Here is a 60,948-nt window from a genome sequence, read left to right as displayed (position 1 = left end):
TGACTGGGACAGAGTGGGTACACACACACACACACACACACACACACACACACACACACACACACACACACACACACACACACACACACACACTGTGTTACTTAATAAATTCCTAACTTATTTGTTCCTTCTTTTTAAAAAAAAGCTTCAAAGTGTTTGAGTCTCCACTATGGGACTTGGCCCTTCATAACTACTAAAGTCTTGGTAAGGCTTTGGTATTTTTTTGGTTAAATGGCACACACACACACACTCCTACTGTACCACCTAACTTGGGGGTATTCCCGAGCTTACTTAGCTCCTAGGACTTTAGTAAAACCCACTGCCTATGGGCACTACCATGGGTTGTAGCCCTTCTTAATACTTGAGTGAATAAACCTCGGGTGAAATGCGGCCGTGAATACTCCTGCTCGCCTCTTCATTGCACCTCACAAGCGGCCTCACCTTCTCTACTGGAGATCTTCTAGCGCTTGGTTAGCTGCGCGATATGTAGTTATGGCGACCTCCCTCCCTTCTCTATTTAAAAGGTGAGGGCGGATCTCTGCCCCTCACTTAGCTTTGATTGTACTCTGTTTGTTTGCATAAAGTTAGTGACTGCATATCTAAATCTCCACTGCATAGAAGCATGGAGCTCTCAACTCAAGTAACACAGGTCGGCCATTGTTATGTTATGGTTTGTTTTACCTGTTGTATGGCTATATGTTTAGACTGCGAGGATTTTGTTACTCTGAGAGGATGATGATTTTTTTCACAAATTTAGTAGGAAGCTATGGGTTGTTTCTTCCTGCAATGTTTTAATCCCAAACATGGGGGTGCTCTGCGTTGCATGATTATTGATGGTTCACAAACTACTGTCAATGCTAACAACTGGTTTTTTTTATAAAAAAATCCACCTAATGGGTCGGTGGTCTGATCACTGGGTTGGCTAGGGTTGTTGATTTTCTGCCCTAGAAACTGGTACTAACAGGGATATATATTGTTTTTCTTACTAATCTCGGTTTGCAGGATGGCAGGCTGTTTGGTGCCTTGTTGCATGACTATTACTCTATGACGGGGTAAAACTCATGATATTTTATTGATGGAGAGCTTGAAAAGGGGGGTGTTGCTTCACCCTCCGCACACAAGTAATGAGTATTTTTTTGGTCGGGAAGCATAGTGTCACTATTTTGGAACATGGCTTTATATTAAGGGCTATACTTTACGTTCTGTCTACTGGCTCACTAGCGGTTACTTGGCCCGTTTCTTGGTTTTTTTTCTGTTAACTACTGACTACTGCTTAGGAAGGATTGTTTTGGAAAAAAGAGATGGTTTACCATTTACATCATTATGGTATTGGTTGTCACCAAGATTACTTCTGTGATGGTTCCCTAAGGTCTGGTTGTTACACTGCCTTTTCGACTGCTGCATAGGTGCTATGATCTTGTAAATTATGGTGTAAATTGGGCCTAAACCTGCCACTTATGGGTGTTTGATGGTAACACCACTTCTCCTGGTTATTAGTTAAATGGCTGAAACCAGCATGTGGAAATTTCTACAAATAATCTCCTGTTTACATTGTCATATGAGATTGCATATTGTGTAACATAAAAAAAAATTTAGATTTTGCAAGGGCTTCCTGCTACCTGAGTTGGCCGAAAGGATGATTAAGGTTGGTTAACTTACAAAATATGGTAAGTTCTGGTAACATGATGGGCCTAAAAACTTGCCCAACCTTAAAACAAATATTAGACTAGCCTGTGGCTGGATTGTGACTACTAAAGAGATTTTTTATTTAAAACCTACTGCACTAACTAGTGCTTTCACTAAAAGATGAATTGTGACTAAATATGGGGGGATTCTGACACTTGGATTAGAAGGGGTAATGGCCTTATAATCAAAATGATGTAAAATTCTTCTATAAATGGAAAACTTTGGGTTCCTTTTTTAATTAAAACATTTACTATGGACTAAGCTTGTAGAAAGTTAAATAAATTTTTTTAAAATCGACATGGATAACAACTAGTATCGTCCATTGTTACCTGTAAAACACATCCAAGGCTAACATATCTGTTGTCTTGTTTGGATGGATGCAGGTAAGGACTCTATCTTGTCTTGGAAGGTTTTCTTTGGCTTTGGTTAGCTATCCTACACTAGATTACACATTCACTTACTGCTTGAGAAGTTCTTCTGTCACTTTGTATACTGGAATGAGGCTTCATTCTTACAAACATTGTACAAAATTAATTCTAAGATTGAGTTACTTTTAAACTTATCTTTTCATTTCTTCTAAAGCCAGTTGTCTTTTGAATGTAAAAAGTTCAATTATGTCATAGTAATTATGGTAAAACAGCTACACACACTCACGCGCGCGCGCACACACACACACACACAATTAAATTTAGCAATAAATTGGGATGGAGTTGAGTGAGACTCCGGGCTTGGATTATAGAGTTTGATGGCTCATCGGAGAGGCCTTGAAGGATACTTTCTCCACACTATAAAAGATTTTTGATAACAAACAAGTGGATGGAGTAATGTGAGATGTGAATACAAAAGGAATGGAGCAAAGATTAAGCAAGATGGGGCTTAATTGAAGAATAGAGAACACACTAATGCAAAAAACCTAAATGCTCACATAGGGAGCTTATTGGAGATGAAAATGCAAAATTCAACACTAATTAAGTCCTAATTAACTAGGAAGGTAGTGGCTCAAGAGATAAACTTAAGAACATACCCACACTAGCTAATTGGACCTAGTGGATCGACAAGACTAGCAGTCATCTTTGTAGCATAGATAATTATAGTAGTAATGAGAGAGAGAGAGAGAGAGAGAGAGAGAGAGAGAGAGAGAGTAGACTTAAAACTTGATAACTTGATTAACCATAAACTAATGACATTCATGCAGACAATGATTAGGTTGAGGTTGAGAAATTGGGAAGTGTGTACAAGAGCTTGCTACGTAAATAGTAGGTCATATGGCTAGATGCACTTCTCAAGGGTCACATAAACCTTTTCCTGAGGGTCAAGGGGCAACTCTTCAAAGGTCAATAGTGGCTCCATAAAATGTGGAAAAGCCATGTTGATTGGGATGGTCATATGGACTCTTGTGCAACTCATCTGCCATGTGCTAAGCGATGTTTCCTCACATGCTTACATGCTTACTAGACTGCTTACTGTACAAGAGATGGTTCTCACACTAGCTATCAATGTTAGGCCAAAGTCCACAAACCCAACACCTAGGGGATTCCACCACCCTCATATACTACAAGGAATCTAAGAAGGGTATTGATCCTTGAACTCAATGGTGTTTTACTTAAGACCATTGAGATGCAACATGGTGATGTATGCCCAGATTGGGGAAAACATGTGCATCTCATTGAGGAGAGTAAAAATTTATGGTATTTTATTCGCAAAGATGCATACACTTTACTTGATTTTTTCATGCAATGGTTTGAGGTGTGGATTTTGAGCACTAATAGATTGCAAAGGACTCACCGTCGTAAAATTGAGTTATGCTCTCCACAACATCATCAAAAACAGAAAAGAGCTAAGATAATCAAATTCCATCTTTTCCGTTGTGATTTGTAGCCCAAGTGTCCTAGACATCATTTCCTACTTCTCAGGCAATTGTATGAGTACCAAAGCACCTAATTGAGTACAGGTCAGTGCACTTTTTGTAGCTAATAGTTGATCATGAATAACCTTAGCCTTCATAAGAAAAGACCGCAGGTAACTTTCGGCTAGAAACTTGATGGCAAATAACTCTCCAGGAAGGGTGATCACTCGCATTTAGAATCTTGGCAGTCTTCAAAGTCTGTATGGTTGGAGAAATTTCCTTTGTAAGAGATTCTGCAATGGAGAACGTTACCTTTGCATTGTAATCAACACATAATTCTTGATGCTCCTCATCCTGAAGGTGGGTGTACCTATTGTTGGGATCCCTCGTAGGATGAGGCTTTGAGCCGTTGTCTATATCCCACTAGCCATGAACCAATCACGTGATCAAATTTCAATGAGCGTAATTATCGCCCTTCAGTTTGTCGTTGGTGTTTGAGCAAGGGGGGGGGGGGGGGGGGGGGACATGATATGGGTACAAGATTTGGATATTAAAGGTCGCTTCCTTCTCACACTCCAAAAGGGCCACACAATTCCCAAGCCCGCTCCACAAGAAGGGTTTACCGACGCATATTCAAAACACACCATCAACAAATTCTCCAAATTTCCTTAGGTTGGAGCTGATTCGTAGTTCAAAGCGCCTCATTCATCGTTGGGGTGCACTCATCCAAAGTCAACATCACCACAACCGGGGTTTTAGAATGCTTGGAGGGCGGGCAAGCAAGAGGATGTTGCACTTTGATGAAGGGCGTTCCAAAACACTGGCTCGCGAGAGGGGGGGTAGCGGGAAAAAATGGGTGTGCATCTCATAATGCTAGCGGGTAGCACGGGTGGCCTAGTAGTGACAATCTATGTATCAAAACGTAAGGGAAAGGGGGTGGCTCTTGAGCATTACCGGGAAGGCTTAGTGATGAGCATTTTGAAACGCCACCAGCAAGGGGCCATGGGTAGGCTGCTACTTCACGATCCTAGTGTACTTCGGTGCCAGAAAGCCTGCGTTTTAAAATGCTGCAGGGGAGGTAAGAAATGCGAAGGGAACTAAGCTTCGCCTTCTCTTCAAACCTTCTCAACAGTGCCGGCTACTCCTCCAAGGCTCTGATACCATGTCAAAGACGACGATGGGAAGCGTTGAACCAAGGAGAAGAGAGAGAGAGAGAGAGAGAGAGAGAGAGAGAGAGAGAGAGAGAGAGAGAGAGAGAGAGAGAGAGAGAGAGAGAGACTTTTGAACCAACCAACCTTGGTGTGCTTGTATCCTCAGCTTAGCAAATTGCCCTACCCAAGATTTGACAAATAAGTAAATATATACAAAGAAAAAATAAATATTGGGATCACAATGGGCTATTCACTTGAGATGCTACAAACTTTAACAGTAGGGTCATGATGTACGACCAAGTCCTGTGGATGTAGGGTCTGTGGATGATGTAGCTTCCAATGGTTTTGCGACTAGAGTTATTGTTGAGCGAGCATGTGGGGGACACTAGAGATGTGTATGCTCATGCATTGATTGTGCTCTTTTTTAAGCATTCCATTACTCCACACATGTGTCCAACAAAACCAACAAAACAAGAATGGGATATTATGGCCTCTTTGTATGTAGGTCATAACGAGACAAAAGCTGCATACCTACTTAAGGAATCAAAAGCGAAGATAAGGATTGAAAATGAAGAGGCCAATAGTATGCCAAACGACTAGTGCAAACTTTATGTGTGGGCGTATTTTTTATAGTCTTTGCTTCGGCTTTTTTGATATGTGTGATGAGGAGAAACTTGTTTCATTTGATGATTCTAAAAATTGATTGGCCATTATACAAATTGAAAATACTATTTTAAAGAATGGTACTTGGCCGTCACGTGATCTGCTTCCTAGAAAAAGGCCATTGGTACAAGGTGGTTTTAGAAGATGCAACATAAGTTGGATGGTAGTGCCGATTGCTGTCACAATAGACTTGTCACGAAAGATTACACTAATTAGGAGAAATTCTATTTTTTTAATGATACTTTTGTTTCTACATGTTGAAAGACTACCACTGGTGGCATTTGTGCATCGGTAGGTCATAATGTTAATATTTTACATTAGTCGAACATCAAAATACAAATTGGAAAGTGATTTGCATAAGAAACCTCATGATTTTTTTCAGCAAGATCTGACAATTGAGCAAGGCTTTTTATCTTTTAAAGGAAGCTCCTTGTGCTTGGTATAAGAAGATATATCCTTCTTTGGTTGCATATGTTTGTGCTTTGTGCTTTGTAATAGCAGCCTCCTTCAATTTGTACAATGTAGAGGGTTGAATGTAGAAGGACTGTGTACATAAAGAAAAGAATGAGCACTTTTAAAGTAGGATGGTATGGAACTTGGTGTTTTCAAAGTATTAAACCAAGTGGCAAACAATTGTCTTTGGTATACACCCTTTTCATTTAATGAAACTAGTAGTGAAGTCCCTCTACATGCAACATCAGTGGCCGGGAGGAGCAAAGAAGAGTGTCTAGAGCAAGTGCCTAAAATGGGACACTATATATACATGCATAGAAAGTATACAAGAACAATTTGGAATATCAGATTGGATTTGAGTGTGGTTTTGCAAGAGAAAATCTCAAGCTTCTCTTGTTCTTCATCACAAGTCCTCAACATTTAGTTTAGTATTTTACATGGATCGTGTAGTTTGTCATTGTAGTCTACTTATGTTCCTATGTTGTTACGATGCTAATTTAGCAAGGGTTTGTTTTCAGGATAGTTCAACGTTATTTAAGTTAGGGCTATGGTTGCCTGTGCTTTTAATATATCCTTAGCCTCATTATTTGTAGTAAAAACTAGTCTTGCTTGGTTGGCCTTGCCATAGAAATTTGTCGGTGCGGTATAATATTGATGTGTTGTTGCAAGTCAGAAACGACATGCTTACATACAGTAGATTGTAGTGTAGAGAAATGAAAAAATTAAATTGGACTACTAACCTGGTACCCAAGTAGGCGTCTCGTGCAGTGAGTGCAAAGCAAAGAATGTTATTTTGTGAAGCTACAAGAAAACCATGCAACTAGTTAAACTGTTTGTCATGCAATCAAAAAATGACACAAGTTATGCATGCCATGCAAAAGTGCCATACATAAGTATGGTGGAGAGTTGGCACCATGTCTCCCCAAAAATGATAAGGAACAAAAGCCGTGTCTTGCCCCCAAGAAAACATATAGATATAACATACCTTTATGACATGTTGACTATGGTCGGTTTGTAGATGCTCACATTGTCGATTTGCAAGGTTGCTCTTGTATGTGAACATGGCGTCTGGGGATAGACGCTAGCACTACCTTTCACTTTGATTGGAGAGAGAGAGAGAGAGAAGAAAACAAAGAAGAAAAAAAACTATAGATTAAAGAGGAGAAAAATAAAACATACCTTCCAAAAATTGGAAGGATGCTCCGTTGTACACGGGCTGAAATTCCCTCTTATTTCCTCCCTTTCTGCCAAAAGTCAGTGCCAATAGAGATATGTGTGAGAGAGAGAGAGAAATAGATATGTGAGAGAGGGAGAGAGAAAGAGAGAGAATTGATTGGTCGATTTGTTTGGGGTACAACAATAATACCATAAAATTTAAATGCGTAACGGAAATGCCTGAAAGAATCTGCATCGTCCGATCGTCGTGGCAGAGGCTGGTTCAAAGATCTCGATTGTTGGTTTCGGGTGCCCATTTTGTATAGAAGAAGCTGATTCGCCTATTGCATCGCCATCGCCCGACACGCAGCGGTGGAGGAGGAAGAGAGAGAGAGAGAGAGGGAGAGAGAGACAGAACGCAGAAACTGTGAGTAGTGGCGAAAGGGACCCTGGGAGTGCTTGGATGGTGATAACTCTGTGTCGCTCCTGAACAGACGAGGGGGGCCGACGTTGCATAAGACATCGCACGTCCCCGCTCCGGTTCCTTTTAGCTTTCCTGTATGCGCGAACACCTTTCCCATAGCTTCATGCTTGTTGCCGTTCAACATCCTACCCAGCAAGATCCAACTTGATCTATGTTGTCGAAGTCATGCTGCAACTTTCTTTTCAGGAAATTGAGCAATATGGGCACAGTCCTGTGCATCATGCAGTTGCACGCCATGATTATGCAGCATTGAGAAGTATTCTTGCCAAGCTTCCTATCTTACCTAAGGCAGGAGAAGTTGTGACAGAAGAAGAATCTGCAATTGCAGAGGCAGCAGCAGACAAGGTTTCAGGCATTGTGGATCGCCGCGATGTGCCAAACAGGGAAACACCTCTTCACCTTGCCGTTCGGTTGGGGGATGCTGCATCTGTTGAAATGCTCATGGCGGCTGGGGCTGATTGGAGCTTGCAAAATGAGCAGGGATGGAGTGCTTTGCAGGAAGCAGTGTGTGCAAGAGAAGAAGGTATTGCGATGATAATTACAAGGTATTACCAACCCCTTGCGTGGGCAAAGTGGTGTCGGCGCTTGCCTAGAATAACTGGCACCATGCGCAGAATGAGGGACTTATACATGGAAATTACTTTCAATTTTGAGAGTTCAGTAATTCCATTCATCAGCCGGATTGCTCCCTCAGATACGTACAGAATTTGGAAACGTGGGTCAAATTTACGTGCAGACATGACACTTGCCGGATTTGATGGGTTTAAGATACAACGTTCTGATCAAAGCTTTCTGTTTCTTGGAGATGGAACTGAAGATGGCAAGGTTTCCCCAGGTTCACTTCTTGTTCTCCACCACAAAGAGAAAGAAGTCACTAATGCTCTTGAAAGTGCAGGTGCACAACAATCGGAGGCAGAGATAGCTCAAGAGGTGGCTTGCATGTCACAAACAAACATGTACAGGCCAGGCATCGATGTTACACAGGCAGAGTTGGTTCCTCAACTAACATGGAGGCGGCAAGAGAAAACTGAGATGGTTGGCTTATGGAAAGCCAAAATCTTTGACATGCATCATGTGCACATAAGCGTGAGGTCAAGAAGGGTTCCGGGAGCCTTGACTGATGAGGAATTGTTCACTGCAGAGAGCGAGGCGCAAGCAGACCTTGAAGATGACTATGCCGAGCTTCTAACAGAGGAAGAGAAGCAACAGTTAGAAAATGTCCTCAGTATGGAGGGGTTGGAATTGGACGAGGATGATCATGCTCACTCTAGACATAGCATCCAAACAGGTGGGAAGATCCATGCTGAGCACCACAGTAATATTGACACAGATGAAGTGGCTACGGTTTCACCAAGACATGATCAGAATGGCTTGATGGACCCTGGGCCCAGTGCGAAAAGAGAGCAGAGAAGAAGCTTTTTCGGATGGGGAAAGAAGGGGGCTAAAGAGGAAGGTGGCGAGAGGAAAAAGATTGGGTCTTTCTTAAAGTCTCATGGGAACAGGGAAGTTGAAGGTGTGGATTCAAGTTTGCATGCAGGTCCATCAGATAGATTGCCTAAGCCAAATGCAAGGGGATCTGTAGATACCAACAGGCTTTCTGTAGGTAAGGCAATTGAACCTTCATCAGATGAACCCTCGGTCAGAAAAGTTAAGGAGGATGATGCAAACAGATCAAGCACTGTAAAGATTAAGCAGAGCCAGAATCCTAGCAACAATGGAAATGCTGAGAGTGAGTATAGAAAAGGTTTACGACCAGTGCTTTGGCTAACACCTGATTTTCCTCTGAAAACGGAAGAGTTGTTGCCGCTCTTAGATATTTTGGCAAACAAAGTCAAAGCAGTGCGGCGCTTGAGAGAACTATTGACAACAAAGCTACCACTAGGAACTTTTCCTGTGAAGGTAGCAATTGAAACTATTGTTTAGATTTATTAACGAGTGACATGTCAGGAATGTGGACTTGATTTAAATCAGTTGACGTTTACTGCAGGTAGCTATCCCCATTGTTCCAACAATCAGAGTTGTGGTGACCTTCAATAAATTTGAAGAGGTTTCTGCAGCAGAGGAGTTTGTTACCCCACCCTCCAGTCCCACCCATTTTGCAGACTCCAAAGGCAAGGAGCATGATTCAGTATCTCAGTCAAACTCATGGCTGTCATGGATCCGGGGCTCTAGGGATCAGGTTGCCAGCATGTCTTCTTCGGTTCAACAAGATTATGTGGAAGATATGGATCCCTTTGTCATTCCAAGCGACTACACATGGATTGACATGAAAGAGAAGAAGCGCCGCTTGAAGGTGAGAAAGTCCAAAATCAAAAGAACCAAGAAACCATCTCCAAAACCGTCAGAGACTGCAGTTGATACCGCTGGGGGGGAATCAGTGTCTAGACTTGGTTAGACTGGGAAATCATTTTTGTCACATGGAGGCTTACTAAGTGCTTTCTCATGTACTGAAGGCATTTTAGGTGCAAATTGATAAGAATGTATTGATTCACAATAGCAGTCTTGTTGTCTGTTGACCTGTTTCAGTAAGTTCAATTAATATTTATACACTGTTCTTCACTCTACTGATGGTGAGGCAGCTTTTGCTTGAAACGTGGCAGCCTGAAATATTGTGCTAGCAATTGACTCCATTAAAGGTTCACAAAAAGAGGTTCTGTGGATGTCTATTTTCGTTGGAATTCCCATGGTGGGGGCTGAACATACTTGTGAGTGACAAATGATTTGTGAGATTATTCTGGTTATTGGTTAGCATTTCAACTTGTGAAGGATTGGATTTTGTATACTGAAACTCAGTCCCTACATGAAGCACTCTTGATCCGTTGTCATGTAATTGCCACATTCCAAGTAAAAGCTACATTTGTCATGTCGGCCGCTTGACATGGATTTCGACTGCTGCCAAGAGTTGCTAAGCACCTAATTTGATTTATATTGCTACAAATCCTAGTTTTCTCAAGTGAGACTCGAGAGAGACCATATGAAATTAACACTTTCAAAATACATGAGAAGCGCTCTCCTTGTGCTTGAAGCAGGACAACATGCAAAGGATTCAAGGCACGATGGAGTATTGGTAGTTGTATGTATAAAATTGAATTCTGCTAGTGTCATAAATTTCCAAAGCAGTTTCAAGGCGCTTACACCTGATATTACAAAAAGCATCCTTTTGTGCCCCTTTTGCCTAAATGATGAGGATTCTGGAAATCTTTAGAAGGCCTTATTTTTAGATTGCAACCCGTCAATAACCTCAAAGGAAGCCAACTTTTGTGTCTTAAACAGCATAAGAAAACAGATGCGCATGGTGAGCTTGTGGATCATGGCTGTTTTGTTATTCATGTCCATCCAAAAAGATGGTCTACAAAATTAAGTATTGATAGGTGCAAATATTAGATATCTCAATAATAATTGCCTGCCTTACAAGTTGGAAAGGGTCAAAATGCAACAGGGTAGAATTACATGCTCAATTGAGTTACGCATTATGTCCTTGTCCAGGTCTTGTTAGAATCATGTCTTGTGGTTTCTGAAACCATTTACACGACTTGTTGACACAATACACTTCCTGCTTTTCTTAAGTATCTCAGCTCTCTGACACACACGGAAGACCTCAAGTATGAAAGTCACTGAAACATAGCTTTCTTAAAGTTGCACTTTTTTCTTACCAAGAGAATTGGCCATGACATACATATTAGTGCTATTTTCAAGCTATTCATATCACATTTGTAGCATTCTCTCAAGCATTGTGAATCTATTCAAGGAAACCGTCTGAACACGAAGCTGCACAAACTAGGAGCTTGCATTCTATAAGACAAGAACACCAAGAGCACCAGAAGTGATGCTACACATCATATCGAACAGACCACCTCAGATGGCTCTCACTTCTGCATCAGCATAATATCAGACCACAGCAAACTCAAAGAATAGATGCTTGTGAACTTCAAACAGATGACCACTCCAGGTAATGGGAAACTACTACATATAAACTACTGGATTTGTTGATTTTGCTTGAACAGGAACCAGTTTTCCTTAGTCATTGGTTGTATCGACTTGAATCCTACAAATTGTTAGCCCACAATCCTCCACAATTTTATTTCGCACATTGTTACAGAGAGCTTGGAATGTGCATTCTAGAAAGAATAGTAGGGTCGAAACACTCTTTGTTGAATAAAGAGCATGAAGCCATGTTGGCTTGTGGCCAGCTCATACTGCGAGGACAATTATGGCAATAATGAGTGCTGCTCCAAAGATCATATTCAAGAGCCTGATGCCATGTTGGCTTGTGGCCAGCTCATACTGCGAGGACAATTATGGCAATAATGAGTGCTGCTCCAAAGATCACAAGCAGCAAGCAAACCTGCAAGACAAAAACTTGTGGATTGAAATAATGAGTTTAGCCAATGTCATTTTTATGAAAAGGAAATATGAAACATTTACCAAAGAGGAGCTGGATTTCTGACTATCAGCAGCCTTTGAAAGCTGCCTGTTAGCTTGAACTGCAGCTGAATGAGAGCTCCCAATATTCTCCTCGATGTCATCTTAGAAAAGGTATGGATTTCAGGAGAGCAAAAAGCATGACATTTCAGGCACAACATCTACAACCGGAGACAAATCTCACTCACCAATCATTACGCCTTGTTCATGGACTAAAACAGAAAGATCTTTGAAAATCTCATGGACTTCTACTATTTGTTGCTGTACTGCTTCAATTCCTTGACTCCGCTCCTCTATCAAAGCCTCATTGAACAGTCTTTCATTGTCCACTGCAAGCAATTCTTGCCTGCATGGTGAGTTTGGAAATCAATGAACTGCCGATAAACAGTGTCAAAGCTTTAAAAATAAAAAACAAGCAAACCCAATACCTTCTATGCTCAACCAACAAAGCTTGTTCCTCTTCATTACTCTGTTCTGCCAAAGTTCGCTGACCACCACCGTAACTGTCAATGGAAATAAGTGTCTCAATCACGAAGAGTTCACAAGGTTTGTTTTTCTTCCTGTGACACTCAGGGCATCCTTTTTTGATTCAAGAATCACCTGGAAGATACTACCACTTGTGGAACGAATGGTTTGTAGCTTGTTTCAAGCTGAGCAGCAGCCCGTTGCACGCTCTGAAATTCCTTTATTACAGCTTGAAAGTCCTTGGCAAGCTTAGCATTGGCTATCTGCCTGCCACGCTGTAATACAGCATTCATTTGGAGGCTTAATAAAATAGCTTATTACAAACTTTGTTGTTCGATGCGAGATAATCTCATAGTCATAAAACCCTTACATTGACTTTGTTGGCATGATCACTTTCACAAACAGCCTTTAGTGTTGCAGATGTCTCTTCTGTCAAGTTTCCAATATGCTGCCTTATATTGTGTCTGTAACAAAATCATATCGAAGCAGTAAAGCACCTGTGAAATGCTCAAGAGAGCTTGCATGCAAGAAAATAGCCTGCTACACAGACCTTTTTAGGCAGAGTTTTATGCATCAGATATGAGATTAATCACTTGGTGTTGCAAGCCCTATAGAGAAGGTGAAGTGTAGACACTTTCAGCAGACCAATATCCTTGCTTTAAAGGTTTGACACCGATAGGGCACCTGTGTGACTTGCAGGGAAGCTATCACCCCCTTTAAATGTTAAAATCAGCGGTGTGTTGATGTTGCTGATAATGTGGTTTTTCCCTGATTGTGAGCTGAAATGATTCTAATTGTATCTTATATTCCATAAACTCTTAAGACTCTCTAAGAATTTTGCAAAACCATGACATGTGGTCTGTAGAATGCACATTCAAATGGTACCAGAAATTTTACAATTTGTCCATTTTTGCATGATATAGGCCAGCACACTGAAGAAGATAATTCGAAGAAGGTGAAAGAAGAGGCTTGGTAAGAAAATCTCAAATGTTATCGATGGTAGCACAGTACCAAACAATCCTCAATGTAATCCAAACATAAACAGCAATACATTCCCAAACAATAGGGTTAAGTACTAAGCACTTCGGGAATCTGAGTAGAAGAGGATAGAGGTAGATAGTGAATAATTTTGTGCATATGAATTTTTCTTTTTAAATATCAGATCCAATGTTTATGAATGAAAAGGTTGATTTCCCAGTGTGATGCACCATGATAAGAATTTCCTGTCGTCTGAGCAATCGAATAGTAGAATAGTTACCGGACGCAGTGCAAAGCACAAGTTATGTTGTTTTTGATTTCTGAGTTAATGTTTGTCTTCACGTGAGGATGTCCAGGCAAGTGTGCATGTGTAGCTTATACATCAGGCTAACCTTGTGGTGAGTTGTGCAAGGTTAGAACAGCTAGAGTTGCTAAAATAGGCCAAAGGTGTCATTTTGATGTCCAGGGTTTAAATCACAAGGTCAAAATCACCTAGTGATTGTAAAAAAAATGACTTCACTTCTTTGCTTCTTCCCAAATGATAAATACTCTCTCCCATACCTTCTCTCCATCACATACCTTGATAATTCAAATCGACCTCCCCTCACTTGCTTATATACGTGGGTCAATTGTAGAAATGAAGGCTCTCTCTTTTTTTTTCCGCTTTCCCCCTGAAGAAAAGCATACATAGCTGACATTCCATTACTCGATTCCCCCCCCCCCTCTCCCCCCCTAAAGTGCCCAAAATGGTGTCTACCAAGGTCACATGAGAAGCCCATAGGCAATTACAAAGGCTGATGGCAAAAAACATAAAAACTGAAAATACATCAGGGGAAAAAACCCCTCCTAGTGAGGGTAAAATGCGCCTTGGCAACTACTTAGGTGGAAGGACAAAGAGGGAGAGGGTATCCACCAAAGCCTATGAAAGATAGGCACTTCAAACTGCTATGAAGAGGAAAACCACCCAAACAGGTATGGGGCGTAACTGAGAAGCCCTAGACAACATCAAAAGGCACGTTGAGAGGAGACCATTCCATAGGAGGGTGAAGAATGGGAGAGAAGAGGCTGAAGAGGATGACCAAAACTACTGCCACGGAAAGGCGCCCATCCAGAAAAAAGAAAAAGAACCACCAGTGAAAAGCCATGAAGGGAATCAAGGAGACCATTGTCACCAGGTAGCTGCTAATAACCACTACTTCAAGAGGGAGCCGGAAAAGTCGCCGTCATAAGCCAACGGAGAAAACACCTGCAGAGCAAAGCATGAATGAAGAGGAAAAACCACCAGTGAAGTGCCATGAGGGAAATCGAGGAGACAACGGCTCAACCACTAATAAGCACCATCGCATAAGGGAGCTAACAAGGTCGGCATTGAAAGCCAGTACAGCAAACACCAGCAAAGTGAAGGGTGACTGAAGGAAGAGCAGTAACAACGTGAAGAAGACCACCAGTTCAAAGGCAAAAGTAGAGGCTCTCATCACGGTCAAACGCATCAAATTGCTGTCGTTGGGGGGAAACACCACACTGAAGACCCCATTGCAGCCACCCTTGCCAGAGGACAGACTAACTGAAAAGAACAGACTCAAATACATTCAGCACTTCAAAAGAACTGAACACAGAGAGAGAAAAGAAAATCCATGCGGTAGACACGGAGTGGCAGAGTTCCACTCCTAGAAAGCACCAACCTCAAAACCCTCGTGCCCCTTTCAATATATCTTTTGTAATGCTTCGAAAAAATACAATTGTTGGGGCTCTGCTCTGCTTCCACTAAACCTGGAATGCTAGAGCCCCCCCATGTTACATATTTAAAGGCCCTTGGCCTAAAAGCAACTTCCAGTGAGAAGCTATTGCTCCCAAAAGCCCTTGAGCCAAAATATGATTCTGCGTTTTGCAGCAGTTTGTACAGTGCCATGTCAGCCTAGCCCGCGATTACCACTGCGTCTGTACAGTCATGCCACAATAGCACTTCCATGTTTTAGGGATCTGTGCTCTGATTGTTGAGGGTTGCGACCCTAACCTATTGGGGGTGCCGCATCAACATACTTGTGATCTACCCCCCTCTTGAACGAAGAGTAATCGTCCGTGATTAGACATAAAAACTCAATCCGATTCTTTAACAGACACTGCCTTTATGCATACATGCCAATGCCCATCATTACCAAACATCACATTCTCTAGCATGCATTGCACCATACAATTCCACAATCAGATTTTCATCTAGTCATCTCATCCGCATTGGAGCTCTTAGTATTCCGGCGTGGCAATGTTAGCCATCACACCCAGTTCGTGTTTATCTTTAAAGGTGCGTCTCAGAGCACTAAGATCTTCATCTATTCATCTCATCCGCATCGGAGCTCTTCATATTTCGGCGTGGCAATGTTAGCCATCACACCCAGTTTGTGCGTAACTTTAAAGGTGCGTCTCAAAGCACTAAGATCACATACCTAGGCAACCTCATCCAATTTGGACTTATTGATGCACAAGATTCATATGCTTCACAAAATGCTTTACAAATGACACAGAGTTCACATGTGCAAACATATAACATAAAACATCCAGATTCAACCAAATGCTCCTCAGACCGAAGTCTGCGTCGTTTAGAGGGTTGCAAGCACACCTAAACGCCAGACCAAAGTTTGCGTCGTTTAGAGGCCGTATACAACCAAACGCTCTGTTACACGATTGGACACTCCAAGTGTGAAATCAATAGCAACACACAAACAAAAACTTCAAAATCACTGAACTTTAATATATATATATATATATATATATATATATATAGAGAGAGAGAGAGAGAGAGAGAGAGAGAGAGAGACATGGCCTAGCGTAGTTCTGTGCCCAGAGGTATTCGCCTATAAGTCCAGCACCTTTCGGTATTTATTTTTATATTAATGCTTGAGTATTTATTTTTATATTAATGCTTGAGCAAAGTACAAAGTCCGCGGATCCTCTTTGCTCAGTGCTCCGAGACAAATCTGAGGGGGAAGAGAGGCCCTAGTTACAATTTATAGACCCATGGCCTTCTAAAAGTAGTACATGAAAAGCTTTAGGTTCTATAAGCTTCTCAAGCCCAAAAGCGCTCTAGGTAGCCAGCGTAAATCATGGAAATTCAGTGCCACGTCAGCAGCTAGCGCGTTTTGCACGCATCTATACAACTTGCCACGTCAGTAGTCCTCCGCAATTTCTGGCCGTCCGTACAGCTCTGCCACGTCAACACTCTTTACGCATTTAAAAATAATGCCTTGTGTCCCTTGGGCCCCATGGGAAGGGAGCCCCATAAGTTGGAACAACTTATATCTGTCACTTTCCATTTAATCTCGTCTGGGTGGACATGGCACGTCATCATTTTACGGCATACCCCCCTCTTGAAAGAACTATAATCGCCCTCGATTATGCCTACAAAAATCAAGCCACAAACTAGTTCAATAGACACCAATTCTAAGTACCGATGCACTAGACGACACAAATCCAACACTTGCACAAAGACGACAGTCACTGAACATCCACATCACATTCAAATCAAATCACATAAAGTCCATTGAGATCTTGGACTATGATCTCTTAGGAACGTGTTTAAATCGCATCTAAACCCACACCGGATCTCACTCATGTCAGATTTACTAATTCTTATTGCTATCATGTCCGATCTCAAGACCGAAATGCTGCAATCATTTCGTCTTTCAAATGCACTCAGACACGACTCACATGAGAGAGCACACACAGCCGTGATGACATATCTTTCATATTCATATGATATCCAAGTTGACGTGAAAATTTTCTTAAATTTTAACCATGTCCCATGTCATGAGGACGTGGCAACTTGTTGGTTTCTTTTCTATGATTTTTTCTAAAAATTTTGAGACCCTCTTTTTGAAGTTGCAAATGGCCGGACATTGTATGGCCAGTGTAAAACGGTAGTTTCACACGCGGACGAGAAGTTGGTCGGCACTGGAATCCGCGTAATAAAAGGGTGTCTAGGCTCCATTTAGGTCCCCTCGCCGCACTTAACAAGTTGGTGGATACTAGGAAATTAACTCAATAAAGGCACAATGCTAAGGTGGGGTCACCAAGAGAAAATCACCCAAGAACTGGGCTACATTGCATTTTTGGACGTGGTCCCAGTGGTGAAAGATGGTCAAATGACCAGTGAGAGTCCAACGGAAGCATCTCCTAAAATTTAGGAAACTACTATTTTGGGCCATGAAATCTGTTCGCGTCATTAGCTCCAGAATGACAAGAGGAACATTTTATTACTCGGCTGCTAAGTCAACTGACAACCGGTTGAGATATTTTTAGACCAGAAGGTACAAAATGGAAAACCATGCATGAGTGCCACTTGGCACATTTTTGGGCATTTTCCACCTTGAGAGAGAGAGAAGCGTTGAAATAAATGTAGGTGTTGCCATTTTCATCCGAATGGTGTTAATGCAAGTACCAAAGCTATTGTGTAAGCTTTCCCTCTCATGTACAATGTAGTGCAAGAAGTGATGTCCTGCACACTCTACACTGCTCTCTCTTTCCCCTCTGTGCAATTATGTGTGCTCCACAAGAGGGCTCTTCATTTGACCTATGTATAGTTGTGTGGTTTTATGCTTCTATGCCGAGGCAAGAGCCTCTTTGAGCAGGAACGGGAGTAGATAACTGCTACTCCAAAAGCAGGCACCGGTGAGAGTGATAACCTCATCTTACAGGTGCATTTTCAGCGCTGATTATGCGTTGTTTTTGGATTGTTTTGCAGTTGTATGGATGCCAGAAGCATTGGGAACAATGATCCATTGTAAGAGGACAGTTCCGGGAGTGTTTAAGGCTGAAAATAGGGTGAAAGCCAAAGTCTACCGCCCTACGGGCCGGTTTCATGGTTCCGTCGCCGGGACAGAATCACTTTTTCCTTGTTAGGTGCAGCGGAATGAATGTTGTATTTTCTCAAGATTAGTGATCCTTATTGCTCAAGGTTCCTTTTAGTTCTTAGGGAAAGAGAGAGCTTTCCGTCTGTAGAGTGTTGTGGTCACGAACAAAGTGAGTGGATATTGTGCGTGCAAGTGAATGAGACTGAGAGAACGAGAGAGAAGAGATACGACACCGAGAGGTTGTAAAACCCTCCTCCGAAGGCCCCACTCTCGTCGGCGAGAGTGGTCTATGTCTTGATTGCACAAAGGTGTACAATGCGTATGCAATGGACTATGCAATTTGGTCTATGCCGATGACGACGACGACCTCGACGACGACGACGATGACGATGACGACGATGACGATGGCTGAAATCTGAGATCTTCTAATTGCTGAATTTCGGGACTGTTTCGGTGGCTGAAAATGACTGTTTTGGCTGCGTTTTCTTGGCTGAAAAATGAGGTTTCTTAGGGCTGAAAATTGATGGTCTTTATGGGCTGAATCTGCTACACTTTAGGTGAATAATGCCGGTCTTAATTTGCTGCTGAAATCCAAAAACGACAGGGGCTGAAATTGGTCCTTCTGTCGCCGGGGTTCTACAAATGCAAAAACACTAGGCTGATCTGCTGTGTCGTGATGACGCCGGGGCTGATCTGCTGTGCACAAATCGCCAAGGCTGATCTGATGCAAAAACCCTAGGTCTTCTGTGGAGAAAACGCCAGAGTAGTCGCGGGGGTTTGTCTTGCTGAGAAGTTGCCTGTTGAGCAAGGTGCTCTTGCTGCCTCTTCTGCCATTTAGTGCTAACTTGGGTTTGCTTATATAGAAACTTAGCAAAATTGCCCTACCTACTTTTGTAGGAAAGTCACTTAAAAATAATAAGTGAAAATCCCAATAAATAGGAAAATAGGCTAAATGCACTGGAAAATTCCCCTAACTGATGCTAATGGATTCTGATGGGAATTCCGATGGTCATGCTGTGTGCAACCGGAGGATATGCATCTATGCTAAGTGACTGGGCATAAACGCTAGGTCTTCTGTGGAGAAAACGCCAAAGTAGTCGCGGGGGTTGGTCTTGCTGAGAAGTTGCCTGTTGAGCAAGGTGCTCCTGCTGCCTCTTCTGCCATTTAGTGCTAACTTGGGTTTGCTTATATAGAAACTTAGCAAAATTGCTCTACCTACTTTTGTAGAAAAGTCACTTAAAAGTAATAACTGAAAATCCCAATAAATAGGAAAATAGGCTAAATGCACTGGAAAATTCCCCTAACTGATGCTAATGGATTCTGATGGGAATTCCGATGGTCATGTTGTGTGCAACCGGAGGATATGCATCTATGCTAAGTGATTGGGCATGCACGGTCTACGAATAGACTCACGAAAGTGCTAGATCACTGCTAATCTAACTTGATCGGACTGACTGAACCCTGCTGTGGTGTAAGCTTGTTCACGGACACATAGGGTTGGGATGTGTCAGGTGACATCCCCTCCTTTTCAAAGTGAGGTACTAGTACCGAACTGTATGGCGTCGAGGGAGATCGCCAACAGCATCCGGAATCCTGGAAGTCCCCTCTTTGCCGGCCCACTCTGATGTGTGGGTCGTGCGGTACTTGAACTTCATAAAGGTCTGCAACGCTTGCTTCTTTGGGCCGCGCCGAAAGCGACACAAAGTCTTTTGTGGCTCCTTCGATGCTTCAACTTCGTCTAGAGTCATGCTTCTGTCGTCTTCAAGAATCTCCATGGTTGAAAATTCCTGAAACCATCTCCAACACAAAACCATGAACATACCCATTCCATGTAAAGTGAAGGAAAAAAATATTGTCTTCTCTAAAGACTGTGTATGCAATGTAGATGAACATAGAAACGGAGTGACAACCCGTTCATCAAACACATGCAAACAATGCGATCGAATCTTTTCTGTTTGATCGAAATCAATCAACTGTGGCAAATCACAATGGAAATGCCCATGCTTGGTGCTCATACAATCATGTGATCTTTCGGAACTTGTGTCATGCCAAGGAAGAGACATGGAATGCGACTTCCTTACATACAAACTTTTCAGCTTTTCATGAACAATCCGCATACATTCGTGCTCATCCATGAGAGAAACGTACTCAACATACAATATGTCATGCCTAGTAAAAGGGATCAATCACATAACGATGCTGACTAAAATACAAGAAACCTTCACGAATGAAACACTTGAACAATGCGTGCGTATCAATCATGCGAACACATAATACTTCTTGTGAGGGTTCTTTGGACCAAGGCTCGAGAGCCAAGATCGCTTCTTCAAGCTCTATCGAATCTTCTTGTGGGGGTTCTTTGGACCTCGACTCGAAAGTCAAGATCGGATCTTCGTGATTGATTGAATCTACAATGAGGTTAGCTTCGCTAGAAAAAGCATCCACTAACACATCATCCTTGGGAACAATCACATCATCTTCATGCAACTCATCATGCTTGTGAGAAATCACATCTTGATCATGCAAATCATCATGCTTGTCATTGTCATCCAAATCATTGGCATCCAAATCATCATGCTTATCATTGTCATTCAAATCATCATGCAAGTCATTGTCGAGCAAATCATCATCATGCTTCACACAATCATGCAAATCCTGTGTGTCATGCTTGGGAGAAGAAGAGACTGAGAGAGTCTCCTTTTCCCTATCCTGTTGAATCTGTGCCTGTATTCGAGAAAAGAGTCGCAACATCTCTTGCCTTATTTCTTTGTTCTCGCGATCAAACTTGGCTTGCATTTCTTTGTTCTCTAGATCAAATTCTGCTTCTCTTGCTTTGGCTTCCAAGCGTGCTTGCTCGCTCTCACGTGCTATGGTTGCCATTCTTTCTTGGTATTGGCGCTCTATGGCTGCCATGTCTTCTTCGTAGGCTTTTCTTTCTGCTTCTCTTTCTTGGTTTAACTCCTCCATAGGAGTTCGTGCAATCTTTGTCGTAGACGGGGAAGGGTCAGAAAAACCTCATGGTGGGAAAAATTCTTCTTTGCCTCTCTCATGCTCATCACCTCCAAGCGAAGTATCCATTCCGCTTCAAGTGATGACCATTCTGCAATCGTGGGTTCTTGTGGGTTCTTGGGGTCTGGGTTCTTAAGTTCACGAGGAACTTGGGTTCTTGAGGGTCTTGGGTTTTGAAGTTCACGAGGAACTTGGGTTCTTGAGGGTCTTGAGGTCCTTGATCCGTGAGAATCTAGGGTTCTTGAGGTTCTTGAGTCTTGAGGGTCTTGGGTTCTTGGGGTTCTGGAGGGTTTCTTTTGCTTGCAAATTGCGTTGGAGAAGAATCTTCTCTTCACCCGAGTTCTACCCTTTTCTGTGGGCGTATCCCTTGGCGGCCTTGCGCTCACACCAAGGTTGCTTTTTCCCACCTCACGTCGATTGGCCGGCCGCTAAGTGCACGGTCCGCTCTCAATGAGTGAAAAGAGACACAAGGGGAGGCTAGACAAGCCCTTCTTTCTTGGGATTCCTGTCACTCTTCAACAAAACACGATTAGGAATCACCACGCCCAAGTAAACTTGGGTTCGTGCGATCACAACAAGCAAAACAAAATTCTTGTGGTTCTTGTGGTTCTTTCCTTGAGTAATGCAGAACACTTCCAAAGCTCTGATACCAATGTTAGGTGCAGCGGAATGAATGTTGTATTTTCTCAAAATTAGTGATCCTTATTGCTCAAGGTTCCTTTTAGTTCTTAGGGAAAGAGAGAGCTTTCCGTCTGTAGAGTGCTGTGGTCACGAACAAAGTGAGTGGATATTGTACGTGCAAGTGAATGAGACTGAGAGGAGAGAGAAGAGATACGACACCGAGAGGTTGTAAAACCCTCCTCCGAAGGCCCCACTCTCGTCGGTGAGAGTGGTCTATGTCTTGATTGCACAAAGGTGTACAATGCGTATGCAATGGACTATGCAACTTGGTCTATGCCGATGACGACGATGGTGACGACGACGACGACGTTGACGATGGCTGAAATCTGAGATCTTCTAACTGCTGAATTTCGGGACTGTTTCGGTGGCTGAAAATGACTGTTTTGGCTGCGTTTTCTTGGCTGAAAAAAGAGGTTTCTTAGGGCTGAAAACTGATGGTCTTTACGGGCTGAATCTACTACACTTTAGGTGAATAATACCGGTCTTAATTTGCTGCTGAAATCCAAAAACGCCAGGGGCTGAAATTGGTCCTTCTGTCGCCGGGGTTCTACAAATGCAAAAACGCTAGGCTGATCTGTTGTGTCGTGATGACGCCGGGGCTGATCTGCTGTGCACAAATCGCCAAGGCTGATCTGATGCAAAAATGCTAGGTCTTCTGTGGAGAAAACGCTAGAGTAGTCGCGGGGGTTGGTCTTGCTGAGAAGTTGCCTGTTGAGCAAGGTGCTCTTGCTGCCTCTTCTGCCATTTAGTGCTAACTTGGGTTTGCTTATATAGAAACTTAGCAAAATTGCCCTACCTACTTTTGTAGGAAAGTCACTTAAAAATAATAAGTGAAAATCCCAATAAATAGGAAAATAGGCTAAATGCACTGGAAAATTCCCCTAATTGATGCTAATGGATTCTGATGGGAATTCCGATGGTCATGCTGTGTGCAACCGGAGGATATGCATCTATGCTAAGTGATTGGGCATGCACAGTCTACAAATAGACTCACAAAAGTGCCAGATCACTGCTAATCTAACTTGATCAGACTGATTGAACCCTGCTGTGGTGTAAGCTTGTCCACGGACACATAGGGTTGGGATGTGTCACGTGACATTCCTCAAAAAGTGAGCCTCGGTTGGTTTGGTGAAGACTTTGTACAGAGTACAGGAATGCGGGATTAGACTATGGTCGACAAAGGGAAGGGTATTATCGAAGAGGGTTCCTCTTCGAAGGACAGGCAAAAAATTCCTTTAGTGTTTGAGGTTGGCGAGAGTTCACGGCCACCTCGGTCTGTACCTCTTGTTGATGTGAATGTTTCCCCAGTGCAAGGCATTATGACTGGGCAACTTGAAGATGATGATGCGTTCAGGACTCAGTTAGTTGCCGCTGTGAACGTGTTTTCTCGACTGGTACAGAACCCAAGGTTTATGGAGTTTTTGCAAGCGGCACCAGTGCCACAGTAGTCACGGCAACTCACACAACCCGTGGAGCCTGTTGAGGCTCAAGCCCAAGTACTTCATGCGTCTCAGCAGGAGAGGGAGCACTCGCATGTTTAGAGTCAAAGGCTTCAAAACAGGTTCCTTTCGTCCATGAACAAGCGGTTAGGACGCCTATTTTATAGGCTTTGCCAGTTCGGCCCGCCACATTTCCAAGCCCGCATGTTGCGTTATAGGGGCAACAAACCAATTTCCAAGCAATGCATTAGGTTTTTCCACCACCCACGGTACATCCTGGGTATTTCGCGAGTGGATCAGTGTTCGAGAGTATGACTGGTTATGCGCCTGGAAACCAGCATTATATGCCAGGAATAGTGTTTGGGGGTATGCAAGGCATGATGCCAAACCCCATGAATGGTAGCATCGGCATGCAACAAGGCTTTCAGAGCAACCAGGGCCAGTTTGGGAGGTGCCAAAGGGTAATTTTGGCATGGTTGGTTTTTCTGGACAGCAGTCAGATATGGCACCTATGACGCAAAATATCAATGGCCAAGACGCACCGATGATCCCTATCATAGTGCCCATGTTGCAGGCAATTCACTGTGACAATTTGGGGGCACTGGAGAAACCAAAAGCATAGAAAGAAGGTGGTGCAACTGTTAAGTTTGAAACTTTCAGCGGCTTTGAGGATAAGACAAAGGCTCTCACTTCCTCTAGCAGTATGATACAACTTATGCGGGGGGGAATTTTACAAAGGCCTCCAAGGTCAAGAAAGCTGCCACCTTCTTGAAAGGCAACGCGCTTACATGGTGGACGACCCTCTTGATGCAAGGACAGGCACCCGCCACATGGATATACTTCAAGCAAATGTTTGCATCTGCGTGGCTGTCAAATGAATTTGAAGCCGGTGTCATGACGGATTGGCACCAACTCACTGCGGCTACTTGCAAGAGCCTACATGAGTACAATAGGAGGTTTTGTAAATCATTGCTCTCAGTAACCTCCTACAGGTTCGTGCCATTGACAGAGCAGATAGAGAAGTATTGTTGTGGGTTGCCTAAAGGGCTTCGAGATTACTGTACAAAGAACAGAGTGGCTACCCTCACCAACTTATGAAAGTTGCCGACACTGGTCTTGCCTTGTTGAAGGGAGAGGACAGCGGATTTCCGGGCAACGTAAAAGGCAAAGCGGCTCCTGAAGCATCACAAGGGTCAGAAAAGGACAACAAGGATAAGGACTCAGCAGGGACTTCTAGAGTGCAGGCAAAGAAGCCAAAAAGGAAGCCTTCCGTGCGCAAGTAGCTCGAGGAAAAAAAGGTCTTGATGGCTGAAAATAAATGCTTTTTATGCGAGCAGCCTGGTCACTTTACTGCAGATTGTCCACAAACGAAAAGGCCAGATGATTCGGATGATAAAGAAGATAAGAAAGGAAAGAAGCCTAAGCCCATGGCAGGTTTGGTGCCAGATGTGGTGGGTGATAGGCCAAACACAGATGCCAGTGAGTTATGCAGAGCATGGGGTAAAGTCATAGATCAGATGGCACTCATCTTCTTTGATCCAGGTGCCAAAGCAAACTTTATCTTACCAGAGTTAGCTATGAAGTTGGGCATCAGAGCTGAAGAGATGGGGTACACAGCAGAGGCAAGGTTGGCATGTCCTGGCTACTCAGAGTTTGTTACTCCTATCATTGGAAAGTTGCATTTGCATATTTAGTCGTATGTGGACACAGAAGAATCATGCCATTGGAAGGGTGCGATGTGCTACTGGGAATTCCGTGGATGTTCCGAACACATGGCGTGCTGGATGTCTGCGACAAGGCGATCACCCTTCAACATAGGGGCAAAACTGATGTTTTGAAAGTAAAGCTTAAAGGGGAGTCTATCCCTACTGTATCTGCTTCAACTATCACTTCTGTAATTCAAAATTATCTTTCTGTGTACTAGATCTTTGCAGGTGATGTTTCAGATAATTGTCAGTCAAATTTATCTGTGTTAGATAAAGAAAGGTCATCATTTTTGTGAGAGTTTAGTGACTGTTTTTCTGATTCATTACCGTTGCAATTACTGCCGGAGAGGCCTGAGGACCATGCGATAGATTTGGTGCCAGGGTGTAGCCCAGCGAACAGACCTCCTGAGTCCCTACAGGGTTAGTGTGGCGCAACAGAAAGAGATTAGGGCCAAGTAGAGGATCTTTTAGAGAAGGGGCTGATTCAACCTAGTTCTTCACCTTTATGCTCCCCACTGCTTTTAGTGCAGAAGAAAGATGGCTCTTCGCGCATGTGTATTGACTACCGTGCGTTGAATAAGAATACTATCAAGAACAGGTTTCCTATCCCAAGGATTGATGATATTCTTGACCATTTAGAGAGTGATGCAATTTTCAGCAGGATAGACCTCAAGAGTGGGTACCATCAGATTCGTATAAGGCCAGAGGATGTGCAGAAGATTGTGTTTAGAACGACATTTGGTCTTAAAAATGCTACTGCCACGTTCAATAGAATGATGGACAGGATTTTCTGCTCGCATCAAAAGTTTGTTGGCACATTCTTTGATGACATGATAGTCTATTCGAAGAATGAAGAGGAGCGTAGACGTCACTTGACCATTGTGTTCGGAGAGTTACCCAGTCACAGGTTTCTTATCAATCCTAAGAAAAGTGAATTCTTCTTGGAAGAGATCCACTTTCTTGGCCACATAGTGTCAAAGGATGGTGTTCGAATGGATCCCGCAAAGGTTGAAGCTATTAAGACATGGCCAGACTTAAGAGACTGTGCACGATGTCCGAAGCTTCTTGGGATTGTGCTCATACTTTAGAAGGTTTATCAGGAATTTTGCAGAGATAGCTTCACCTCTTCACGCTTTGCAAAAGAAAGAGGTCACTTTCAGATGGACCCAAAAACACATTTCAACTTTCAGTCTCTTAAAGGAAAAGTTGACTCAGATCCCGTGATTGTTTTACTAGATCTCAGCAAGTCATTTGTGGTCCAATATGACGCGTGTGGCAATAGCATTGGAGCAGTGCTATGCAAGATGGTCAGGTAGTAACTTATGAGAGCACAATTTTGCAAGGGCCAGAGAAGACTATGCAACTCTATGAGAAAAGAGTTATTGGCCATCATTTATGGCTCTCTAGCTGGAAGCACTACCTGTTAGGTGTTGAATACGTTGTCCAGACAGACCATCAGACCTTGCGATACTTCTTAACACAGTCAAAGTTATCCGAAAAGCATATGCGATGGGCAAACATTCTTTCTATGTTCCACTTCTAGATTATGCATGTGGAAGGCAAGAAGAATGTGGTGGCTGATGCGTTATCAAGGAATCCACAAATTTCAGCTGTGTCAATTCCTTATCATCATGAACTTGATGACATGAAGAAACAATATGCTACAGATGAAGACTTCGCAACGATTTTTGAACAGTTGCAAGAAGGGCAACATCATCAGCACTACCTCCTCAGAGACGGTTTTATGATGATGCATGGCAGACTTCGTGTCACTCAGTCATTGCAACACAAGGTCATGGTAGAAAGTCATGTCCCACCGTATGCAGGGCATCGTGGTATAATGTATTGATGCGACAGTTGAAGCGATAGAGACATTCTTTTATTGGCCTACCTTGAAGAGAGATGTGGATGCCTTTGTGCGAACATGCGTGATTTGCCAAAAGGTCAAGTTTGACAAGCAAAAGGCACCAGGGTTGTTACAGTCATTGCCGATTCTGGATTAGCCATGGGAAAGCATTGCTATGGACTTTATCTTTGATTTTCCAAGAACGCCGACGCAGAATGATGGTATATGGACCATTATTTGCAGGTTCAGCACGCAAGCCCATTTTATTCCTATCCAAGAAGAAGATAAAATATGCCCAAATGGCACGGTTGTTTATGTACAATGTGTTTAAGTACCATGGCATGCCACAATCGATTGTTAGTGATCGTGATCCTCGCATGACAAGTTTGTTTTGGAGAGGATTGTTTGAGAACATGGGCAATACACTCAAGTTCTCATCTTCATTTCATCCGCAAATTGATGGACAATCAGAAGAGGCTAATTCTATTGTCTTGGATCTGCTGAAGTGTTATGTGTTAGATAACAAAGGCAAGTGGGAACGGTATTTGCCTATGCTTGAGTATGCGTATAACAATACAGGGCATTCGTCAACTGGCAAGGCACCTTTTGAGATTGTTGAAGGTGGCAAAAAGGTTCCTCCCATTTTGCATACAAAGGACAAGATCTTTGAGGCAGATCGATATGTCCAAAACATGGATGAAATGTATAAGAAAATTAAAGTTGTCTTAGAGAAGACTCAGGCCAAACAGAAAAGAGTTGTTGATCGTCACCGTCGTGAATTCTTGTTTTCACCTGGTGATTGGGTTCTATTGCAGTTTGAAAAGGCAAGGTTAAAGAAAACAAGGGGCAAGGAACGCCTGTTTCCTAAGCTCAGTATGCATTACTATGGGCCTTTTTAAGTGCTTGATAAGATCAGCTATATTGCTTACAGGCTGAAATTGCATGCGCTTGGAAGATTCATAATGCGTTTCACGTGAGTCTTCTAAGACCCTTCGTGGGTGATGTGCTAGAAGATATGCCAGATGAAGACCAGCTAGAAGTTGAGGAACTTGATGAAATTTTGGTTCCTGAGCAGATGTTGGCACATAAGGAAAGAAAAGTTACGGGACAAGTTGCAAGACGCTATTTGATGAAATTCAAGAACTATCCACCTATGGATCAGAGTCACCAATTGTATTGCAGCTTTACCTTGAGGCCTTTGGGTTACAGCCTACCTATGCCCTAACACAACGTGTGCAAAGGAGGGGTAATGATAAAGCTAGCACATCAAATGTACATATGGATTCAGTGTATAGAAGTGTCCATCGCTCTTAAAGTGTTAAATGTACAATGTTCACTTCTATCATAGATAAAAATGACAAAGTATGAAGGTCTCATTAAGTCATTTATATCCATGTGTTATGATCTTTCTTGCGGATACATGAAATAATAAAAGGGTGCTAACAACACAAGATCATCAATGGCATGTATTTATGGTATGCAATCGAGGACGTTTGTGATTTCAAGAGGGGGGTATGTCACGAGGACATGGCAACTGCTAACCTAGTTGTTGGTTTCTTTTGATGATTTTTATTTAATTTTTGAGACACTCTTTTTGAAGTTGCAAATGGCCGGACATTGTATGGCCAATGTAAAACGGTAGTTTCACCCGTAGACGAGAAGTTGGTCAGCATTGGAATCCGAGTAATAAAAGGGTGTCTAGGCTCCATTTAGGTCCCCTCGCCACACTTAACATGTTGGTGGATACTAGGAAATTAACTCAATAAAAAAGGCACAGTGCCAAGGTGGGGTCACCAAGAGAAAATCACCCCAGAGCTGGGCTACATTGCATTTTTGGATGTGGTCCCAGTGGTGAAAGATGGTCAAATGACTAGTGAGAGTCCAATGGAAGCATCTCCTAAAATTTAGGAAACTGCTATTTTAGGCATGAAATCTGTTTGCGTCATTATGTCACAAAAATACGAAATCCTAAACTGACTTTTAATTGAATTTCAAATATTCAAGAGAATTAGAGAGAGAGAGAGAGAGGAAAAGCTTGATACTTCATTGGGGATCAGAAGATGGACTGGTCTCCCCCATAAATAGATTATCTTTATTACTAAGGGAGAATCTTTACAAGCAAAACGGTGCAATAGCCCGTCCTCTATTCTTTCTTTTCTGCTTCTGATTTAGAGAGTGCGAAAGCTATTCTGTGGATACTGAGAGGATTTTCCCTTTGCAATAAGATTTTGGGAAGCTCTCAAAAACGAGAGTCTATCGTCCACAAAACTCAACGGAAGCTCTCAAAAATGAGAGTCTACCTTCCGCTAACTGTGTCCCTTTATGCATAATCATTCCTGCAACAAAAAAAAGGGAGAAACTCGCAAAATGCACGCACACATGCTTGCTGTAATTTTCTGCACATAACCTGAAAATGTTAACTGAGCACCTTCCAAAGCCGAAATAGAGATCTTTTTCGCGATGGAATCGCACCAAACTTTGTGTACACGTAATGTAGGTAGAGAAGAACTAGATTCTATGTGTATTTTGCTAAAATTCACCCTAAAAGAGATGATTAGGGGCTGAAAACAGAGAATTTACAGCCACCACACTCTACGAAAAGAGCGCCTGCTGCTGCGACTTCTCGCGATGAAACTTCACCAAAAGCTGGCTATGGCTATGAGAACCCTTGTTCTAGACAATGGGAGCACGAGGCCACCACATATGTCGCAAGGGACTGCTCTCAAGCTTCCAAGGAGGACTCCAATGCGAAGAGCATACTCACAATAAGGGGGGGTAGGAGCACTGCCAACACTGAGAAACGGGGGAGGAGGGGCTCTTATCAAGCCAGTAGGAAGAGAGAGAGTGTGAGAGTGAGAGTGAAAGAGCTAGTTTTGGATTGGTAAGTGTGCCACTTAGCACACTTAACTTAATAACTTAAAAACCTTTCAACTTTCACTTTTAAAAATTCGCACACTCTTAATGAAATGTGCAAATTGAACCACAACTGCACACATAGATGCAACCAATGAAAATGTTAGCGCAATGCCGTACCGACACTGCTCTGGCATTACCCGTTCGCACTTGTCCGACCATTTGGTCCAACGCAAATCATTTAAAATAATTCAATTGACTTATCCTAAGGCCGTAAAAATAGTTCAAGCCTTAGGGTTATTGTTGTTCTAAGGACCCCATCTCATTCCTATGCTTGCACTAGCGCGCATAATTTTCCGAGCCTGAAATCTGAGGCTACTATCTACTCCTTCATTGGAGACCCGATTTCCCAATCACTACGGCTTCAGGGTATTTTCTGCTAGGGTCTCCCTGAGGTGCTTTGGCCCAAACTTGGGCGCACCTAAGGCCCCAGAACTACTAGATCTATTGTGATGTGCACATAACTAATTAGATAATTCTTTTCTCGTAAATAAATTAATTATTTACAAAGTCTGACATAGTTACATCCCTCTTGGTTCTAAACAGTTGACATCAACTGTAGAGCGTCAACATAACTATACAAGATGTCTGGGTAGTCCTTGAGATCGGACTCAGTCATCCACTTTGCATCTAAAGGGGTGTAATTCTTGAACTTGACTAAAAACTTTCGATGTAGGCTCCCAGACTTTAGTTGTCTCTCAGAGTGGTGTATTATCTGTTCAGGTTGAAGGATTTCCTCGATCTCTTCGACTTCTGGAGGATCTTCTTGTACCGGCGCCGCTAGAGGAGGTCCAACATATGGTCGGAGGAGACTTACATAAAAGCATTATGGATGCGCCAATGAGGAGACAAACCCAATCTAAAAGTCACGTCATTGACTTTATCTGTAATCTTGAAAGGGCCGTAAACTCTATGGGAAAAGTTTAACAACTTTCACTTTCCCTTTTCCGACCCGCTTTTTCAATCTAGCTTTCTCAAACTTTAGTAGGACATATTGTCCATTTTCAAGATAGAGATTCCTTCTGTGCTTGTCTGCTTTTCTCTTCTATTGCTCGAGTACGAAGAATCGATTGCTTTACTTGTTGATAGGTAATATCAATATTGCGCACAAATTCATCTGCGACGAAGATGTTTTCTTTGGTAGCCATAATAGGAAGTAAGAGTGGCTTCCCATAAATAATTTCGAAGGGAGCTTTATCAGTTGAGGAATGCATGGTATTATTATATGCAAACTAAACCAACGGTAAGTATTGTTCCCATTTGGATTGCTGTTCCGAAGCATAGCACTTGAGGAGGTCTAAAACAATGGCATTAGCGATTTCGCTTTGACCATCTGTTTGAGGATGATAAGCTGATGAAAAATCAAGCTTAGTTCCCAAGTTCTCGAACAATGCCTGGCAAAATAAACTAGTCATGCGAGGATCCCTATCGCTGACAATAGTCTTTGGTAATCCATTGTGTTTAAAAATCTGGGTTAGAAATATTCTAGCCATGTGATCAGCCTTGATCGTCTTCTTAACTAAAATAAAATGTGCTTGCTTACTAAATCTGTCTACTATAGTCCAGATTGCATCATTTCCATTCTTGGATCTAGGAAGATCTGTAACAAAATCCATGGCAATACTGTCCCAGGGCGTGTTAGGCACAGGGCGTGTTAGGCACAGGGAGTGACTGAAGCTTACCATAAACTTTATGTCTGTCATATGTTACTTTTTGGCAGACTAAACACTAGCGTACATATTTTTAAATGTCCGAACGGAGTGTTGGCCAAAAGAAATATCTTTCGAGGGCACTAGTGGCAGCGGCAATTCCCCGATGCCCGCCATAAGGAGAATTATGTGCATCATCCATCACCTTCTGTCGTAAGGACTGAGCGATGAATATTGCTTGTTGACGATAGAGCGTATTATCCCTAATCGAATAAGGTGGCCTTGAGTGACCAGCTTGAAGATCTGCCCAAATTGTAAAGAAGTCTGGATCTTGAGGATACATCTCATTGAGAGATTCTAGTTCCTCATGATAAATTGTTGTCAATGCATTGATCTTTGGACGCCTGGAGAGAGTATCTGCAACTGCATTCTTTGTTCCAGAAGTATGTAAAATCTGAAAATGGAACGAAAGAAAGTTGGCCCATCTCATCTGCTTTTCTGTTCAAAAGCTTGTTTTTGCCTAGGTCCCCAATGGAATGGAATCCGCTTCTTTGTCAGATCATGGAGAGGATCTGCTTTGGCGGCAAAGGCTCGAATGAAGCGCCGATTATAGGAACAGAGGCCAAGAAAACTTCGTACGTCATGTACTGTAGTTGGCATAGGCCAGTCTACAACTGCTTGAATTTTATCAAGGTCCATTCTCACCTGGTTGTGAGATACTATATGGCCCAAGTAGTGAATTTCTTTTAGAAAGAACTCACTCTTCTTAGCATCCACAAATAATTTGTGTTTGCGTAATTCTTCAAACACTAATGTGAGATGCTGATAGTGTTCTTCTTCCGTCTCTGAGAAGATTAAGACGTCATCAAAGAAAACTCCTGTAAATCTTCTATAGGAGTGAAAGATTCTATCCATCATTCTGTTGAATGTGGCTGATGCATTAGTGAGTCAAAAGGCATCACTAAGAATTCATACAACCCGAAGGTTGTTCTAAATGAAGTCTTATGCACATCCTGAGGAGCTATGCGGATTTGATGATACCCGCTCTTCAAGTCTATACGACTAAAGACACTTGCTCCTTGTAACTTATCAAGAATGTCATCAATCCGAGGGATTGGGAATCGATTCTTGATTGTGATCTTATTTAAAGATCTGTAGTCTATGCACATGCGGAATGTGCCATCCTTTTTCTGTACTAGCAAGACAGGTGAACAATATGGAGAAGTACTAGGCCTATTAGACACTTCTCCAAAAGTTTGTTGACCTGTTTGAGGATTTCCTCTTGCTGCATTAAACTAACTCGATAAGGGGGCTGATTTGGAGGAGAACTTCTTGGGATCAAATCAATTGTATGATCCTCAGGTCGAGAAGGTGGGAGTTCAATTTGGAAGTTCGTCTGCAAAACAACCTTCAAAACTTTCTAATAACTTAAGTCTTTTTCGCTCTAAAAAGAAAGAAAGTTGTGAAGCGGACACGTCTCTCTCTCTTGCAAAAATCAAGTACGCTGAAACACACTTTTTCATTACTTTCTTGATTGCCATGTGATTGGCGATGGGGATACGCCAATCACCTGCATCCGCAAGTACAAGATATTCCTTTCCTTTATGATCAAAGGATAAAGTTTTCTGAACATAGTCAGGAATGGGATGCATCTTGTAGTGCGAAGGCATTCCCAAGATGACATCGCATCCTTCAAGTGAAGCTAATAAGAAAGACCCTTGATCTTTGTAGTTGTCGACCTTTAAATTCAACTTCCCTATGATTGGACTAGAGCTGGAGTTCTGCCCTTTGAAAACAGATTGTGCTTGAATAGAAACTCCAAAACGGTTGGACTGTAAATTCAAGTCATCAGCTAGCTTTGTAGAGATGAAATTGTCTGTATTGCCAGGATCAAACAAAATAAGAGCCCGTTGGTTGTTGATACTACCCATGCTTTGAGAAGAGCTCTTTCTTTTTCATCCTTGGTTGTATTCCCCTGTACATCTGGGACTGCATTAGAAGAGGGTGGTTGCGGGGTTTTGGTAGGGCAATCACCCTTCATATGTCCAATTTGTCCACACTTGAAGCATCTTCCTTTGCTGATGTAGGTTCTCAATTCAACACGAGAGAGATATTTCCCTTTCTTGGACTGATTTGGCTTTGCTTCTGCATCGGAGGCGGTTCTTTTCTTCTTTTGAGAAGAAGAAGTAGAGGTAGGCTGCTCATGGAGAGCCTTCTACTTGGCATGATAGTTGCTTTGCTCCATCTTCCTGGAAGTACCCTTGTCATGTATTCCATCAGCTATGCGAGCTGATTCCATAAGTATCTGCAAGTTACCTCTAGGGTAAAGCTTCATAGCCTTTTGCAAGGCTTCATACAATCCTGCTTCAAACTTGCGTATCTTCTCCAAATCTTCAATCTTCTTGAATGGAGTGACTTTCAAGAGAATGTCCCAAAACCTATCCACATAGCATGGAACAGTTTCGTTCTCTGACTGTGGGGGCAGCTGCAACTACGGTGTAGAGAGGGTCAAGTGAAGGGGCCATGATACCGAGGACGCCGCCAGGGCAGCCCCCACTCCTCTAGGTGGCTAAAATGTTCTCACGGAGTCAAAAGCAAGAAGCGCAAGTTAATTGATGTAAGGAGGAAGATCAACAAGGAGCAAAGCTTCTACCTCGGGATAACCAGCCTCATCTATAAGTGACATGGGTGGGGGGAGACGGATCAACGATCGAGGGATGCCAAACACACACGGGCCTCTTCTACACTGTTGGATGACGTGGACACCTGCATACACGTGGTAAATTCAGCTGATCGTACCATTATATCAATGAACCAAAGCAGGCATTGTCGGATAGGTCGCCTCTGTCACACGGCAGTAAGGTTCAATGGTTGAGTACTGCAGGGCGCCTCAGGATCAGACACACTTTTGGTTTGCCTCACCTCTCCCCACCTCGAGATCAGCACATCGCCTCATCGACATTGATCCTTGATTTACATCCAAGTCACTTATGATGAGGGATAGCTAGAGCCTTCACATATTTGTCAAGGAAAAGGAAACGACTAGAGGTATCACGTTCAATCTATCACTTCACGCATCCCAGATGGCATGATGAGCACAAATCCACAACGGCCTTGTTTACAGACGCATTTTCCAGAGAGGTTATTCTTCAGGCTCTCCGTTGAACAGCTACATCATGGTCACCGATATTCTTGTGTTGACGAACGTCCAAGCGACAAGCTCCTGGCACATAACGAAGGCTCGCAAGTGTTGTGTGTGTGTGTGTGTGTGTGTGTGAGAGAGAGAGAGAGAGAGAGAGAGAGAGAGAGAGAGTACAGTTTGAGGCGTAGTTGAGCGTTGTCCTTGGGGGTGCCGAGGGAATTGACAAGACGTCTGAAATTGGAGACGGCGGTATTAATCTGGAAGATAACGGCAGCTAAGGACTGGCGAGGATCTTGCTGCTGTTGTTGTTGCTCATCCCTTCTGCTCACCAACTCCTGGAAACTCATCGTCGCCCTCACTTGAGCCGCGCGCATGCTCGTAATGCTTTGAATGAGGAATTGAAATTCACAGGAAGCTGCTCACCAACTCCTGGAAACTCATCGTCGCCCTCACTTGAGCCGCGCGCATGCTCGTAATGCTTTGAATGAGGAATTGAAATTCACAGGAAGGAGGTACTTAGACTGGGTTCAGACTACGCGCCAGCAGGTCAGTCTGAAGTTCTGAACCCAAGATGTCAGATGTCAGTTCAGACTGCTCATGGGCCGTTGTGCACTCTCGACTATAAATGACACCGGAGAAGTGAAGGGATCCAGGGTGGATGCTTAATCCACCGTTGATTAAGTCTCATGGGACAAAAAGATTAGGGTTCCACCTACATCGCGGCAAACCTTTGAACGAGTGACCTCCACCTTCGAGGGTTGCGCTTAATCCAACTCGCCTAGCGCAACACACTGAAAGCAATGTGACTCTAGCCATATAAAATTCTTTCCCCCTCTAGTTGCGGTGATTGGACGTTACACCCAACTTGCTTTCTTGTCTCTCGAATGCACACTAAAGACCATACGTCGTTTTTGTCGCCTCTATAAAGCAAGCAATAGGGCTTGCATGGTTGTATCGAAAGGCTGCGGACACTTGTTGTCTTATGATTGAATCATCTTCACAATGCATGCTGACAAGTGCATGGAAGCTCATAGCGTCTGGGTTGGTGGTGAGCTGGGACCAAAAACATCTGCTAGTTTTTGGAGCAAATCAAGTTTTGCCAAGTCCTCAAGACACACCTGTGGGCTGATGCTCAAGCAACAACGTGTTGGTTGCCTATTGGTTCTAAAATAACGAAAACCCATTCGTCTCCGAGATTCCCTCCCCGAACCTCCCCCCTTCCTTGACCCCTCCCTCTTCCTCTTGCGCCTGCCCCGCCGCCCCTCATCCTCCTTGGTCGCCTGCATGTGCGTGCTCAAAAGCCGCTACCTAGGCTACAACAACTCTGAATTGCTATAGCACAGATCTAGACAGCAATCTCTCTCTCTCTCTCTCTCTCTCTCTCTCAACCTCTGTTACTTCATGCCGTAGCTCTCTTTAAATTTCTCTCCATGACACCTTTGTTTCAACTACCCAAGAATCTGGCTCAAGAGGCAGACATGCACGTAGGAGTCACACGTTGCTACACAGAGAGAGAAAGGGAGAAAGAGAACATGTGTATGTGTGTGTGTATGTGTGTGTGTGTGTGTGTGTGAGAGAGAGAGAGAGAGAGAGACATAGACCTGTTGCGCACGACAAACTAGGTATCTCTGTGTGCCTCAAGGTTTGCCCTGGAGAGAGAGAGAGAGAGAGAGAGAGAGAGAGAGAGACTCGAGAGAGAGAGAGATTCTTCCCTAACATCCACTCACGATCAATCTCATCATAAATTCTCTTACCCATGTCAGCATCATGCACCTCGCAGCAGCCACACACACACACACACACACAGCTGCCAGTTCAACAAGTAGTTCTCTTTTTTCCATTGAAATAGAGAGAGAACCTGAAAAAATTCTCGTCTCTTCTCTTTTAAAAAATGTGTACGTCCTATTGGTTCGAAATTGAGATGCGCCAACTTTATAGTGATTGTCTGCAGGCTTCGCAGGTTGGGCAAGGGGGGAGTGCCGTCCCAAAAGCGGAGTCGTTTGGGCACCAATTAGCGCCACCTCACGATCAACTTCTCTGTGTGTGTGTATGTGTGCGTGTGTGCGTGTGTGTGTGTGTGTAGCACTATTTCAATTATTCGATGATGTGCTCGTTGATCATTTGCAAGCAAGTACAGCTTCACGACGTCCGCGAACGATTGTGAAGCAACCTTAGGATCAAAGGCCCAGTAAGCAGGCTGCCCCATATTAAGGACAAACAATAAGGATTGTCGAGGCCCCGTGTAGGGATAGTCTACTTCTAGTGGTAGCATGGATCAACTGATTCGTCACTATCCGATTTGCCTCACTCGCAGCTATCCTTTTTCATTAGGCAGGGTGTGCCCGCTTATCGGTCATGTATTTTTTACACACTGACTCAAACATTTTCGTCGTGTTTTATATGTGCATCATCGGACTATTAAACACCAAGCTCATTGAAAAGAGCAGGATGTGGGCTCTTGAATGCGCCCCATACAACTTTCAATGATGTAACCTACAATGAGCACGATCGATCTTCATTTCAATGTCCTTAATATGGGGGTTTTAACATTAGTACCACTTTGACATTAAGTCATATTGTATTTCAATGAGAATTGTGAAATCAAAGTCAGGAATGTGGATCCACACGATCAAGATGGAGAGGAGATGGCAATAGTTGACTCACAATTCTGTAGAGAGATAAAATAGGCATAGGAGATAAAGTGTACTATAGAGTTATTGAAGAACATAAAGTTCAATGAGAGTTTTGCAATAAAATTCACTTTGTCACAAGAAGCAAGCTTTGTAATGAAGTTGAAGTTGTCATGGCACACACAAGAGAGCTAGCAAAAACTTGTAGACACACAAAAGGTACATAAAGGTTGACATCAAACAGCCAATACTTAACAAAACATGTAATTGTAGTAAACGACAAAGAGTGGTATTAAATACATAAGTCAAGGTAGAGGTTGACTTGATAAATGAGCAGGTATCTTGTTTGAGTTTACAAATCAGAAAAGACGGTTGCAACAAGCTACAAAAAGCCCCATGTGAATAGTTAAACTCTTCATCATGCCACAATAAAATCACACTATTGTAGACGACATAGTGCACTAACTACGGAAGTGCCATACAAAAGTATGATGGAGAGTTGGCATTGTCCCTTTGAGGATTATAAGTAATGAGATTCATGTCTTTCCTCGTAGTCGAGTGTGCAATCTAGTCTAATGCATATGCATGGGAATTTAAAGTGAAATAATCTACTTGGTAAGTTAGTAGTCTTGTAGATAATTTGTCGTGAATCTATATTATTATGTCATAGAACACACACAAGACAAAGAGGTTACGTCCTGCAATAAAAACAAAGAAAATAATTTCTAGTTGGATACTTTCTATGTACGTTTTAAGGGAAGAAACATATGACACAAGAATTTAAATAAAAGAAAAGCATTGAAGATACGAAGGTGGGTTTTCCATAATAAAAATGCAATGTGTTAGGATGGATTGTCTTCCATAGTCACCATCCAGGCATAAATATAGCATGGAAGTAAGGGCCATCAATAGTCTAGAAGGAGTACCTTATGACACTTGTTTGTGAATGATGATGGGTACGAAGTGACCTAACTTTTGGCTATATAAGAGTGCCCCAACCACCACTACTAAATAGCCTTCAAGAGTGGCCATGAAATTACATCACCCTTTGTGATCATCATAGTAGTTAGCACTATCATACCTTATGTACCCCCTACCTCCTGGGATCATACTAGCCTTTTACTTTTGTAGCATCAGGTGTGTCCCTATTACCATCCATGTTAACCCTACCCAAACTGCACGCAGCCACATTAATGGCCTCATTACACCCTTTAATGAGCTACATCTACCAAAAATGTCACAAAGATAGTCACGTACATGTGTAGTTGTTGTCTTCACAGTCTAAATACCATGCTTCTAGCGGTACTTATTGCTTACAACTTAGGTACATAGCCCACTGCGAATAGCTTTGTACACAATGGTGTCAAGGATCATAGCCCCTTGGATGTTGATACTTGGTGCCAATTAGTGCCTTAGACTTTACTTTTGTTGTACTCTCCCCTTGACACTGCAAGATATGTGCATCATGCATCACGTTCAATTTTTTAATGAAGCACAAATATAACTTATCCATCAATAAAAATCTCTAACCTTATGAGTAATAGGTTCACTTGAAAAAGTCTTCAATTCAAAATTCTTGCCTCCTTTGAGGAACTACGAGCAAAAGCAAAACATCAGTTAAACACTGCATACATGAAAATGTCTCAAATATTACCAAAAAAGTAGACAATGCATAGATTAAGTGAGTGCCTTACAAAAGTATGGTGGAGATTTGGCACAATGTCCCTCAAAGACTTAAAAGAAACGGAATTAGTGCCCTTCCCCATAGTCCAATTTCTACTACATAGGCATAGGAATACAAATTGAAGTAACAAATTTGAATCCTATTCAGTTCATTGTTGCACACTTTGTTTTGTTCACTTTGTTGTTGGTCCTTGAGCACTTTTCAACAAACCCTTCATCGTGTCAAGGATGAATATGGACGTTCATTGCATGAGAAAGTTGTAAAAAAACATTGTAGCATTGATCAACACAAGGTTTTGCTGGCTCTTTTATATTTTTTAGGCTTGTAGCAAGAATGACAAGTGCCACACATATGGTTTGAGTGCATGTACATAATATAGATATTACATTGATGTCGTTTGTAGTATCACCTTGTAGGGTTAGCCTCCTCAAAATTTAACAATGAGCTTGGGATATTGTTTAAAAAAAATAAGTTAAGATGGATCCCCTTTTATCTGAATGGGTTTTTATTGGGTAGCCTAGCTTGGTAGACAACATCAACCATGCTACTTATTTTGAAGGTTTTGTTTAAGAGAGAACGCTAATTAGTCTTGGCTATCTCTACTTCTGTTTAAAACTATTTACATGTGTCTCTTTTAAAAGAATGTGGATAGAAAGAGATACACCTTGTCCAAGTTGCTAGCATAGAAACCTTTCCACATCCCATAAATTACCAAGCTTGATTTTATGTAGCCTCTCATGGAAGCATCCATCAACGTCCTCTTCTAAAGGAGATTAATTGAGTACCAATCAGTATTTAGCAGAGTACTTGCGTGGAACTTAGAAGCTTGATCCATCATGTTGTATATTTTTTAATAACATTTCCATAGGAATTTGATATTGTGCCAATATGAATCAGTGTGAATTGTTCTTGAGTCAATCGCTACCTCTAAGCTATTGCATTGTTCCTCTCGAGTCAACCCTTTCCCACGGGTGGTATGTAGTGTGTTACATCCTACATTGTGGCATGAGTGAACTAGTGCCCTTAGGCTATTGCATTGTTTTGCTCTCGAGTCGACGCGCACCCATGGGTTGTTGTTATAGCAAGGGCTACATTGTGGTCTTAATTCATTATCTCATATAATTGTGAATAACAATTCCATAATATTGTGCCAATATGAAGTATTGTAGGTTGCTCTTGAGTCAACCACTACCCCTAGGCTGTTGCATTGTTCTTGTCTTGAGTCAGCGCTTCTCTATGGGTCCTTCTATTGTGTTACAGCAAAGGCTACATTGTTGCCTAAGAAATCTATGAGATTGGAACACAAGAGACAGACATCCCCCAAACATAACTCTTTGGTTTCCTCCTTGATTTGATAAGAGCTTTTGGCCATACACAGATGTCTACCCATGAAGTGAGCTTGATTTTATCTCATCCTCATCGACCGTAAAAGCTTTGATCTCTTCATTTACAAGTTGTTGAAATTCTGTAGGAGTTTGATATTGTGCCAATATGAAGTAGTGTGCTTCTCTCTTGAGTCAATCACTACCCCTAAGCTATCGTATCATTTTTCTATTGAGTCAACCCTTGCCCATGGGTGGTTGCAGTGTGTCATGTAGGCTATTGCATTGTTTTGGTCTTGAGTCAACCCTTGCCCATGGGTCGTTGTAGTGTGTTACAACAAGTGCTACATTGCGGACTTAATTCATTATCTCGTAGTATTGTGAATATCGATTCCATAATATTGTGCCATTATGAAGCGGTGTGCTTGGCTCTTGAGTCAACCACTACCCCTAGGCCATTGCATTGTTCTTCTCTTGAGTCTATTGTGCTACATCAAGGGCTACATTCTTGCCTTAGAAATCTATGAGATTGGAGAACAAGGCATAGAGATCCCCCAAACATAACTCTTTGGTTGCATCCTTAATTTGATGAGAGCTTTTGGCCATACATAGATGTCCTGCCCATGAAATGAGCTTAATTTTATCTCATCCTCATTGAGCATAAAAGCTTTGATTGCTTCATGTACAAGATGTTGAAATTGTTGCTTTGTGCATGCTTGTAGAGGCTTGAATTCTTTTGGTAAAATTATTATTTTGCTAGATCGGATTGCAGGTCAACTATTTTTCCCATGTGAGATGCACGGCCACACAAAGGAAAACTGGGTCACATTTCATTGAGAAAGTAGGGTTGCAAGTAGCCACCTCCAAATTGAGTATGGATATTTGACAATGATTGGGCATCCATGCTAACTAGAAGAGTGCATCATGACCATCATGAGAAAATGTCATCTTGTTGTGGATCGTGTGTCAACCAAAGAATAAATGCTGCTATGCTACAATCTCTATCGACCCCTAACTTCATGAGGCCTTTGCCCTGCATGATGAGAGCATCTATTATTGGCCAACTTTTTGAAATATCTACTTGAATGGTCATGGCTATGATCAAAGCACATGGGGTTTTCATCAAAATTCTTAGCAAAAAAGTTGGAGGAGCAATGCCCGGCTTGAAAAGTAAGATCTTGCTCATTGATAGTGATAGTGATAGTGATAGTGATAGTGATGGCATCAATACTATATCCACCACATGTGAATATATGCAAACAAATGTGCCATGATTCCTTGTTTTGAACAATGTGAGAATCATTAAACTTGACCTGTTAGCTACTAGGTACTAATGGTGAACTGGCAAGCTCCCTCAAGGTGGTGTGGCTCAAATGCTCCACTAGGTCCTTTGGAAGCCCATGATGATTGCTGCTACTACAATGCTCATAGATTATGTGTCCAAATCTATTGGAATTAGGGTTGCAGAGAAACACACACAGCTTGGAGAAGACGAAGGAAGCTCAAGGCACACAATAGAGAGTGTATTACTTTACTTAGTGTGCAATGGAAAGATGGATAGCCCTAGAGTGATGGGCGTATATACAATGCACGGGGGGAAAAAACCTCCTAAAGAGGAAAAAAATGCCCCGGCGGTCCTAGTGTGTTCACACACATCACTACCACATGTATATGGTAACAAATCCCCCCTGGAGTGATGCGGTGAACGAGAGCTGGCACATGAGTAAAGGGAAGTGCCATGCCCTAAGGACATGATCAGTCCACAAAGGGGAGTAAGCCCAAAGCTTTGTGGAAAGCTTCAAGCTTCTTATGAGACAATGCCTTTGTGAAAAGATCTGCAAGGTTGTCCTGTGTTGGCACATAAGCCAAGTTGATCTCTCCTGCTGAGAGCCTCTCCCTGACATAGTGGTAATGCACCTCAATGTGCTTTGTGCAAGCATGAAAAACTGGGTTCCTCGCAACTGCCAATGCACTCTGACTGTTAGTGTAGATAGTGTTGGCAGTGTCCTGTCTAACACCCAAATCAGCCATAAGGCGTCTGAGCTATACACACTCAACCGTAGCTGTGAAGATTGCCCTGTACTCAGCCTCACAACTCGAAGTGGCCACAGTAGGTTGCTTCTTGCTCAACCATGATATAAATGAACTGCGAAGCATGAAACAAAAACCAGTTGTGGACACTCGCATGTCAAAACAACCAGCCCAATCTGAGTCCGAAAAAGCATGTAAGTCTGGCGGCAATGATCCCCCCTTGGGTAAAACAAGCCAAGATGTAAAGTGCCACTAAGGTAGCGGAAAATACTCTTGACAGCCTGCCAATGCTTAGACCCTGGGCTATGCATAAATCTGTTGACCTGTGAGATTGCAAATTGAATATCGGGCCTCGTGTTGCATACATAAATGAGGCAGCCAACAACTGTTTGGTAAAGAGTGACGTCAGCAGGATCGCCACCATCATGTAGACTCAACTTCAAACCTGTTTCCATGGGAGTGGCAATAGGTTTGCAATCCTCAAGTCCAAACTTACATAGCAATGTCTCTATGTAACTTTTCTGACACAAGGCAATACCACCACCATACTGCTTAAACTGTATACCCAAGTGATGATGCAATAGCCCCAAATCTTTCATCTTGAAAGTAGCATTCAAATCAGCCTCAAATTCAGCCAATATGTCTCTCATTTGGTCCAGCAGCAAATCATCAACATAAAGAACCACAATGAGAAGTACATCACCCTCACGCTTTACATACAATGTGCTTTCTATTGGATTGTTATGAAAGCCTTGTTTGACCAAATGAGTGTCAGCTTTCTCATACCAAGCACGAGGAGATTGCTTCAACCCATACAAAGCCTTGTTACATTTGCACACTTTGTCCTCTTGTCCTTTTATGACAAAACCGCGAGGCTGCGTTACATAAACTTCCTCAAATATGTCACCATTCAAGAAAGCAGTAACAATGTCTGATTGATGTACATCCCAACCAAAATGAGCTACCAATGCACATAGAAAACGCACAGTAGTCATACGACAAGTTGGAGCAAAAGTCTCTTCATAATCTATGCCTTTTTGCTGTGCATAGTCCTTTGCAACAAGTCGAGCCTTATGGCGATCAATCTCACCATCCGGCTTGTGCTTCAACTTGTAAACCCACTTCATACCAATGGCCTTTTTGCCAGGAGGCAAATCACATAAAGTCCATGTGTCATTTTCTATGAGTGCATCATATTCTGATTGCATGGCAACCATCCAATTTTTTGAATTCTTTGCTTCATCAAAAGGCAGAGGCTCCTCAACATCATGTAAGCTAGACACAGCCAAAGCATAACAATCTGATGCATAAGATGCATGGCGAGAGCCTGAACGAGTATGACTAGACAAAAGTGCATCCAATTTACCGTCACGCAAAGTGTGCACCAGCCATTTTGGCACCATAGGCTATACATTTGCCTCATTGGAGCTTACATTCGTATTTCCACCACTGAAAAGAGGCAACAAAGTGTCATAAATGTCCTGTGAGCTTACATTACTGTCTCTACTACATGACAGCAAGGGCTGAACAGAATCTTCCACAAACACTACATCTCGTGAAACCAGAATACGTTTTGTTTGCAGATGATACAACCTGTACCCTTTGCTTTCAGCACTATAACCAACAAAAATACATTTGACAGCCTTATCATCCAATTTTCTACGCTGCACTTGTGGCACCAAAGCATATGCCAAACAGCCAAAAACATGCATGTGCTCAATAGAAGGCTTTCTATCATGCCATGCTTCATATGGAGTAATAGACTGCAAGCTTTTGTAGGACACCTCTTAAGTACATAAGTGGCACACATGATGGCCTCAAGCAAAAAAGAATGTGGCAAAGCTTGACTTTTGACCATACATCGTGCCATTTCCGTCAGTGACCTATTTTTCCTCTCAGCAACACCATTTTGTTGAGGTGTATAAGGCACTGTACATTGGTGTTTTATCCCACGACTAGCCAGAAATGCATTAAATTCATGAGACATATACTCCCCCCCTCGATTGGAACGGAGACATTTTCGAGACATTTTCAGCCATAGGCAGAAATTGTTTGAAGCACATAAAAACTTCAGACTTTTCTTTAAGCGGAAATACCCATGCATGCCTGGAGTAATCATCAATGAAAGTCACGAAGTACAGGTAATTGCCCAAGGACGGAGTTTGCATGGGCCCACAAACATCACTATGCACAAGCTGCAACCTACATGTGGCCCTAACTGAACCATCCTTTGGAAACTTAGAATGCTGCATTTTACCCAGAATACAGCCTTCACAAACATGTTTGATAGGTGCTTCAAGAGGCGGCAAAGAAGCAACCATATCAGATTTCTGCAAACGCAGCAAACTGGAAAAATTCAGATGACCAAAACGTGCATGCCAAAGTTTTGCATCTGAAATAGCCCTTGAATCTGCAACAACATTTGCAAAAAATTTTCCACACTTGTCATACAAAGTGAGCTTATACAGCCCACGGCACAAAAGCCCAGATGCAACAATTTCATCACCAAAACTGAGATCATGAACTGTACATTTGTCATCCACAAATTTGACTACAAGTCCAAGTCTAGCAAGTGCGGATACAGACAAGAGATTCTTCTTGATCCCAGGTACATAAAGTGCATCAACAAGTGTGAAAGAACTGCCATTAGCAGCAGTGAGCACAATCTTTCCAACTCCCTGAACTGGATAAGAGGCGTTGTTGGCACAAGTGACTGAATTCCCATGAGGGACAGACTCGAGAGAGGTAAACAATTCATGATGTGAGGTAATGTGCTTTGTAGCACCACTGTCGAAATACCACACATGTGAATCTGTAGCAACAACTGACAAGCATGCATCATGGACAGAAGGATTGTAAGTGCACTCTGCGCTAAAAGCCCATTCTGCATCAACATGAGCAGCACAGTCTCCTTTCATAGAAGACTCAACAATGGCTGCATTTGTAGTGGAACCAGCATTTGTAGTGGAACCACCCTCTTTCTTCTTAGCCTCTTTGGCCTTCAACTTAGGACACGACTTGATCAAGTGATCATTGGCTTTACAATAATGGCAATGCATCTTCTTTTTGCCCTTATCACCAGAATTTCCAGACGAATTGCTGCCAGCAGAAGCATTAGGAATGGAATTTTTGCCACTCGCAGCAGAACCATAAGAAGTGGCTACATTGTTGTTACCACCCTTTCTTTGAGAAGCAATAAAAGCGTGTTCAACTGCACGCTGTCTAGTCCTGTTTTTTCTGTAAAGTGACTCTTGCAATAGCAATGTACATAATGCATCAAACTTGACAACTTCTGGATTTCCTTGGGTCATAAGTCTCCAAGTACTAGCAAAAGTCTGATAGGAATCTGGTAAGGCATCAAGAACAGTCTGCACAAGGGAACTATCTGAAATGACTTCACCTGCAGAAATAAGCTGCTCATTGATATCCTTGACAATAGCAAGGAAAGTGTCCATATCATCTTCCTCATGCATAATCTTCGACTCCAGCTCTTTACGCAGCAAAGCAATTGTAGCCTCATTGCGGCTTGCATAAAGACCTGCTAAAATATCCCAAGCCTGTTTTGCAGACTTTGCTGATCGGATGTGAGGAACAATGGTGCGCTTCACAGACAACGCAATTAATGCATGAGCCTGCGTATCCTTAACATCCCAACGAGCTTGTTCTGCCGTAGGCAAAACAACTCTAACAGCTTCAATCCTTGCAGCAAGACCTGCAACATCCTCAACATCGCCTACATCCTCAGAACCAGGACGTACATCAATGCCCTACACAATGTTCCAGATACCCTTTGACACAAGAACATGTTGCATCATATAAGCCCACATAGGGTAGTTGTCCCCATCCAACCTGTCCTCAGCAGCAAACATATTGAACACATCTGTGTTGTTGTTGTCAGCCATGGTAAATGTTGCACCTGATGTGAAAACTGCCCGAAAATAGGAGAAACGAAGCGGGAACAACCTGTGCTGTATAGCACAAACCGTAGAAGACTATAAGGCACCTGTTATGCAGAGAATGGCACTGACAGAAATTTTGCACAAAATGACGAAATAGCATGTACAGCTGTATTGGAAACGGAGGCCGAAATGAGCCCAAATCAAAATTCTGAGCAAACCGAGCTCTAAGAGCTCACCCAAAATATTTTTCGCCCTGCGAATTCTCGCCAAAGCTCACTGAAATCGGAGAAAGTGAGCAGGCGTGTGTTGGAGCAGCTGGCGACTAAGCCCGGGAGGACGTGACCTGCTCTGATACCAATTGTTGGAATTAGGGTTGTAGAGAAACACACACAGCTTGGAGAAGACGAAGGAAGCTCAAGGCACACAATAGAGAGTGTATTACTTAGTGTGCAATGGAAAGATGGATAGCCCTAGAGTGATGGGCGTATATACAATGCACGGGGGAAAAAACCTCCTAAAGAGGGAAAAAATGCCCCGGCAGTCCTAGTGTGTTCACACACATCACTACCACATGTATATGGTAACAAAATCCAGCACCTTGATGCTTCTATGGATGTACTCGAACATACAAGAGGCCATGGTACCAAGTTTGTGGTGCATTAGGTGCATGTGATGGGAAATTTTTGTATGTAAATATGCCATAGATAAAATTAAAAAAAGAAAAGGTGGGTTGTTTTGGAGTGCAGATGTTGGCTTTCTTTTCCCTTTGTCTCTCTTTTAGGTTTTTGTGAGAGCATCTCTCTCTCTCTCTCTCTCTCTCTCTCTCTCTCGCAAAGTCGAGGGACCTCCCCCCCTCTCTCTATCTGTGTGTGTGTGTGTGATGTATGGGAAACTATGGTGCAAGCAATGGTGAGGGTAGAGCATTGGAAAGTGTATGGGAGAGGAAATGGGAGGAAAAACTGGCCTGGTTGCAGCTAATATTTGTAAGGGTAACGGCCAAGTGGCCAAGCCGGACAACCACTAACCCATCTACTGACTCTATTCTTCCTTATCTATGGAATAAGGGTTCAATGAGACATTGCTCTCTACGTGACTCCGCCAAGCATATCTCTCTTCTCATCTCCTTCCTTATTGCACATGCACGTCCATGCTCTCGGCACCATGCACACACAATTGGTATCATAGCATGAGAATCAATGCTAGGAGATCATTGTAGAGAGCTCTCTCTCTTTGTGGCATGCGAGAATTGGTGCATCGACAAGTGGACAACCACAATCTAGAGTGCACCATATAGCTTGATACAATTGAGATACTTAGATCTAGAGTAGATTGGGGTAGAGAAGCATTATGTGAGCTTCATTTCATCTCATAGTGTGTACACAAGTAGGTGTGAGCTTGCATTTGGCTCATAGAAGCATTCAAGAGCGTATGTGTAGAAAGATTTGAACAAAAAAATTTAGCTCATTTTTACATATCTATTTTCCCTTTACAAACAATTCATTTCAGAATGATTCTCGCCATTCTTGATTGATTTTTTGTGCTCTACAACTTTGTAGTTGGTGTTAGCAGATTCTTCACCAATTTTGAGATAGAGCATTGGACTATTTGCAAGTTATTAGTTAACAATAGTAGAATTTTGTAGCTTCATTTTGGTTTCCTTTAAATTTGATTTTGAAGACAGATTCTACTAGACCTCGCCATTTTTTTGAGATCTACAACTTTGCAAAGGAAAGTTTTTGCAAATTCATCACGCTTTGGGAGCTATGACGATCTGATTGTAGGTTGGTTTAGTTTCACTACATCTGCGGTGACCATTTTTGTCCGATTGGGCATTCATAGTGACACACTTTTCCTTATAGTACCAAATCTAACACAGGTGGACCGGACTCAACACACATACACAGGAATACACATATAGACACCCACGCTAAAGCATGCTTTTTTTTGCAAAGAGCACTTTGAACCATATGTGCTTTGCCTTGATGTATGCCATATGTAGATTGCCTCAACAATGATTGGTTCTACAAGTTCATAGGTATTGTCAGATATAGGTTTGTAGCTACGGGGACAAGTTACAAGTACTTTTGTAGTTTTCAAAGTTTTCATTGGGTTTCACATCTTTTGTGGGAGGTTTAAGCATACGGTTATGCATTTCCAGTCTTGATTGTAGTTGAGCTCTTTTGAAAGCAATTCATTCCCACAAGGATTTGGTTTATACTTGCACTTCATTGGCACTTGATTATGTTAAGATCCTGCTTTTGATAGGATTAATTACTCCATTTTATGTAAGTTAAGTGAAGGATGCTTCCATTGGACATCGATTGTAGAGCCATATAGGCATTCACGATAGTCTTGATCATTTATGCGACTTGATTAATAAATGGTCATTGTTAAGCTTGACCATATTCCTTAGTCGTTTACTGAGCCCTTGAAGGGTCGTGGTGAGGTTTTATTAGGATGGGTGATTCTCGAATGTTGAGATCTTTTCAGTAATATAGGTTGTTGGAGTACGCTTTTACAAGGGCTCGGTATAGGATATGTATAGAGAAGACTAGGTACTTCTGACATCGTGTTGGCAATTGTTTATGGTCAGAGATTGATCAATTACATGCATTTCTAGTCATTGATTGGCCTTTATGCAAATGTTTTGGTTTCTTTTATGATCATTTCTATTTGAGATTTTGCTCATTTTACTGGGGAAACTCTGTTGAAATTTTCCTAGGATTTAGCCATAAAATTGATACTTGGTAGTTATGGCTTCTAGTTCTAAGAAAGACATTTATAACATCAAAAATTTTTCTGGCACAAACTTAAATATATGGAAGGAGTAGATTTAAGATGTTTTGATCCAGAAAGGTCAATTGGAGCCATTGTTTGAACGCCAAGAGGGAGATAGTTACACAGATGCCCAATGGAAATCACTTGATGCTAAAGCTAGATCCACTATTTGCTTACATCTTGTAGAGTCTGTGTATTTCACTGTTGTTGGTGAAGCTACTTCTCATGCCTTGTGGGAAAATTTATGCAATAGTCAAGAAGGAAATCTTGTAGTTCTCAAAGGTAAAAGACATGATACTTTGTACTTCATGCACCTTTTATAAAAGACGGTTTTATTTCTATAGCCAATTGCCATCTACTGAGTTGTGGCATAGTCGCCTAGGTGATATGAGCTAGAAGGGAATGGAAACTCTAGCATGTTTTGGTTATTTGTTAATTTTTATTTTCGGTGACATTTCTTTGTGTGAACATTGTATATAGCAAGCAAACTAGGATTTTTCATTTGCCATTGAATAGAAGGAGCATGTTGATTCACTAGAGCTTGTGGGTGATCCTATGCTAACCAAGTCTCTAGGGGGAGCTGCTTACTTTATAACATTTGTAGATCACTACTCGTGGAAGGTATGGGTTTACCCTTTGAAACATAACATTTTATTAACCAAGTCTCTAGGGGGAGCTACTTACTTATATAACATTTATAGATCATTGCTCTTGGAAGTATGGGTTTACCTTCAAAATATACTGATGATGTAACTCTACGTTCCAAAAGTTGCGTGCACTTGTTGAGATGCAAAAGGCTTAAGGGCTTGAGGGTTGATAAAGGTGGGGACTATGTTTCAAAAGACATGATATACTTTTGTGCAAAGAGAGGGATTCAATTGGAATCTACTGCACCCTGTACACTGTCCAAAATGAAGTAGTTGAGCATATGAATTACAAAATTTAGGAGCTTGTTACAACTATGATTTCCATGAAAAATTTGACATAATTCTTTTGGGTTGTTTTTTGCCACCAATGCCAAAGACAAAGTACTCATCGAATGGCGAAGCTTGAAGTTCTCTCCCTACAAATCCATTCACAAATATGTATACAAGTTTTGGGACTTACATCTCAAAACCACTGTCTTCAAAAAGATGGATTTTGGAGAGCAAAACCAACAATTTTGTGCAGGCTTAACTGAAGAAATGGCGGAGTATGTCAACTCTCGAAGGCCACGCACCATATCTGCGGTTATACACCATATATGCTATGGTGGCTTCTCGAATCAATTTCTAATAGGGGCTAAGAGAAATCTTAAGCCCACATAAAACAAGGGTTCCAATGAGCCTAAGGGGAAAGACAATGTCCAAAAGTCTCCTAAGGGCAATTCCAATAACAACAAAGCTAAGGAGAAGGAAGTTTACAAAGGCAAAAACAAACTCTCTCTTGAAGAGCATTATCGCAAGGATAACCGTTGTTTCAAGTGCGGTGAGCAAGGGCATGCATACCATGCTTGTCCCCAAAAGAACACTCGCCATGAGCCTCCTAGAGCTACCTTGGTCGAAATCCAAGGAGAGGAAGCTCACCACAAAGGATCTCCTCTATGCCATGTTGGGGAAAGGTAAGAGAACATGATGCTTTTATTCTCTTTGACCCTGGTTCTACTCACAATATCATATCCAAAGATTTGGCCACCAAGCTAGGCATCCAAGCTTGTGAGATGGGAGATGTCCTACCCGCAGATGGTGCTTTCAAGGGGCAAGAAGCTTCAGTCACTTCCTTAATCGGGAAATTGAGGCTCCATGTCCAAAGCTATGTGGACAAAGAGGACTTCTTTATCTCTCCTCTTAAGCACGAGGATGTAATCCTAGGGCACCATGGTTTGATCGCATGACTACCAATGTTAAATTCCCTGAAAGGAAAATCTACTTTAAGTACAGGGAAAACGATATGTACATAGATGCTAAAGAGATGGGTAACACCATACCCATTGTACATACGCAAGCTTTCAATAAGTCAATAAAGAGCTCTATTTTCGTGTACATGAAAAGGAAACATAAACAATCACAAGGAATTAGAGTTATCCAATTTTCTCAAGGGATTTCAAGATATATTTATTGACGATATTTCTTGTGAATTACCTCTTAAATGAGGCAATGATGACCATGCAATTGAACTTCTTCCAGAAAGTTCACCGCCTAATAAACCTCCTTATAGAGTTTCTCAAGCTCAACAAGAGGAGATTATGCGGCAAGTGCATGAGTTAGTTGAGAAGGGCATGGTTAGGCCTAGCTCATCTCCATTTTGCTCACCCGTGTTATTAGTGCAAAAGAAAGACGGCACATATCGTATGTGTGTCGACTATAGAGCACTAAATAGGATCACTATAAAAAATAGGTTTCTCGTTCCACGGGTAGAAGACCTATTTCATAAGCTACAAGGGTCCACCTACTTCAGTAGGATTGACCTAAAAAGGGCTACCATCAAATAAGGATAGTTGATCAAGACATTGTAAAGACGCATTTCACACTATGTTTGGTCTTTACGAATACACTGTCATGCCTTTTGTCTTGACCAATGCACTAGCCACATTCAACCGCTTGATGGAGAAGCTATTCAGGCCTCACCGAACCTTTACTGGAGTGTTCTTTCATGATATAATCATCTACTCTAATTGACTAGACGAACACAAGAAACACCTCCATGTAATATTTCAAGTCTTAAGAGAGAAAGAAAAGTGAGTTTTTCTTACAAGAGATTCAATATTTAGGTCACATTATCTCTCAAGATGGCATCCAAATGTATCCTTTAAAATTAGAGGTAATAAAAGAATGACCTAAGCCAAGGAATCTTCATGAACTAAGAAGCTTTATAGGTATGTGTGCATACCATAGACGCTTCATAGAAAAGTTCTCACAAATCACGGGACCATTACATGACCTAACAAAGAAAAACATTAGGTATACATGGTCTGCCAAGGAGAACAACGCTTTCGAAAAGCTTATTACTCAACATGTGCTTACACTGCCGAATCTCTCAAAGCGATTTGAGGTCTAATGTGACGCTTGTGGTGATTGCCTTGGAGTTGTTTTGCTCCAAGAAGGGCACGCCATAGCCTATGAAAGTCGAAGGCTCGACCTGTTGAGCAAGCTCCAGGCATATATGAAAAGGAACTCCTCGCAGTTCTACATGCCTTAGACTCATGGAAGCACTATTTATTGGGGACTCCTTTCATTCTACGGATGGGTCACCAAAGCCTTAAGTACTTCATGATGCAGATCAAGCTCTCCGACAAACAAATGAGGTGGGAAAATTTCCTTTCGCAAATTCATTTTCATATTGCTCACATTGCTGGCAAGCATAATCAAATAGTCGATGCACTCTCAAGACGGCCGAGAGTGAATGCGGTTTTCATAGCAACTCACAATGATCTATCTTCTATGATAGATGAGTATGCTATTGATCCCAATTTTAGAGATGTGATTTCAGCCCTTGCACTAGGGAAGAAAGAGGAACCATTTACTTTACAAGATGGTTATCTTCTCTATGGCAATAGACTATGCATTACTAACTCGCTCCGTGAGAAAGTAATGTATGAATCTCATGCTCCTCCTTATGCGGGGCATAGAGGGATTCAATCTACCTCCCAAGGGGTCCAATGAGCATTCAACAGCCCAATGGCTTGCCTGATTCCTATTGGCCAGAAGACAAAGGGTCCAATGAGAGTTTAGTTGCATTATTTAATTACCTAAAGCTCTCACAAAAGGGGAAAGGGGGACACATGTCACAAGGCTATCACTTGTGCCTCTCAATTTTCATTGGCTAAGCTTGGAGAGGTCCAATGAGGTGCCAACAAGAGGATTTAACAAGAGGGGTCGACCAAGAGAGAGAGGGGGCTGATTTTTCAAAGGCATTATTCCACACACTCTCACACAAGCTCATATGTGAAGCAAGAAGACTCTCTCTCTCTCTCTCTCTCTCTCTCTCTCTCTCCTTCTCAAGCTTTAATGGAAAGCTCATCATCTACTCCAAGCTTGTGAGAAGGGAGGCCTACACAAACAACCCTTGGCTTTGTGATGCAAATCCAACCAAGAGCCAAGCTTCAATGCATGCTGATCTCCTCTACCATGCTAATTACTAAGCTATGCTAAGATTTTATGACTGATTATGTGAGGAGATATACTTCTTTCTCGTAAGACTAGTCCTTCTTCCTCTCTATCTACTCTCATACCCTGCTAGCTCTCACCATCTTCAAAGGTGTGTGAGGTCTTGGGTCTGAGACCGTGAGGGAATTGATGTTGTGTTTTATAAGTGTTTGCTTAGTGCTTGAAGCTTCCATCTTCATTGCGCTAGCTAGTTATTGAAGGAACACAAAGAATTGTATTGTAAAATGTCTCCCTGGATGTGGAAAACCTATAATACAAAGCCTTTTGGAGGGGGGACCGGCTCCATGTAAATCCGGTCCGCAACTACTGTCAATAGCTTAATTTCTCTCTCTTTTGAAGTATTGTTCATGCTTATCTAACTAGGTGTTATGCTTTTTGTTGCTCTCTTCACCCAAGCACTCTTGTTATGCTCATTAGGAATCTATTCTAATGAAATGCTCACTATGTTCATGCTATTTTCCACTACACACAAGTTACCAGGCCATTAAACATTACACAGATTATGCAAGGAATAGACAACAACAGGTCTTTATCTAGCTATGTTTTCATATTTTCTTGAGAAGATATCTCTTGGAGCATGTCTTAAATATTGCACGTCCTCTTTCACTATACAGGTTGAGTATGTTGTAGCATCAAAGGCCAACAAGAAGGCTTTGTGGTTGGCATCTTTAGTGGGAGATTTAGGTAAGGGTCGATGGATTCCAACATTGCATTGTGATAATCAGAGTGCCATTGCTTTGGCACAAAATCATGTGTTTCATTCCAAAACAAAACACATTGAGGTGAGGTATCACTTCATTCGAGATGTGTTGGCAAATAAGCAGATTGAGTTTTTCAAAGTCCATATAGATGACAACCTTGCGGATGCTCTTACAAAGAGCTTAACTTCAAAGTGATTTGCACATTGCATAGAGTTGATGGGTGCGGGATGAAGCCACTGCCATGCTTCACTGTTGTACACATTTTGTACATAGTTTTGTTTTTTACTCCGCTCTTGCCACATTGGTTGTTAAGTGGGAGGTTGTTAGGGTAACGGCCAAGTGGCTAGTTGGACAACCACTAACCCATCCCTTAACTCTATTCTTCCTTATCTATAGAATAAGAAGTCAGTGAGACATTGCTCACTACAAAACTTCACCATGCAAGTGTCTCCCTCTTCTCATTTTCTTCCTCACCGTACATGCACGTCTATGCTTCCACACCACAAACACACAATCTTGCACATGGGCAATGTTGGATTTCGGGTGCAAGATTTCAAGTAGCAAATCCTAAATTCAATGCAATTACTATATAGTAATTATGTAGTCACTAGTTACAAGTAACAAATTCTAGGTCCAACCCATATATATACTTACTAAGCATGCCTTTCCACATCGCAATATAGTGATTATATGATTTCTTGCTTTGTTTTCTTTCTTAATGATGATCTCAAATCTGTATTGACGTAAGAATTCTTTCTGAAATATAGAGTGTTTATTAGTCATGAGTCAAAGTCTATCTTGGAAGTGCTCGTGCGATTACCTTTGCAAACACTTATCAAATGGGTGTGCTTTTGTAACAAAGAGGACTTTCTATCATCACCGTCAACAAGATGCACTGGGAAAAGTCCACCCATCAGTAAGTAAAAGGAGGAGGGTGCAGCTAGAGTCAGACTGCCCTTCCACGTCAGCTCTGGTTACACCTCTATCTACACCTACAACTATGTCAACTCTTCTTGAACCCCAAGTTTCTCCCTCTATTGGTCCAATTAATAGAGTGGAAAGGGTTAGTAAGGGTGAAAGACACACTATTTGCCGTTGCTCACTGTATTGCGGAGGCGGTCGACAAGTTCATGCTTCGACCTATTATCGTCATCAAGATCTCTTAAAAAAATATGATAGCTTAAAAAATAAGTTTGGCTTAGCTGAACATGGGCTATCAAGCGAGAACTTCGCCTACGATCATGTGCAAGACTCAAGTGACCGTGAACACATGTCATTTGAGGCAGAAGTGGATGATCAAAGCCAAAATGAGGCTCCCATGGACACCAATGATGTTCTAGAAGATGATTTCTCTATTTTGTACATGGAGCTCATTGAGAGAGTAGTGGAACTACAATCTCTATGGGATGAACATCGATTACCAATAGGTGTACAAGATAAAATGCTTCGCTTGATGTTCGACGATTTTGGGGGATCAAGGGTCAGTTGTCCAAGCGCCAAGCAAAGTTTAGCGAGACTGCTAATTCAGCTCCCATCTACATGGGAAGGAGACCTTGGTGGTATTAGAGTCCCTGCATGTTGGGACCAACTACAGACAATGCTGAAAGGGCTCGGAATGATTTCTGCCCAACGTTATCGTGTCTGCACAGGATATCAAGGGGGAAGGCATCCGCCACAAATCCTTCAACCAAGTTCGGAAGATGATTTTATTGGAGAAATGCCAAAGTGTTTATGCTCTAGAGAACCTCGCTCTAAAAAGCTAAAGCGAGATTGCCTTCAGTGTTGTGAAAAATGCCCCGTTTGTGAAATGCCAAGGAAGTGTATGCTATCTTTCGACTATATACCAATTGGACCTCAATTAAAGCTTTTGACTAAATGCAATACATTTTGTCATGAGATGTTGAATGTATGGCGCCATAAGCAAGAATGGCTTCCTGAAATTGTAAACGATGCACAAAGAAGGATCGTTGATTTCTGGAATGGAACGAAGTTCCAAGAAGTAAAAGATTTCTGGGATCCAATGGTTTTATATGAGCTACCAGTGGTTTGCTCTAATCCAGTGTGCAAAAAGATCTACACCACTTTTCCAAGCTCTAAGCGACATGAAGCCTTGCAAAGAGGATGGGATGCAGATAAAGGAGCTTATCAATTCACGTGTCTCGAATGCTTGGAAGATATTCAATGCAACAAGAAATTTCAAAGGGTTAGTTATCCATGTATAATTTTTGTGACATTATTTCACTCATCTTTAATGCTAATATGTGTGATGGTGTGGTCAGGGTGATCCCCGTAATGTAGTGTTGTTGCTTCATTGGGACGGTTTTCAGACGTCCCGGACGACTCAAAAAAGTTGTGGTGCTGTGGAGATTTTGTTGCTTAATGCAGGTCCCAACTCCTCCATAGAGGTCTTGCCAGTATTATTTATCCCGCAAAGTTGTAAAAAGAGTATAAAGAGCTCTGGCGATGTTTTTGCAACATGCTTAATTCCTTTAGTGGATGAGCTAGAGAAGTTATATCTTCATGGAGTGGATGTGATATATGAGTATCCGGTAGAAAAAGTTTTTGAGGATCTTGAAGGTTATTCAAAGTTGTGCACGATACGCGCCATGGTGATAATGGTTACTGGAGACCACCCTGCACAGTGCAAGATAGGCATGTTTACAAATGGAGGAAGTGACTTTTGCAGGCGTGACAAGGCACAAGCAACTCTAGTGAAAGATGGTACAAAACTGGATGGTCGATATGTTTATAATGAAAATCGCTATCAAAGTAGATTTCCACCACCACATAGAACAATTGGTGAGATGAAAGCTGCTTTGGAGGAAGCCAGGAGATGTTGTACACAAGTTGAAAAGGAAGCAGCCTTGAAAAAAGCAGGTCTCTCAGGGGTCTCCATCCTGTGGAGACTTACTGACTTATATGGTTTTGATGTATCCCTTGACTGCGTGTACGATGTGATGCACACAATGTCATTAAATATATTTAAGAAGTATATTTCACATCTAATTCAGAAGGCCGATGCTTCTCAAAAGAAGGAGATAGATGCAGCTGTGAGAGAACTCACCAAGGTGATGCCTAGCTCAATTCGATATGGACGGTGGCCAAATGCTCCAAGTGTCTATTGTGACTCTTTTAAGGCTGAGGAGAATCAAAAATTTATTCAGTGGTGTCTTCCTTATATTCTAAGGACAGTCAATGGGATAGATGAACAGATGCAAGTTCTTGGCTATTTATTGATTGATATAGCTCATAGTTTCTACAATTACTCTAGAGATCATGGCTTGTCCATTGTTGATATTCAAGTGGTAAAATCACTTCTACAATCTTGGAGAATTCAAACAGAAGAATACTTCGGAGCAAATTCTTCTCCCTTGGAACATGTTGCTGGAAGTGGTGAGCTTCTTGATGATGTGATATGTCATGGTCTACATGATCGGTACTGGTGTTATATCTTTGAGCGTCTTGTAAAGATATACAACACCATCAAGACAAATAATATGCAGGATGAAGCATCATTTGTCCAATATTATTTGAGGAAGTTCTTTACTAGAGTTTTTCAGATTGTGCAATCAGACAGTGATGGGCTTCTTCCGGAACAAAGATTCTTAAGATCTTTGCATGCCTCTATGGGTGGCACTTTTAGTAACTCCGCTATAGAAGACTACTCAGAGGAGTGTCCAGTGCAACATATGGATGGTTTAGCAATTGTTTCGTCTATTGGTGTAGCGAAATCTTTGTGGAATACCATGTTGAAACATGGTCAAAGATCTTCATGTATAGATATCCTTCTTCTCAAAGGCATTGCAATTTCAAACAAGCGATGTGTTTATCGGAATCCAACAAGTGAGGAGTCTACCTTTTTAAGGAGCTTTTGGAACATTGAAACAAGCATTCCTATTGCAGAAGTAAAGGCGTATGACAAGGTTCTCTTCATAGGGGAAATATACAAAGTTGGCTCTGATGTGGTGGTGAAGGTTGATGATATAAATCAACAAGTAGAGGAAAGGGGCCATTGGAAAGCTTGTATAACTTCTTTTTTCTCTATGCAGCATCAAGGAAAGTCCATGCTTTTCTTTGCAGGGAGATACTATAAGCAATGCATTGTAGGTGATACTCATTCAGAACGATTACTTATTGATACAGTTATAGGAATGAGTGTCCTTGAAAAGATACCGTTGCCCTTCACTTGGGATTGTATTCGCCCAATCTCATCTTTGCTACATAAGTTTATTCCAATGCCATTATCGCGAGGACATAAGTTCATAGCTTATGAAGTGAAAGACTTAAAGAGAAGGGATAGATTGCTAGAGGAAGGATAATGTGGAAATGTTCCTTTATGGCTCCAAGAGCATGATATAGTAAAAGTATGCATCGAAAATGGAGGTGTGGAACAATTGAAGCATGCCGTGGTTAGGGAAATAAACTGTGAGGAAAAAATGGCAAAGCTTGCTATACTAAAGCCTCCTATGCATCAAAGCAATATTTGGAAAGTTCAAATAGAGGAGAATGAATGGAGAAGTTGGGATAGTTGTCTGTTTCTACTCGAAGGTTGGGTTGTAGTGAAGAAGAAGAAGATCACTAAGCTAGGGGAGCTTGATCGTTGGGTACCTATTATATGGCGCTCCAATGAATGATTATATTTTGTAATTCACTATTTGAACATGTCTAAAATGTGTCAAGTTTACATTTAATTTTGTACCCCACTATTTGAGCATGTATACAATGTGTCAAGTCTATATTTAATTTTGTAACCCACTACTTAGATATGTCTATATTGACTTAAGTCTCTTTTTTTTAAAGTGATTTAACTTGTTTTTATTGGTGGTTGTTAATTATTTTTATATGTGTGTGCTTGTTTGACTTTGTTAGGGTAAATATGAGTTGTCCGCAATCTATTTTAGCTGCATTGCTTTCGAAACCTCATGATGAAGCTCTCAAAGAGTTGAGTGTATGGAGAGCCAATTATGCTGGGAACAAAAGAATTTTAGGAAATCCTACTAGCATTACTACACATGGGGATCCACCTTGTGCAACTAAATATGATCCAGAGATATATGACCAGGTGTTTAGACCTCCACCTCCCACACATAGAGATGCAGGGAAGCTTTATGGTAGAAATTTTCTTTTGAAGTATCATCCGGATCAATATAGAGTGTTATACTCTAACTATGGGGAGGTGGGAAAATGGTTTGCAAAAGTTGACTCTATTGGTGACCTTCGAAACAATCTTGAACGAAAGAGTCAAGTTATGAGCATCATTGGAGACAACATAGGCAAACTCAAAGACATTGTCATAGATGGAGCTTCTTATCCTTGGAAGGAGGAGGATATTTATTTATGGTGTATCAAGTCTCTTGCCGCTAAGCGCAAGTATACCAAACAAAAGGCCCACCAATCAACGTCTTCCTCGAGTGGATCTACGGTATGGTTATTTAATGCATTAATAAAGATATGTTTTTTGTGTGTTTTATACTTACAAGATATTTTTAATGCAAATATAGGCCATAAATAATGATTTACATGATAAGGATGTTGGGATGCAACATGGAGAATCCAATGACTTGGATAAAGATGATTCTCCTAACAAAATGGTAAGATAGTTAGCATGAATACTTAGTGGCTTATTTGATGCTTTTTTTCATCTACATTTTATTTTCAATAGGTAGAGAATGCTCACGATGACAATGCTTTGGCAAAGCTTACTGACATGGATACTATTGTGGTAATTGAAAACAAGATGGAAAAGGAGGCACCAGCTAATGTGAGTCATTGGTTACTACACACTATTCATCTTGAGCTTCTAAATGTGTGTTCTTAAAGTTAAATTTGTTTATGGTTTATTTATGAAAACTTAGGAAGATGTAGAAGTATATATTCCAGAAATTCCTTGGCAAAATAATGATGAAGAAAATGATGCTTATGAGGTATGTTCAAAAGTACTCTCTCTCTCTCTCTCTATATATATATATATATATTTATATTTCACTTAAATTATGATTATTTTTTATTTAGGAGTATCAAAGATTTATATCAGATGGGAGCTTTGGGGTTGCTTTGGAAGAAAAAAAATCTTATGAGAGTTCACATGGTGTTGATCATAACCATGTAGAGAACAAGGTTTGAGTTTGAAGTTATGTTGTTTGATGCATAAAATACATTTTTTGTATTGCTTGATTATTGTGATTGTTTGGTATATAGAAAATGAAAGATAACACTTCAAGTGAATTTTGCGATTCAAACGTAGATCTGCTCTCTAGAAAAAGTGTGCGAAAAAGAAAGGTATGCTAGTAATATATTTGTGTTGAGTAGCTTGATCGATATTGGATTTTACTTTCTTTTATAAGTTGTTGTGTGTCGTGTTTTTAGGCTACGAGTAAGCTTCAGGAGCTTCTCAAAAAAAAGGAGAAAGCTTCAAAGGTTTCCAATAACAAAAAGAAAAAGGTAAATTTGTTAAGTTAAGCTATATAAATGAAATCTTGGTAACTAGGATTAAAACTATATTGTTTTCATGTTTAGGAACTATCAAGTGGATCTAGAGAAGAGAGTATTATTGATGAAAGCTCTGTTTTAGAAAAAAAGGTGTGCATTTTGTTAGGTGTACTACTTGCACTATACTTTGACTAATACACATAGAGTTTAACTAGATGATGACTGATACTCTTTGTTATTTTTTTTGTAGGCACGAGAGTTATGTGTAAGTGATAAAGAAGCCATTCTAATGAAATGGCTTGGTACTAAGAAGGTTGAAGACATTTATCATCTTGTAAAACCTACTTATGCTGCTCTCAAAAAAACACATTCCTTCTTCAAGAGGAAGGCGGGTGACACCAATTCTTTTACCATGTGTGAGGATTTAGTGACTTGGCTCTTAGTGAAGAGCATAGTTTGTATCAATTTTGATAAGGTAGGAGCTTTGTCACTCAAAGATGTGGAGTTGGCAAATGGAGATTGAGATTTGTATCTTTGAAACTTCTATGTGTTTGAAAGTGACATTATCTTATTGAACTTTCATATTTGGTTACATGTACCTCTCTTGTTAAGTTGATTAAATCATTTCCTGAATCACTTAAAGATTTGACTTAGCATACATTCTACTAGTTTAGATTTTCTATATGTCTACCTAGTTTAAATTTTCTAGGTCATTAACTAGTTTAGATTTACTTGGTGACTTATTAGTTTGGATTTGCTAGATGATTAACTAGTTTGACACACTAAGGTCAAACTAG

At 41.7% G+C, this 60,948-nt stretch overlaps 2 protein-coding genes across 2 annotated transcripts; one reads left to right on the top strand and one right to left on the bottom strand.

The window, feature by feature from the left end:
• The first annotated feature begins 7,263 nt into the window (after positions 1 to 7,263).
• LOC147432049 (uncharacterized) lies at positions 7,264 to 10,000 on the top strand. Its single transcript, XM_086491858.1, has 2 exons — positions 7,264 to 9,337; positions 9,426 to 10,000. The coding sequence occupies exons 1-2, from the start codon at positions 7,604 to 7,606 to the stop codon at positions 9,831 to 9,833; spliced, it is 2,142 nt and encodes a 713-aa protein (XP_086347984.1). The 5' UTR covers positions 7,264 to 7,603; the 3' UTR covers positions 9,834 to 10,000.
• Positions 10,001 to 11,393: 1,393 nt separating this feature from the next.
• Positions 11,394 to 35,157, bottom strand: LOC147432048 (syntaxin-21-like). Its single transcript, XM_086491859.1, has 7 exons — positions 34,707 to 35,157; positions 12,696 to 12,789; positions 12,461 to 12,600; positions 12,289 to 12,363; positions 12,049 to 12,206; positions 11,864 to 11,964; positions 11,394 to 11,783 (listed from the first exon to the last, which is right to left on the bottom strand). The coding sequence occupies exons 1-7, from the start codon at positions 34,904 to 34,906 to the stop codon at positions 11,718 to 11,720; spliced, it is 834 nt and encodes a 277-aa protein (XP_086347985.1). The 5' UTR covers positions 34,907 to 35,157; the 3' UTR covers positions 11,394 to 11,717.
• Between the last annotated feature and the right edge of the window lie 25,791 nt (positions 35,158 to 60,948).

The sequence above is a fragment of the Adiantum capillus-veneris genome, chromosome 20 (genome assembly GCF_014529385.1).
Source record: "Adiantum capillus-veneris isolate H3 chromosome 20, ASM1452938v2, whole genome shotgun sequence".
Lineage (NCBI taxonomy): Eukaryota > Viridiplantae > Streptophyta > Polypodiopsida > Polypodiales > Pteridaceae > Adiantum > Adiantum capillus-veneris.
Note: the sequence above shows the minus strand (reverse complement) of the source record. Positions and strands in the feature narration are given on the sequence as shown.

Coding starts and splice junctions, on each gene's coding strand:
- LOC147432048 (XM_086491859.1), bottom strand. CDS start 34,906: ATGCGCGCGGCTCAAGTGAGGGCGACGATGAGTTTCCAGGAGTTGGTG. Junction 12,601..12,695: donor ATCATGCCAACAAAGTCAAT/GTAAGGGTTTTA, acceptor GCTGTATTACAG/CGTGGCAGGCAGATAGCCAA. Junction 12,364..12,460: donor CAAGTGGTAGTATCTTCCAG/GTGATTCTTGAA, acceptor TTCCATTGACAG/TTACGGTGGTGGTCAGCGAA.
- LOC147432049 (XM_086491858.1), top strand. CDS start 7,604: ATGCTGCAACTTTCTTTTCAGGAAATTGAGCAATATGGGCACAGTCCT. Junction 9,338..9,425: donor TAGGAACTTTTCCTGTGAAG/GTAGCAATTGAA, acceptor CGTTTACTGCAG/GTAGCTATCCCCATTGTTCC.